Raw genomic sequence first — 71,051 nt, forward strand, 5'->3', positions numbered from 1 at the left:
GAGCTGGAGGAGGGTTGTGACAGCTCTCCAACTGGTGTTAAAGGCATGTGTATCATCTTAGATTTTATTTTGTAATAATTTTTGTAAATTACTTCCTTGAAATATAATTAACCTAAATATAATTATTTTATTAAAATCTACCTACTTACCCTCCATTAATACATATAATGAACTCTTAATCCACCCTTATTTTTGGGATTGATAAATCTCAAAGTTGATGGATGGGATGTTAATTAAGTGAACCCAATTATAGGTATCTTGCTTTAGATCATAAAAAGTTTTTATTCGTTGACCTAAATTGTTAGGACATTATATTCATGGATATATTAATTTTCTAAATGAAAATATGTATATTTGTTTTATTATTAGGACTTATATTCATTTTATAGTAATTTACTGATGTACTTTATTGTGAAATTACACTCCACCATGTCCCCATTTGATTCAATAGAATGGAAACCAATTAAAGGCATCAATAATGATTATTCAGGCTAATCATTGCAAAAATATACAATTATTGCATCGTGATTTGCGTTGTCATTATACCCCAAGCATTGGCTAACAAGTCTTAATTTTTAGTTAGCAATGATGGCGCAGTTTAATGGAAAATTTTTCAGAAATAAATTTGATTTCAAGACTGAGAAAAAAAATAAAATTCAGGTCAAAAAGGCAAAAATAAGGGTGGTAGACGTGGTGCGCACTTGTACCACTGGAATTGATTAAAAAGGAGAATGATGCTCATGTGGCACGTGAAAATGGGTGCCATATCAAACAAACATAGGGAATATCCCCCTTTTCTCACATCAATGACAGAGTTAAGCATGTCATTCATTAGAAAAAGGATAAAGTCATGTGGTATGTGACGACACGTCACCACATTAGAGTGGTTAGATAATAAACTTAGTACTTTTGTCTTTTTATTCTCACAATCACACGTGGTGTTCTCAAAGAGTGTAATCCCAGAATATAATGTGTTATAGCCAATCATTATGTTAATGGGGGTTGGACATCTCAACCAAAAACAGAAAACGAGGAAACATAAATACGGATGATAAGGAGAGAAAAAAATGAATGGTTAGGGTTACTCTTGGTTCCAATATTTGTATCTGACATTTCATAAGGTTGATTGAACTTCAATTTTGAGGCACTCTTCATCTTCACCCCCTCTTTCTTCCATGCCTTCTCATATATAAAGAGAGGCATAGATCATTGTCAAAATCATCTTTAAACTTGCTTCATATCATGTGGGCCAATTGTAAACTATTGAAATTTCGAGATCCATCAAACGTGCTCTTTGTGTTCTGGGTGTCTGATAGGAGGAAATAGATAATAGGAGGAACTTACCAGAAACTCACATATTACTATGATCCTAGCGAAATGTAAGCATCTACCATAAGTATCGTCACCTTATGTTGATTTTACCGTTATCCTCATTAGATTAGATCCAGTTTACCATCACATTTCACCTTCACATCAGATCTTCATATCTCTAATCATTTCTTACCATTGTCACCCCATCATCGGGTCATAATTTTACAAATCGCTCATCATACGTGACTCGCTCATTGCGCCGCTCATGTGCAGCATTCTCCTTATCATCACTTCATCATCGCTCTCGTTCAATTACATAAAATTCTACTTATCACTATGTATTATATACTATAATCGTCTTAATTATATTCTAATTTTCCTATGTGTCTTTGCATTTTCTCATTGCTTAACTCCTTTTATATACAGATCTCAACTCATCACAATAATCATTATTTAAAGAAGATCAACCCTTAATCATTGTTCCGCATGGAGACAATCCATGCTCATCACAAGCTAAATTTACTTAAATGCAGATTTATTTTTATTGATTAAACTCAAAAACACCAATGATGAATTAAAACCCCAATTTTTTAATTTATCATACATTGAGGACGAATAGATCTGTGTATTTTCTATGTGTTTGACTTTTTTAATATGGCAATGAAAGCATGCATTTAAAATGCCTTTCTGGTAACTAATGCAATTTTTTGTGATAGTAACAGCTAGAAAAAATAATACAGAGGTTATTCTAACTGTAATGAATAAATCAAAATAGACTGAGCATTCTTCTTAGGTAATTCCTTTGAAACTAACCAAGATCTTTGTCGTTCAAGTTGTCTATTAGCTTGAAATTTTGGTTTCCATAGCCATTTACACCCAGTGATACTCAGTTTTTTGAAATAGGCGATCACATAACTCAAATTTATTTTGGATTAAGACCATAAAACTGGAGTGCATGAATTTGATCTAGTTTATCTTGGACTTCAGGTTGGAACTCATAAGCTCATGTTTCTAAGGAGAGGGTAGCTAAGAGGCAGAGCAGTTTTCAAACATGTTTTTTCTGTCTTGGACGTTGTATGTTGTTTTTAATATGAGATTTTTGAAGTGTAGATGATTAGTTATGAGGTCAGTGTATAGATTTTATAGGTGCTTGATTCTAGGACTAAATGAGGTAGTAAGTGCCACCAATTGATATGGTAATTTGAGGCTTTAGTTTGGATGTGTTTTTAATCAGTTCCTAGGGTAGGTTCAGATGTACTGGCAGGTTTTTCAAATGGGACTCTAGATGAGGTTTGGGAACACTGAAATATGAGGTTGAACTGGACTTAGGTAAGTAGCTAAGATTTACAGCATTGAACAGAAAGTTAAACCTGAGTAGGGAAACAATTATTATATGTAGATGATGTTGGATGTGGATGATGTAAATGACTAAGTAAATGACTTTTACTCAACAATATCTTTAAATATAAAAACTAAACCAAACTGGCGAGACAATTATTTTATGTGCATTTCATCCCATCCAAGGAGTACATTGTGATTGAACCCATTTGTTACTTTTTTTCGAGAAGAAAGATATAAGTTAAATTAGCAGAATATAAAAATATATAATTAAATAATGGTAAAAGGAAATAAAAAATAAGCTGTCTATGAACTATTATGGCAGTCATTTGGTTCAAAATGTCGGATGTTCAAAAAAGTTCTTCCTCAAACTTTGAAGGCCTAGATGCATGATGCAAGAGATAAAGTCATGTATACTTACTAATTTGAGAAATAATAGAAGATGAACACCAAATATAAAATCCAACAGGACATGAAAATTTGGCTGCATATTGATCAAAAGAATTGAAAGGTAATCTGTGATTTTTATAAACGAAACAATAATTACAGCTATACTATCTGATTATTGTGTTGTAGGAAATCCACATTGATAAATGCTGTTGTGTCAAAAATTACTAAGGGGATGAGTAAGGTGGTTTTTCAGCTTTCAGATAATGCCTTCTCTATTAAAAATTTGGTTGGAAGGATCAATCAAGCAACCAAATAATCAAGGCCATCTTTAAGCAGCCTTCTAAGCAGTACTCGGCCTATTGTCTTGTCCTCCACCAAGAAGTATCAAGCTTTTATTTCAAAAGTTATATTATTATATGATGTCATCTTTGAACAGAAAGTAAATTCTTAGTTATGTCTGTAAGACATAAAAAATTCAATTTAATAAGATAAGAAGCTGAATTAAGAAAAGAAAATCCATTAGCTGTAATAATCAAACATGAAGTTCTGCCTATGTGAAGTTTCTTCACATCCTTGATAATGAATGACTCGTTGGATGTGTAATGTATCAGGTGTGACTTGGTCGGTAGAACCACTTTCCGAATACTATGATAGTAATCAGGAAACCTTGAGGGGGCCGAGGCATTGACCAGATAGACTGAAAAGAGGAAGGTGATGCTACGCATAGTTTCCAGGATTGTATTGATTTGAAAATTTTAAGGTTAATTTTGAGCAAACCATCCATCTAAAGTGTAGTTGAAACATTATCTAGAGTCCTGTACTATCTTCTCAAATTATATATTCTTATGTCACATCTTGAATCAGTTAGGAAATAGGATTGAGTTCGGTTAATGCAGATGGTAAATCCCTTTTGAAAATTTTTACCCCTTGGCATTCCAAATGAGGATGTCCTTTGATTTTAACTATGGCTTCTTCAACGGATAGAGCATCAATGTGTGCATTTAGACTTGCAAAAAAGACATTATACTCGGCCCAATGCTGAGAAGTTTGAGACCATAACTGATTCTTCGACTATTTGACTTGCATTAGGTAATTTGTCACTGATTTATTAAACCTATTATGCATAATCATGAGTTCTGATTATCCTTTTTCATGCACTCCAAACTTTTTTGCGCATGGTCATAACCTCAGATTTTATTATGGAACCAACATGTTTATAGATGGCTCTACATGCGTCATTCACTATATCATCTCTCACAGTACATTTCAAAATGGATTCTGATATATGCATATAAATAATTGACCAACTACGAGGAAATGTATTTGGCATAGTCCGGCATATTGATACTTAGAAAATATTTTGAGGCCATAGTAGCAGTAGATCTTAGAGTTGCCTTATACTAATGGGTTGGTGACATTAGGAAAAATGATGTGATACCATGTGATAATATGCAACTAAGTAGCAAATTTCAGATGTATTTATAGACTGAGATACTGAGAATACTGATGTTTCAAATTGTAACTTTTATTTGCATGTTTAGCATCACTTATGTGCCTACACTTTATTGGTAACTTTGGTTTCATTTCTGCTGATGCTGATTGATTTTATGTGTCTTACTATTTTATTCTTATTTAATTATTCCCTAACTTTTCTGTTTAATTTCAGTATTTTCTCATCTAGTTTACATAGTCAATGGCCCTAGACAAAGCACCTTATTTGTTTTTATTAAGGTCCTAGTGGAAGAAACACCTCTTAAGTTTGAAAATATTTCCTGATTACTCATTGATGACCTTCCAAGTTTAACTCATTTTGTTTAAATGATAGGATTAGTGTAGATATAGGTGATGATCTAGAAATTACAGTTAAATGTGTTGTTTAAGCCTTCTGCTTTATACAACAATACTTATAATTTCCTTATGGTCATATTATCAGTACAGATCAAATCCAAAGGGAGAAGGTATTGAATAAGATAATTTTATCTCAAAATTTTTTGGAGTTTTATATTTATTTTAAGAATTAAAGTTAATTTAAAGAAAATGATCTAGAGAAAAGTAATCCAAAAAATTATAGGAAGTTCAAAAACTGTAATTCCTATTTAACCTAATTTATTCCTATTTTTTAGAATAATTTTCATAATGTCACAGTAGAAAATGTGTAATTAATTATAATTTAAAATCCTAAAGGCGACACTCTGGGAGAGCTGGGTGATGGTAGGCAGAGAATGATGTGAGTGAAGTGGAGCAGATAAAATAGATTAGGGAATGATTTAATAAGAGATTGGTGTGTTGTTTGCAATTAGGATGATGGTGGGTATGCTCCTACGAGCGGTGGAGCAGGGGCCAGTGATGACAATTTACCATTTCTGGTGCAATGGAGATAGAGGCTGATACACGTCAACAAATGCTAATTAGTAAGCGTCGACGACGATCACAGTAACATCGTAGCCACATTAAAAATGAACCAAGTGGTAGTTTTTCTTCATATGTTTTGATCTCAATGTTACTCCTTAAATCCTTCACTCTTAGAGTACAATAACAGACCCAAATGAGACTTGAAATTGAGTAAATCATTCTATTAATCATAATTAGGAACAAAATCCAAGGGTGCATTTTTAAAATGACTGGGGGTTCTATTTACAGATCCAAGCGGGTAATGTATACAAGAGGGAGATGTGGAACTACCCTTCAAACTTCAGTCCAAAACTCCTTCTAGATAATTAGATATTATTTTTTCCATTCAAAGAAATCTAAACCATTTGATTTTCTCTTTGCTCTCCTAATTGTATGGTAGATTGGCAGCATGAGTCACAACTCTAGGATCAGAAAGATGAAATTAATTCATTTTAAATATTTCTTAAAACTCAAATTTATATTTTTTACTTATAAAATTATTCTCCTTATGAAATTAACTTTGGGAAATTCCATTCAAATAATAGAAAATTTGTAAAATTCAGAATATCATCTAAAAAATATGATATAACCTTTTAAATATTAAAATATTTTCTATCATCTAACATTATTTGATTCATGAAAATAATGTTAGAAATTTATGTTAAAAAACCATTCAATCAAGAAAATTGGAAATTCATTCTAAAACTGCGGTAAATGATTTTGACAATTAAGAACATGGTTTTATGATTATTTCAATGAAAATAAGTACATAAAATACATGAAATGACTACTAAAAATATCATGATATTCATTATTATCAGTATGAGAGGTTGAAGGTACACAGTTATAGATTTAAGTATGAACGTCAAGGTCTTTGGTTCTTCAAGTCTGTCCTCACCTTGTTCTGAGTTATTTTCCCCAGGACAGGTGCTTTGAAAGGTCAGAGAGAGGAGAAACAAGAATAAATAAAAAATAGAGGCTTAATCTCACACGTTCGAGCACCTTGGGTAGAGAACAGAATATTGTCTTGCTGGCCGGCCTTTACTAGAGCAGTGTTCAGGACAGGTGTTTTGTATGGGTGAAAATATCCAAAAGACTTTAATCGCCCTCAAATTATCCCCTATCATTAATGCCTGACCTCCCATTAGTGGGAGGGTCCGCCTTGGGGTTGGGCCTCTTGGAGTAATGTAAAGAGTCATGGGGGCCTTTCTTCCATGCTGCAACATTTTAACTTTCTCGTATTTGTACCATATCTCCAGCATCAACCATGGGAGTATTTCATCCCTTTTCATACCGAAAGGGTTTATCCAGAAAATATTTATGAAATACAGAAAATATTACTTCTAATTTTGTGCACACATGACCCGTGCACTCAAATCCTTGCCTTAGTCCATAAAATTATCAAGGTGATTATATTTTTGTTCCTATATATATGGTTCACTTTATATTTTTGCACTACCATAATCATATCCCAAAACCACCAGCCACATACTGGAATTTTAAATTAATTTGATAATTTTATGATTTAGTTATTGATGCTTATAAAATATCATATGCCTATGTATAATTTTTTAAAAAAATTATTTTGTATTTATGATTGATCATTTTTAGCCAAAATCATTTGACGGAGGTATTTTCTTAGTAGTGCACGTACTGAGCAGGCATACGTCGACATCAGTGCCTGATCATTTTGAATAATCGGTGTATCATCTTTCACTTTATAAGTTAAAAAAGTGGGCTTTCCTTTTTACAGCTTTACCATCAGGCGCCTAAACCTTGAGAAGGAAGAAAAGACAATAAAAAAAGAGAAAATTTTCCCCTTCCTATCTTGTTAACACTTTTTTGGCGATGGAGAATGAAGAAAGCATGGAATTCTCCAAATAAATAAAAAGTATTTACAATCATTTCCTGTGAGATTCTGACTCTTCTATCACCATGAGTGGACTACATCCAACTCACATATGAGAAGAAGAGAATCGAGGTTCATAGTTCTACTTATTCTCTTATTTCTGATCTACAAATTTCTCAGGTTTTAAATCTCAGATCCTTTCACAATCTCTATTTATTTGACTTCAAAACAATTTTTTCATTTGATGTTTGAAATGAACCATTTCTAATATCTTGACTTTAATTTTGAATGGCTTCTCTCTGAATCTTTGTATTTTCTTTCAAATCTATCAGTTCAAAAGTTCAGAACTTAATTTCAAAATCCTTCTCTCTGATTTTTTATTTTAGTCTTTTAATTCTACGAGTTTAAATATCCTGACACCATTTTTAAATTTCATCTTTCTGTAAATCTATTTCTATCAATCTAAAACTCCAACATTTATTTCAGATATGTATTATTTTCAAAACCTATTTCTATTTTAAACATCCTATTTCTAAAGCTGTATTTCTATCAATCTGAAACCCTAGTTAAATTTCAAATTTATATCATTCTGAAACCCTATTTCAATTTCAAATTTCATGTTTTTGAACAACTATTTATATCGCACGAAAACTCTACTTCTGATTTCAAAATCTTGTGCTTCTGAAATCCTATTTCAAATTTTGGTTTATATCTCTCAGATTTTTTTAGTCTTATTCATGAATTGATATTCAAATCTTCTTTACTATTGACTTAGTTTGAATATCTGATTTAGAAGATTAGATTTTGAGATCTTTATGTATAAATTGCTTTCCAATGGAGTCTAGGAAAGTAATTTTTTTTTCAGGTCAAAGAGTGACCTCTTCGTGAGTCAGTCATAGGCTGGCGCCAAGTCTAGGGGTTGACTAGATAGTCAACTCGTGGTGCATTCCTTATAACCTTGGATGATCATGCAGGATTAGGGGAAGTAGACATACTTGGAGTGTGTGTGGATCAAGAACATAGCTTGAGGACTATAAAGATGCAAGCGCCTTGAAGAAAGTAGGGAGAAGTGAGAAGAGCTCTGGGACTTTGTCCTTGGAGGACGCAACAAATGGATACATACCAACAGACACCCATGAAGAGTGGTTGCTAACCAAGAGTGTAAATGGATGGAATCCTAAGTTTGTGCTGAATTGTGATTTCATCAACACATCCTTAGAGTAATTGCTACTGGGGTTTAACAAGGTGATAAGTCACTCTAAGGACCGCCTCCCCAGAGACTGGTGTAGAAGGCTTGGATACACTCTTGATAGTCTGCAATTTACAATTTAAATCACATAAATATTACAGTCATATTTTCACTAAAATGACCATCATTGCATGTTTTCCTACTAAAAATGAAATAAATTTAAATTTAGCAAATTCCCCAGATTTTTAATAATATTAATGATTTTTCAATATTTTTATGGAAATTAATTGCTGGAGAAAATGAACAAAAGGGCTCTAAAACTGTTCTCTGTAGTTTTTGCAGGCATAAATCTCCTATTTCATGAAATTTATAGTATTTTAACTTGTTTTGGAAGAACATAGGTGTTTTCCACAGTTTTCCAGGTGAATATGATTAGAGGGTTATAACATGATAAATGAACATATATTTCTATACATTTTTATGTTTTTAATTTTATTAACCTATAATTTATCATGTTATTATTTGAATTAACCAAATATTTATGCATTAGCTAGAAATTCCAACTTTTGCACATTATGATTATTTTTCACTAAATTCATTGAATTCTATAAAGTCAATCAGTTATTAATGATGAGTAATTTATAGTTCCTGATCTGCAGAAATTTAAGGGAATTAGAAGATACAATTCTTAGGAAATTGGAGAACTTGTGGAAGCTTAAAAATCAGAGGGGCTTGGGCCACAACCTGACCTACCTATCAGGCATTAAAACACCTTACAAAAGAAACAAGCTGGAAATTACAAGGCAAGCCCTCAACCAATGGAGAAAAAGAGGCAAAATGGCAAGAAAAGAGAATAGAAAATGCCCAAAGGGGTATTTTAGTAATTCTTAAATGTATAAATACACTTTTCCTCCTTCATTTACCCTCATTCTGGATGTGATCTGTCAAGTGGCTAGCTAGTAGGACAAGGCATATTTCAAGATCCAGGTTGTTCAACCTGCTTAATGTAAGTTTGTTGAAGTTTTCATTCAAACTCGTCTCTTGTTTGTATTGAAAAACACCTGATCCTGGAAAAATATAAGGATCCATACTTTAGAGGCAGCATTGAGGTCTCACCAGATGTGCATTGAGGTTTTAGGAACCTAGATTTCCATTTTCACATCATCATCCATCCATTTACCCTTAAAATCCATCATTTTCTCACTCTAAACACTCATTTTCCCTACTTTATCTCTCTAGAATCATTCCATTATCTATCTATATCTTCATTCATATCACTATTTAATCTGCTAAAAATTTCATAAGAAGTATCCTTCATTTTCACCTTCAAATTCTAGCTCAAATTTCTTCTACACCCTCTCTTCATTTTCTCTCTCTATCTCTTCATTTCAGTCATTTTCTCTTTCTAAAACCATTTTTATCTCTCTAAAATATGTTCCAGTCCTTATCTAGATAATCCTTCATTCTGCATATAAAATTTCAAAAAGACAATTCATGTTTGAATTCCATCATTTAGGGCAAAAATAGTGGAGTGTGTGGGACAGTCAAATTGATTAAGTCCTGACCATATTGGGTAAAGCCCAATAGGGCTTAGCCCATTTGGCTAAGTCTTGACTTACCCGAATTGGGCTGAACCATAGTGGGTTGATCGACCAAGGCCAGCCCTATACGGGCAACACAAGGACCATCGGCTCATCCGGTCCACCGCAACTACAGCCACTACCGGTGATAGCCGGAAAAGATATTTTCCTTATTTTATAAATTTAAAATTCCAAAAAAAATCAGAAAAAATCCCTAAAATTAATATGATCAATATTCAGTATTTTTAACATCTACAAAAAAATTTCTAAAAATATTAAACTCTCGTTTCTAATATTTCTAGTGTTTTTTGTGTTAATTAAATTCAAGAAAATTCAAAAAAAATATTTATCTCCTGTTTCTAGTGTTAATTAAAATTATAAAAATTTCTCTAAAATATTTCTAGTATTTTTACTTTGTATTTATGCTTCAATTTAGATAATAGGAATTAATATAAATTGACTTCAAATCCATAAAAAATCTCAAAAATTATATTCCTCACTTTCAAACTCACTTTCTTCATTCCAAGCTTGAGAACAATTCTGAAATTTAATTTATCGATTATTTAAGTGAAAATTTTTCATAAAAATGTTTGGTTAAGTCTGAATCAAAACTCCTAAATTTGGACTTATCAAGGGGCATATATCTAAATATTTTAGGGCGGTGATCCAAATAAGATTTTGCAAAAGCGGAGGTGTTTTTCTGAAAATTTTGTGGAGAGAGAAAGGCCAAAGGGATCAAACACCTTAGATTTCTCCAGGTTCAAACATTAATATCTGCAGAATCGACTCACCCCTTTACCCTAGGTATAAATTCCTAATGTTCTCACTCTTTATTCATTCTTGGATACTCGACCATACTCTGCAGTCTAAGGGAAGCTCTCTCTGGATAAACTATTGTCCTGGTATTTCACTTGATTTTTAGTTTCCATCTTCATTGATCTTGATTTGTGCTATGTTAAATTTCCTTGACTAGGGTGAAATGTACCTGTGATTGTCTTGATTCAAGAAGGAAGCTAGCTAATGACCAAATCCTATTATCAGATAGAAGAATACTAAATAAATTGGATGAATTATCTATTCTTCACCAACTATTACTGTTTAAGAACCCTATATTAAATACTCTCTTTATCTCATTATAGTTTTGATTCTGGATCTTCTTTTCAGGATCAGGCTGAAGGAAAGGAGGACCTATACTCTCTTACTATTCTCTCATCTCTTCTACCTCGCTCTTCTCAATTACTTTCCTTATGATCTCTAAAGATATGTAAATATTATAAAGGACATCCATATAGATCATCCCTATTTTATCTTGGAGACCTGATCTTCCTGAATATCATATCTAAAATAATTAAATCTATTAAACACTATTCTAATTATCTCAAGTTAAGTCCTTGAACTCTACCTTCCTATGGACAACCCCGCTAGTCATCATGTACATCATAAGATAGAGGGTTTATTATAAATATTACTGTACGAGGTGATTACAAACAAGGATAGTAATTAACCTAGTTAATTACAGTAAAAGTCATCTAATCACCTCTCAAGTTTAAAAAACATGTAGCATCAATGGTGTGAGGAATTGAATGAAATAAACCATGGATACATAAAATAAACTATTTAACATAAAGAGAAGGCAAAAAGAACTAATTCACTCCCCCCCCTCTTATTCATTTCACCATCAAGTAGATGTGACCAGCTCTGGCCTGATTCTCGATAATCCCAAAACCTTTGTAAAAGCATTCGTAGAGTTTAAACACAGTAAATAAATATTCCGAGAAAACACACTAATGCTTGGTAACTTAGATCTATCATTTTTTAGGATAGAACATGAAAAATATGTATCATTTGGAGCATAAGAGTATATAAACTTAAACCAATAGGAGTATATTTCATTTATAACATATTTTGGAATTTTTTAAGAAAAAACTTATGGTGATCTTATTGATGACTATCTATAGGTTTTCTATAAAATGGTGGTTTTTGGTTTCATCGTATTAATTATGAATTTACCTATCCGGGCTCATTGTTAACTCAATACTGTCATAGGAAATAACCTAGGAAATGGATGCATAAGTATTGAAAAACCTCTAAGTCTCATTCTAACCTAAAACCATAAATGATAGCAGTGAAAATCATAGTTGTAATTCCTTTTTCTCACGTAGACCTGAAATATAAGTAATCATTTCGCCTTCAAAGCATAAAGAGCATTGCAATTTCATGACCACACAATATGTTTTCTTTTAAAATATTTAAAATTAATTTTCACAAAAGGGAAGGGAAGTAGGAATTACTACAGATATTAAATAATATGTTTAATTAAATAATAATTCATTAACAAAATAATAGAATATCACACCTGATGTAAATATGATTTAATATAACCTTAAAATAAATGGGGTAATATTTTACATGAGAATAAATTATGTAAGTTTCATTAGACTTTCTTCGTAAGTTCATAAGAAATATCTCACATCTGCTAATTCTTCCATTTTATTTTTTTACTTAATTAGGATAATTGTAAATATTATAATTCATCGTTCTCTATCTCCAAAATGTTATTCCTTTTATGTGAAAGTATCCTTATTGGTGTCAGTGGCTCTAACAACACATTGTGTATCATAGTGTCCACAAGCATGTCATACAAACGAACTCCCTACAGATACTATTGAATTTTTTATAGACTAATTTTACCATTTCTTTATTTTCATCAATATTTTGTTATTTATTTGAGTAGTTGATTAAAAATAAATTGTATTTTCTTTATTATTATCTCCAGGGCTTCCTCACTTATAACTGAGTTAATAAATATTTATTAATGATTTTATATGAATCAGTTTTCTAAACACTTTTATATGATTTTACTATTCAATGTTAATGTTATCATTTTCTTAATCTTTAAACCAATAATTATACATTGGTTCTTCCTTTTAATAATTTTTCGTAATGTTGTTACAAAACAAGATGTTTAGCATGTAAATAATATTAATATATTCAATGACATAATTCATATGATATATTTATTCTTAACTATTTTGCTTCCTTGATAATGCTATATGGATTCTGAGGTATCTTACTATTTGCATGAATAACATGTTATTTTTTATTACTCTGATTTTGTTTGAAATAAAGTTGCATAATTTATATGTAATTAACTTCATAATTCTAATTTAACCTTTAATTTTATTGAGAATGAAGATTTTTTTATTGTTAGGTCCTAGTCCAAGTTTAAGGCAAGAGTAGGTGGGATTCCTACGCAAGGGCATGCATACCCTTGACCACTTGACCATGGGAAAGCCCATTTACTTATACTCTAAATAGGAACCCTGGTTCGTCCCATTGTCACCACACATACTTAAGACATTGGATAGGAACCCAAGCTCATTGGGTAGTGATGCCTGTCCCTATTTTTTTAAAGCCAGCACATGATAGACTCAAATTTAGGGTGTTAATTTATCATTTATATTTGAGTTAATCAATAAAATTTTTAACCCTTTTCTCATAAAAAATCTCACTATTTAATGATGAGAAAGGGTTTTCTCCAAAGGGAACATATATTAGGGTTTAAGTAATCTTTAAATGATGATTCAAGAGGGATGCGAGGAGATACATATAAAATAAAGGATTGTGATGAGATGAATATGAGTTTCTGGGAAGCTGATAATAATTATTTAGTAAGGATGATATGAATAATAATATGAGGTATAGGTAGGGGGATATGGATAGATCAAATGATAATGAGAGAGTGAAATAGACGAAGAGGTGGAGTGTCGATGGATGTAGAAGATGAATAATAAGATAGGATGACTAAATGGGTAAAAGGATATGAGTAGATGTTGAAGGATGATGGTGAAATAGAGTGGTGGAGGAAGAAATGATAATGATATAACTAGTGAATGTGATTGAAAAACATATAGGTAGTTGTGAGATACAGAAGAGGATGATTTGTTCGATGATTTCGGTTTTTCCTATGATACGAAGGTGACCAGATTGAAATAGAGATTGAAGATGAATGTGGTAGGGTGAGATGATGAAAAATGTTGATGATAATGAGATGAATAAAATAAGGATGTAGATCTAAGTAAAAGAATGTGAAGGAGAAAAACCAATGTAAGGCAAGAGACTAACCTTGCATCCTTATGTTCCGCCAAGACCAAGACACTTTCCTGATGTGGATCAGACTCTCCACTTCTCCGTTGATCTTCTCCAATCACTCAAAACACTCAGAACCCCTTGATGGACCTTCAAAACCCTCACTCTCTTTCAATCAGCCTCTCTAGGACGAAGTGACACTAAAGATCATTTTTACAACAAAATGAAGCTCTATTTATAGATCCAACCAAATAGATAGAAAGAGGTGCTAAAAAGGAAGCTCCACTCAAAATTTTAGCCTGAAACTCCTTCATGATTGTCACATATCATGAATTTGAATTTAGATCTCTCAGACCTCAGATTTTCTTTCTCCTCTGATTATGCAAAAAGTCAAAGAGCAATTAAGTATTGCCAGAAATAGATATTATTTCATGAAGATGTTAGAAAAAAATTGTATTTATAAAGATAGGTCATCCAATTTAATGCAAAAAAAATTAAGAAAAATAATATTCTGACTAAAAACAATATATTCCTTCAGAATTGGTTGTAATAAAAATCATTTAAGTATTTTAAAAATCATAAATTTGAGAACATCATTGTAAAAATAAATTTAATCATTTTAGTTTCCATAACACACATTTATAATAATTCAATGCAAATATGGTCATATTAACCTACTAAAATGTGTGTTATCAATGCATTCATGGTGCTTGTGCTCGATAATGCGCATGTGCAGATCAGGGGAGGCTGCACATGCAAGGGTCACCTAGGTTGTGCATTGATTTTGAGATGGTGGTGTGGCACTTGACGTGTCCCTACGAGTTGTGCTTCAGCGCACAAGCGCCAAGGATTGGGGCCGAGTGATAAGTCCAAATTTAGGGGTTTTATGTCGTTGTTTTGATTCAGACTTAGCCAACAATATTTATGAAAATTTTCCACTTAAATACTCTATAATTAATACAGGGCAAGTAAGGGGTCTATCCACAGAGAGGCAGAAATTTAATTTCAGAATTCTTTCTCAAGCTTGGGATGAAGAAAACGATTTTAAACGTGAAAAATACAATTTTTTTGGGATGTTTCTAGATTTTTAGGTAATTTTCATAATTCCCTATGATTTAAATTAAGCCAAAGTACCAGGAGAAACAAAAAATCATATTTTGAAACTAATTTTTCTATTTTCTCTTAGCAAATTAATCAGAAATAAATATTTTTAGAATTTTCTGGAATTAATTTACATAAAAAAACAAGTATAAGTATGAAAAATGAGAAATAGAGATTTTTTTTGAAATATTTTAGGTGTTAAAATGACTTTAAATAGATTATATGAATTTTCTAGATTTTTTCCAAATTTTTTCGGATTTTTTTCAATGCAGAAAATAATTTTTCCGACTTTTCTGATTTTTTTCCTATTTTTTAAATAATTTCAAATAAGAAAAATATGAAATTTACCTATTCCGGCGATCGTCGGAGCGGCGGCGGTGGCGGAGCGGAGTGGCGGCGGCGGAGCGGAGGCGGAGCAGAGGCGGCACCGGCGGAGCGGCGGCGGCGGTGGCGGAGCAGCGGCGGCGGCGGCAAGCCAAATGGGCCAGCGGGCCTGGGTTGGCCCGTAGAGGGCTGGCCTTAGTTGGTCAGCCCACTAAGGTGAGCCCAATTTGGCTAAGTCAAGACTTAGCCAAATTGGGCTTAAGCCTTATTGGGCTTAACCCAATGGCCAGGACTTAGCCGATTTGGCTAAGTCCTGCACAGGGTACCCTATGCCCTGCGGTCCTGTGCGCTGGCTGCGCGCGGACCGGCGGCCAAAGGGCTGCCTCTGCCGCACAGGCACTGCACGGCACCACACGGCACCGCACGGTGGCGGCTAGAAGACAGAACTTGTGATTTGAAAAGATCAAAAAATGATATTTTAATGCGATTGTTTTTGGGATTCGAAGTAGGGAATGCTTGAGGATCTAGAGAGACATAGGGAGATATTTTAGAGTGAGAAAAAAATATTTCTAGAGAGATAAAATGTCGAAATGAGAGGATAAAGAGAGAAAATGAGGAGATAGAGAGAGAAAATGAAGAGATAGTGTAGAGAGAGTTTGAGAGGGAATTTGAAGGTGCAGATGAAGGAGATTTTTTATGAAATTTTGAGGTGATGAACTGTGGATATGGATGGAGGTCTAGAGAGAGTAAGAACAGATTCTAGAGAGAGAAAGGTCCGAAATGAGGAGATAGAGAGAGAAAATGAAGAGAGAGTGTAGAAGGACTTTGAGATAGAATTTGGATGTGCAAATGAAGAAGATTTTTTATGAAATTTTTAGGGGAGTAACTATGGATATAGATGAAGGTCTAGTGAGAGAAAAAAAACTATTTTAGAGAGAAAGTAGAGAAAATGAGTGTTTAGAGTGGGAAAGTGATGGATTTTAAGGGTAAGTGGATGGGAAATGATGGAGAAGGTAGAAATCTAAGATCCTAAAGCCTCAATGCAAGTTTACTGAGCCCTCAATGCTTCCTCTCAAGTATGGATCCTTATATTTTGCCAGAGTCAGGCATTTTTCAATGCAAACAAGAGACGAGATTAAGAGAAAACTTCAATAAACTTACATTAAGCAGGTTGAACAACCTGGATTCTGAAAAATGCCTTGTCCTGCTGGCCAGCCACTTGCTAGAGCACGTTCAGAATGAGGGAAAATGAGGGAGAAAAAGGGGAAATATTCAGGAATATAACTTATTCAAATGAATATAACTTATTCAGGAAATAATTCTGCATCAACAACTTGAACCATTATTTGGCTCTATATTTAGATTCAAAGGGGAAATATTCATCTCCAAAACCTATTAAAATACCTGTACCATTTTTTTAAAAAATTATCAATATAATCTTCACAAAAATCATAGGGCTCCTCATTAAACTTCGCAAGAATAAAGTGTTAGGTTCGGTGCCTTGGTTCGTCCATGGAAAACACGATTCCATGGATGCAGAAGGGTGTCAATCGATTCATAATAAATCTTTAAAATAAAACATCGAACGCAACTTTTTGAGGAACCTATTACACCATTGACATGCTCATGTTGAGATCGTTATGAAGCCATTCAAGCGTTTGGCCTCTAGATCACTCAGCTCTTAGATCTCCACCTCTTCTTCAACACTCCTTGAAAATATAGAAGATCTTCTCACCATGAAGACACTCTCCTTGGATGAGTGGAAAAGAGAGTGAATAAAGGGAGGGGGCTCTCAAATCTGGCTCCCATGGGTGTTTGAAAACGAGAGTCCTTTCCCTCTATATACTTCACTTAATGTTTTTCTCAAAAACCCTTAAAGTAAAATAAATCCACCAATGCCCTTATGACCTTATATATGTGACTCTCTAGGCCCATGTATCGCTCTACTTAATAACTTTAGTGGCCCAATAATAATTATTGACCAACATTATTAATTAACGATATCAACATATAGATTAATTAAATAAAGATTGATTTAACCCAATCAATAGGTTAAGTTTCCAATCATGGGGGGCCAAGCTACACCTCGTGCTTTAGAAGATACCAAGTAATGTTGAACTCTCCCATGGAACCTTTACCATTATCCGTTACCGTATATGTATAATCCATCATCCGCACAAGACTCTCAAACAACTTAAGGTATGGTTTATCGTCAAACCGTAGTTTGTCATTCGATTAGTACTGATGCATAACGGGGATCATTGGAGAATGCCTTCTCCAATATCCTCACTACCCTTGCCAGGGATTTTTCTGCATCGTTCGATCTCATCTTATACTGAGGGCGCATGTTCCCATCTTGACCACTCAATCATCTGCGTGAGCCTCTTACTACATCCAAGCAATGACTTGTTTGAATCCCATGATTAGAGGATCATAAATCAAAATCAAAATCTAGTCTACCATTCATGAGATGTCCTTGATGGAAATATATGTGGCTGGCGAGCCAATCACACAATCCACAGCTCATTCTATGTTCATTAATAGAACATATTCATTATAGTGCACGTGTGATGCTTATAATGAAGTTCATGAATACATGATCGAACTTAGTGAATTATGATGAGATCATTAGTCTTTAAGCATGTGTTTTAAACATTCCCATTCGAAGGATACACAAGAAGGACATCGAAGTATCCGGATAGAGTAGCACTATCTAGCATCACTTATATGATGAGTATGGCCGGTCGCGTAGCCATTAGTGTGGAGACGCTAAGTATAGATAGTGGGTGCTCTTTAGTGGAAATAGTTCACTAAATTGATCCGTACAAATCTTTAAATGGTATTATACCAAACTGTCAATCATGTCAATTCATGTTACAATTGTGTAAGTGGTCCTTGAACCTAAGACACCAAAAACGTCTTGTGGACGGACAGTAGTACTTTGACTACGGCCAACAAGTCTCTAATCATGGGGTTTTAAATGATCTTAATTCGGGTACATCAAGAAGTTCACAAAGACAATTGAGTGGTTAAGATGAGATCATCCACCCTCGGTATAAGAGGTGACAGCTCAAGGAAGATGATGCGATGAAGTCCTTGGCCAAGACAGTGAAATATCGGTAGAAGAGTTCTCCCATGATTTTTGAATGCGTCAGTACTAAATCGAATGATCGATCAGGGTTTGACACTGGACCATACCCTAAGTCGTCTAAGGAGCGTTAAGTGGATGAGGGACTATATGGTAACTAATGACGAATATGTTCCATGAAGTGAGTCTATTCACACTCCTTTGTATCTTCTAGAACACGAGGTGTGGCCTGGCACCCCACGTGTTGGAGACTCGACCTATCGATTAGGTTAAATCGATCTGATATTAATTAATCTATATGATGATATAGTTAATTAATTCGGAAGGCCAATAAAGGTTATTGGGCCACTCGAGTTATTAACTAGACTGATACATGGGCCTAGAAGGTCATACGCACATGGTCTTTTGGACGTCGAAAGATATACTTAAATTTAGGGAGTTTTATGAAAAATACCCACTTATTATAAATAGGGGAAGACTCTGAACAAAATTCACCCAGGCCATTCCATTTCACTTAGATAGATACACACAACCTCAGATGAGAACATATCCTTAATACACCCGAAATAGAAGGAAGCTTAATGCAAATCCTTCCATCATATCATATTAACCACACATTACATAAAATTTTTATTTAATTTAAAATATGTGTTTCTATGTTGTGAAGCCTAAAACTAATTGTGGGACTTCTATCTCACTCTATAGGAAGCATAAAGTTAATTTTAAAAAACGTTTTAAATCTTGATTTTATATTTATACCGCCCTTGAGTCTTCGGCTTAGACTGCAGTAGGATTGTATAACGCTTCTAGAAAGTTCTAGAGTCTTGGGGTAATGGCGGAGAGCTTCGCTGGAGCAGAGATTCGCTTCCATGGCGGCAGCGCTGAGCAAGATCGAATTTTTCTCGTTTGAGATCGTGTAGATATTGAATGTTTTGCCGTAGAAGGAAGAGAAGGCGGTGTTAGAGACATGGAGCCTAACTCTGGAAGCTCGATCAAAGAAGACGTCATCTTGAAGCGACTCCGAGATGCTGGCTTCGATGGTGAGATTACCCAGAGAAAGGACAAGGCAGCCCTCGTCGCCTACATAGCGAAACTCGAGGCAGAGGTATTTTACCCATGTCCTCTTCTGTTTTGTTTTTTTCTTGAAAATTTTCCAATTAGGTTTTCTTTCGGTTAATTTATTGAATTAGTTCGTTTTGCGCCCTTTTTTTGGGGGAAGGATTATGCAGATGTTCTATGTCGAAGTTTGATCTTTTGGTTTGAATTCGCAAGTTTTAATTAAAGATGACAATGTTGATTTTTTATTGCTCTATCTTGCAGATTTACGAGTATCAGCATCACATGGGTCTTCTGATAATCGAAAAGAAGCAGTGGGTTTCCAAGTGTGATCAAGTAAAAGCCGCTGCTGATTCAGCTGAATTGGCCCTTAAGAAAGATCTTGCGGCGATGTCCTCGGCTTTGTCTGAATCCAAAAAACAGCAGGAGAACCTTCGGAAGGCTTTAGGCATTGAGAAGCAAAGCATTGCTAGTGTGAGTACACACTTCCCACTTATTGAAATTCTAACTCTTGTTTCTATTCGGCTGTTAAAGATGAAACACTTTTTCTTCATACTATCATGATTGACGATTAGTTTTTCTTTTTAACAAATTAAGTTTGGTTGATGATAAGTTTGCTTTCTCAATATTATCATGATTGATGATAAAGTGTGTTGTATCTTCCAAAAATTGAAAATTCAGTTTTGTTTGCTTTCTCATTAACTGATCCTCTGATTGCAATTTTGTATTTTATTTTATCTTAGCTGGAGAAAACGATTCACGAGATTCGTGCCCAGTCTGCTGAAGTGAGAGTTGCTGCGGAGAGTAAGCTGTCGGAGGCAGTTGCTATGATGGAAAATGCACAGAAAAAGATTGATGAGGCAGAAAAGAAATTTAGAGAGGCAGAGTCTGCTTCTGCAGACGCAAGGCGATGTGAGAAGATGACATCAATAAAGTTGCAAGAAATTGAAGCCCGAGAAGATGAACTTAGAAGGCGTCTTGAGCTTTTCAATGCCCAGTGCGTAGTTCTTAAGGATTACCGTTTGAAATTCTTTTTTGTTTATTCTTTTTGAACAATGAAATTCTCGGGCTTAATATGCATGTTTTCTTCACTCAATCTTTTTATTTATGCATGTTTTCTTCACTCAATCTTTTTGTTTATTATTTTTTTTTTTTAACAATGAAATTCTCGGGCTTAATATGCGTGTTTTCTTCACTCAATATATTTTTTTGTTTATGCATGTTCAGTTTTTATTTTTTTTGAACAATGAAATTCTCGAGCATAATATGCATGTTTTCTTCACTCAATCTTTTTGTTTATGTATGTTTTCTTCACTCAATCTTTTTATTTATGCATGTTTTCTTCACTCAATCTTTTTGTTTAATTTTTTTTAACAATGAAATTCTCGGGCTTAATATGCGTGTTTTCTTCACTCAATCTTTTTGTTTAATTTTTTTTAACAATGAAATTCTCGGGCTTAATATGCGTGTTTTCTTCACTCAATATATTTTTTTGTTTATGCATGTTCAGTTTTTATTTTTTTTGAACAATGAAATTCTCGAGCTTAATATGCATGTTTTCTTCACTCAATCTTTTTGTTTATGCATGTTTTCTTCACTCAATCTTTTTGTTTATTTTTTTTGAACAATGAAATTCTCGGGCTTAATATGCATGTTTTCTTCACTCAATATTTTTTTTTGTTTATGCATGTTCAGTTTTTATTAATATTTTCTTCACTCAATCTTTTTGACAATTACTTGGGCTTGAAGTCTCATAAATTAGTACTTCAACTATGTCATCCATTCAACATCTATATTCATCGTCATTGTAATCATCATCGTCATGCTTCGGTTTTTTTTAGTAAAAACGGATCTCCATTGTTTTTTTTAGAAAAAACGAATCTACGAATCTTCATTTGTATTCTCCCTGGCTGAATCATGGATGAGAAGGACGATGATGATCACATACGGACCAAAATAAATACTTTTGGTCACTGCCATCCAGTTTCCAAGAGCAGTCACATCATCATTGTCGTCAGCTATATGTTGATGATGAATCATAATCCAACCCTAAGGTCGATGGATGATATGGATGACAATGGTGAATAAGATAATGACAAAGATGAGTTCATCATTGTCTTCCAACCCCAAGGTCCAAGATACTGGTAGCTTTGAAGAGATCATTGTTTTCTTTCTCTTTCAGTAATTATGGTCGTCTATTTTTCAGATGTGCATCTAAGGAAAAGGAAATCAATCTTGAGAGACAATCATTGTGTGAATCCCAGAAGGTCATGCAGCAGGAACAGGATAAATTATTGGAGAGACAGAAAACTCTCAACCAGAGCGAAGAACAAGTATTCAGGAGGTTAGAGGAACTCTCTCAACTCCAGAAACATTTAGACGCTGCAAAACAAGACCTTGAAACCGAACATTCACTCCTGAAAGAAGAAAAGGCAAATCTCTCTATCCATGCTAGAGTCATCGAGACAAGAGAAGAGGTGAGCTAACAAACTCTGGTCAGACAATATAATATATTAAGCATTCGTGCTCTTCAATAAAAATATAATTTAAAAATCATTTGGATCGATGATGGGTCATCATCGTCCTTGTCATTAGTTCTCGTCAGGATGGAGATCACGATGATTAAATCGTCCTCATCATCAGCTTGGATAGTGATGACTTAATCATCATGGCGACTGGCATCCACTCTCATCCCTCTCCGTATGTCTCTCCTCCTCCCTAGTCCTGAATTTTTCGCACATTCATTATGGGCATCCAGTTCTCACTTTAAATCATGATCATCATTCATTGCACACTCTTATGATGATGGCAATGATGACTGGTCAGTGATTTCTAGATGATGATGATGAGTTTTTATCCTAACTTTTATAATATATATATATATATATTATAATCCATTATTGTTTTCCTGACCCTTGATTCGAATGACTACTTTCAGTCTGTCATAGAGAGAGAAACTCTGATTGGAAAGAAAGAGAAGGATCTGCTCATCTTGCAGGAAAAACTTTCACTCAGGGAACAGGTAAGTTCACTATACACCATTCTTCTCCTTACTCTTAATGTAATTGCGGTTCTAAATTTATAATATATATCCAGGAGGAAAGTCGAAGGCTTAAAGAGGATCATGAAAGAGAAATAGAACGAAGAGTGGCAGAGTTTGAGGCCCAACTGAAGCAGCGGCGTCAGGAGGCAGATGAAGAATTTGAGAGCAGGAGACTGGCTTGCAAGATGCAAGAGGAAGATCTCAACCGTCGGATCAAGCTTCTTCAGGAGAGAGAAAGCGCTACGGAAGAGAAATCAAAGGACTTGGCCAAAAAACAGGAGCTTCTCGAAGAGAGGGAACAGTCTATTGCGGCTGCCAAGCAAGCCGCCGAGAGGAAAAAATCAGAAATGGAAGAAGAAAGCGCCGCAATCGAGACTGCGGCCTTGGATCTCGAGAAAACCAGGCAACGGTCAGCAGCGGAATCAGCCGCACTCGTGAAGGAGAGAGAGAGGCTGGCTGTATCTATCACGGAGAGGGAGAATCTTCTTTCCCTGGAGAGGTGTCTCAAGGAGGAGATCGATAGCAGCAGAGCTCAGAGAGCAGAGTTGACGGCGGCAGCCGAGCGGCTGAAGGAAGAGAAGGAGAAGTTCGAGCGGGAATGGGAGCTGATCGACGAGAAGAGAGAGGAGATGGAGAGAGCAGCTGCCATTGCCGCAGAAGAGCGAAGGTCCATCTCTCAGTTTCTGAAGAACGAGCAGGAAAGCTTAAAGGCAGAGAAGGAAGAGCTGAGAAATCAGTTCAAGGGGTATCAGGAGTCTCTGGCAATGGAGAGGGAGCAGTTCATCCGAGACATGGAGCTTGATCACAGCGAGTGGCTCCGCAAGATGCACAGAGAGAGAGATGATCTCGCCGAAGACATGGAATTGCAGAAGAGAGAGATGGAGTGCGCCGTTCGAAGACGGCGCGAGGAGGTGGAAGCTCAGTTGAGGAAGAGGGAGGAGGAGTTTGAGAGAGAGAAAGAAGGGGAGCTTCAGAGGTTGAGGTTAGAGAGAGAAAGGCTTGCTCTCGAGGCGGAGGCGCTTGCCAGTGACGTCAGGAGGATGGAGAAGGAGAAGGCGGAGATGGTGGCTGATCGGACGAACAGAGAGAGGGAATGGGCTGACATCGAAGCTTCGGTAGAGGTTCTGAATTTGCAGAGAGATAAGTTGAGGAAACAGAGAGAGCTGCTCCGGGAGGAGAGAGAAGAGATTGCCGGCCAGATCCAACGGCTTAGATCACTCGAGGAGCAGTCTATGGCTCGGGAGCACCGATCTCTCGGTTTCGGGCCGTCTGAGGATGCTGTCGAAGCCACACCACCACCTCCTCCTCCTTCGCCTGTGCCGTTGACTTTGTCGTGGGTGAGGAGATGTGCCGAGGCTGTACTCAGGCGGGCCCACAGTCCAGTCAATGGGAAGTCTGTTGACTCTAAGGAAAAGTCAACCCTGTTGACTGATGATTCTGGGGAGCCGAGGTTTAAGCGCCGCCGCAGAGAAGACCGGGAGACGGTGACCGCAGTCAAATGGTATGATTCTTCTGTGATTTTATATAATTGATGAAATTTTATTTCGGCTGACGGTGATTGTGGCGCCACCTCGACAGGGACGAGCCGATGGGGCTTCTGGAAATCAAGGAATTGCTTGACTGCGAGAGTTCTCCGACTTCAGATTCTTCGACGGGTGCGATTCTGCCAGAGGTTTGACCTGATTTTACTGGCTGTCTTGTGACTTTGACAGGTATATAAAATACAGAAATAGGGATGTGGATTCTTGTTAAAAATGTCGATGACAGTCAGTGTATGTAAAGAGAGAGAAGTGAGAGTGAACGAGGACCGTCCGTGGAGCTTCTGGAATTGGGCCCATTTGAATGTAACGTTCTGGGATTTTTTTTCTTTTACACAGTGCCACAAGCATTGGAAGAGAAGGGTGACCCGTCTTTTCTTCCTCTTCACTGACTCAACACGCTTATCTTCTCTCTCTCTCTCTCTTCATCTTTCTCTCTGACTCTCTCTCTCTCTTCATCTTTCTCTCTGTCTCTCTCTCTCTCTATCCTTCTCTCTGTCTCTCTCTCTCTCTCTTCATTTCTCTCTCTCTTCATCTTTCTCTCTGTCTCTCTCTCTCTCTCTTCATTTCTCTCTCTCTCTCTATCCTTCTCTCTCTCTCTCTCTCTCTCTCTCTCTCTTCAATTCTCTCTCTGTCTGTCTCTCTCTCTCTCTATATATATTCTTCTCTCTGTCTCTCTCTGTCCACCTTTCTATCTGTCTCCCTCTCTCTCCATCTCTCTGTCTCTCTTTCTATTGTAACGGTGGAAGGCTCTCCTGAGTTCTGGGTCCTAGGTAAGAGATAGAGACAGCATTAACGATCTGTCCACTCACCCACCAACGAGAGGGACAAAAAGTTAGAGATTGAACAGTGAGAACGAGGAGCAGGAGAAGAGCGAGAGGTGGGCAGAAAGGGAACGCCAAAGGGAAATGAGAAGAGTGAGGACTGAGGAGCGTAAGAAAAGAAAGAAGATAGGAGAGAGAGAGATGGGCAGAAAGGGAACGAAAAAGAGAAATAAAGATAGTGACGAGCGTAAGAAAGAAGGAATATAGGAGAGAGAGATGGGCAGAAAGGGAAAGAAAGAGAAATGAAGATACGAGAGAGAGAGATGGCCGCGGACCAGATCTATTCGTTGGGAACATAGAGAGAGAAGGCCAGAGAAGAAGTGAGAAGACAGGTGAGCTGGAGGCAGATAGAGAGATTGATAGATAGAAAAGAGAGAGAGAAGAAGAAAGCAGGAGAGATAAAGGTAGATGGATGGACGGAAGGAGGAGAGAGAGATAGGGAGAACGAGAGAGAGAGATGGAGGTGTAATGGATGCACGAGGGGAGAGCTAAAAGGGGAGGAGAGGTTGGAGAAAAGGAAGGAGTAGTTGAAACGGAGGAGGTCCGATTCGTCCGAAACGGGCAAGAGGAGAAGTTAACGGAGAAAGACAGTCTCGGGTGACGTGGAGGCGCCGTGTGATGCAAATCCGGAACAACCACGGCCGCCATATCCTCCTCTTCCCCCGCTGACGACAACGTGTCCATCCCTTCAACTTCCCCTCTTCTTCTTCTTCTTCTTCTTGCCCTTCTTCTCTCGCTCTCTCTCTCTCTCTTTCTCTCTCTTTCTCTCTCGTTCTCTCTCTCTCTCTCTTTCTCTCTCGTTCTCTCTTTGTCTCTCTCGTTCCTTTAAGAGCAATTACGGTCGAGTTCTCTACAGAGTGATAGAGAGAAGAAACTCAGAAGATGCTGCTCAGGCGTAGCTCTGTCGCACACAAGCTGGTTTCCTCCTCCGTCGCTGGCCGTAGCTCTCTTTTCAAGGTATGGAATGAAGGAAAAGAGAGAGAGAGAGAGAGAGAGAGAGAGAGAGAGAGAGAGAGAGAGAGAGAGAGAGAGAGAGAGAGAGAGAGAGCGCTTTGGTATCCCCTCTCTTTCTGAGTCTCTCTCTGGCACTTGACTGTCCTTAGCTCGGCGGATGCTCTCTGTTTGCTTCCCAAACCGCCGCACTCCCTCTGCTACCAGACGCCATGCCCTCCGCAAGGTGCCATCTCTATATCTCTCTCTCCATCTCTATATCTCTCTCTCTATCTCTATATCTCTCTTCATCCTATATATCTCTCTCTTCATCTCTATATCCCTCTCCATCTCTATCTCTCTCTTCATCTCTACATCTCTCTATCTCTCTCCCTCTCTATCACTCTCTCTCTCCATCTCTCTATCTCTTCCCATCTCCATATCTATCTCTCTATCTCTCTCCATCTTCATATCTATCTCTATCTCTCTATCTGTTCCCATCTCCATATCAATCTCTCTATCTCTCTCCATCTCCATATCTATCTCTATCTCTCACTCTTACTCTCTCCATCTCCACCTCTATCTATAACTCTACTCTAACTCTATCTCTCCCTATCTCTGTCTTTATATCTCTCTCTCCATCGCCCTCTCGCTCTATCTCTATCGCTCTCTCTCTCCATCTCCTCCCATGTCTCTCTCATGCCCTTGGGTCAATTTCCCCGGCGTAGAGAGGAGTACGCGGATATCAACTGGGACGAGCTCGGTTTCGGCCTGCAGCCCACAGACTACATGTTCTCTGCGAAATGCACCGCGGAAGAAGGGTTCTCCAGAGGAGAACTCAACCGCTATGGAAACATCGAACTGAGCCCATCTGCGGGGGTCCTGAATTACGGCCAGGTACGATCGACCCACAAAATAATTCCGTAAAAAAAATCCAATTTTGGGAAATTTTTACTATGAATGAAGCACTGTTCTTGGCGGGTCAGGGATTGTTCGAGGGATTGAAGGCGTTTAGGAGCGAAGATAGCGGCGGGCTTCTTCTCTTCCGGCCGGAGGAGAATGCAAAGAGATTGCAAATGGGCGCGGAGCGCTTGTTGATGCCTTCTCCTTCGGTGGAGCTCTTTCTGGACGCTGTTAAGAAGACGGTTCTCGCCAATAGACGATGGGTCTTCTTCATCTCTCTTGGATTATTTATCTTCTCTCTCTAGAGGCCTTTCTCTCTCTTCCTTGATGGAGGCTATCGGGGAAGCAGGTGCCGCCGCCGGGGAAGGGGGCGTTGTATTTGAGGCCGCTGTTGCTTGGAACGGGTGCTGTTCTTGGGCTTGCGCCGGCGCCGGAGTACACGTTTCTCGTCTATGCTTCTCCGGTTGGGAATTACTTCAAGGTCTATTTCTTTCTCTATCTATCTATCTCTCTCTCTAGACAGATGTCTGTCATCATCTCTCTCTCTACGCGTGTTTGTCATCGCTTTTCTCTCTACCCATCTGTTTCTCTCTCTACACATGTTCGTGATTTGTTTGCGTCTACCCATCTGTTTCTCTCTCTACCGATGTCTGTCTATGTCTCTCTACACATGTCTGTCATCATGGCTCTCCTCTCTCCACATATTTGTCTGCCTCTCTCTCTAACGCGTCTGAGTCATTGTGTTTCTCTCTCTGCCCATCTTTTTCTCCCTACGCATGTCCGCCATTTGGTTTTTCTCTCAATCGCTCTCTTTCCTCTTGTCCATTTCCTTTTCTCTCTCTCTCTCCATCTCTCAACACGTCCCTCATTTTGTTTCTCTCTCTATAAACGTCTGTCATTTTGCTTCTCTCGTCATCTCTCTCTCTACACAAGTCCGTAATATTGTTTCTCTCTCTATCTCTATACACATGTTCGTGATTTTGCTTCTTTATCTCTCTGTCTCTCCCCACGTATATCTTTCTTTATCTTTGCTTTCTGCTTCTTCTCTCCCTACTGTTTTTTCTGAGAGAGATAACGAGGGATATAAGTACATGGAGGGATAAATAAATATATAAGTATGATGATAGATGGATGGATGGATAAGAGGGATAGAGAGAGAAACTGATTATGCCTTTTTTTTGAAGGCTTCTTATTGAACTGTGCTAACAGCTATAGCTGGTAGCAAGTGCGCTACTTTTCATCTTTAAACAGTATGTTATTCTTCTTCAACAGTTTTATGCTGTTGCAGGAAGGATTGTCACCAATTCACTTGATGATAGGAGATGGAGTGTACCGGGCGACCCCAGGCGGAGCCGGCGACGTAAAGACCATTGCCAACTATGCACCGGTGAGAAAACCATCTCCAAATATTGATTAATTTTATCCTTACATGATGAGGTTTGCACATTCAGTCTTTTCTGTGTGTTTCCATTTCATGATATAGGTAAAACTATTAGTCACTTAATGCATCATTAAAAGCCTCTACTTCATGTTTTGCTGCATTAATCACAGCTTAAATGCATAAATGGCCAATTTTCTAATTCAATAAGAAGCAATTATTTTAATTTTATCCATGCATTTCAAAACACCAAATTAAAAGTTAGATACCTAATAAGGTCCAAGAAAATGTTTCTTGGTTGTATAAAACAATGAGTCATAATGAGCTATTCCCGTTATTTACTTGTGAGTCTTTGAATTTTTTTAAAAAATTTCTAATATGTTAACAGCGCCATTGATCAGTCCATCAAGACAGTTTTAGGCATTATTAAGAGCAGCCTTACTAAGAAAATTTTATTTTTTACAGTAGAGAAGTAGCTTACTTTTGCATGTCTTTTCTTTCTCTGTAATTTCCTCATACATAATACTTGATTCCTGTAACAACCATGAAATTGTAGATGAATAATACCAAACATCAATGTTTTATCAGATTATGGTCTACAAAAATTCAAGGATATTATCAAATTGTTGGTCAACAAGAGTTCATATTTTTGGTTTTCAAAATTCTTCCAAATGCAGGTTTTGAAGGCACAGAGAGAAGCCAAACGCAAAGGCTTCACAGAGGTCCTGTTCCTTGACTCAGTTAACAATAGATATCTAGAGGAAGCCTCCTCCTGCAACGTGTTCGTCGTCAAGGTAGGCCCCTTTTGCCAAATTGTTTTTTTTCAAGAAAGTTTCTTTCTCACAACAGAGAGTAAACAAATGCTTTCTTCACTTGCAACACACATTTTCTGAAATTTATGGGGTGGGATTGAAGGGTTTGGACAACTTTAGTTCTTTTAACAAATCATTAATTGAGGTTAATCACAATATAACTGAGGTATATATGAACAATTTATTGTTGGCCAATCAGGGTTGACCCTTCGCAATTTTGGATTGAGGCAGCCATTAATTTTCCCTTTTTATGGAAACTTAATTTTGTAATTTCTATTTTGTATTTTCCATGAGGTAGGATAATGTAATTGCCACTCCGGCAACAAGAGGGACAATCCTTCCTGGTGTGACCCGCAAGAGTATGATCCATCTAGCTCGCAACCTTGGCTATCAGGTCTTTCAATGTCTACTATTACCCATTATTTTCATTTATTTTCATTCGCTTTGAGTTATATGAAGCAGCTTATTCCAAGTAAGACTTTTTTCTCTAGTACTGAAATATCTAGACATGGTTGTTCTGTTCTGTTCGTTTGAAAGAAACAAAAATTTGCACAAAAAGAACCGCACAGGGCCTTGTTCTTTGTTTTGTTCTTTGAAAAAAAAAACGAACAAAATTTGCACATTCGCACAAAACTAGAACAAAATTTGCACAATGCGAACAAAAGAACTGCACACGGGTCTGTGCGATGTTCTGTTCGAATTTGTTTTTGTTAGGTTCAAAAAACCGAACAGAACGAACAATTCGCACAAAGAACAGAACGACCATGTCTAGAAATATCTTATTTTGGTTATAATCCTAAAAATAAGAAAACATTAATTCTACTGATACAGATAATTGGGTGTCTGTCTTTTGGAGATATTGATAAAAGAAAATTTTCTCTTTGGGTATTATTAAATTTGTTGATGATATTGATATTTATATGTGTCACGAGCAAGGATTCTCCAGGAAGAATGAACAAGAGAAGTGGAGAACATTAGGGAAGAAGAAAGAACCCTCAATATCTCAAGAATGACCTTACACCACCCATTTAGGGTTCAACATTATATATAAGTGTTGTAGGGCCAAAGAAACACAAGGCCCAATATCAAGATAATGGTCAGGATATCGGCTAGTGCATGAAACTGTGTGCCAATAGGCCAGGCTCATTGACAAGAACCCATTTAACAATATGTATCAATGAAGATTAAAATTTGATGAGAAGTGATCGGATGAGCAGATGGTGAGTTGAATTTTTCTCCTTTTCAAGCAGGTAGAAGAACGGCTTGTTTCTGTCGACGAGCTAGCTGATGCTGACGAGGTCTTCTGCACCGGTACTGCCGTGGTGGTAGCACCTGTTGGCTCCATTACTTATAAAGACAAGAGGTTACCTCTCTCTGTCTTTGTGTCTCTCATCCTATCTCTCCCACTTTCTGAATCTATCTTTTCCTCCCTCACTCTTTGAATATTCCTATCAATCTCTCTTACTCTCATTCTCTCCCAATTTTATCTCTCACTCCTCCCACCTCTCTCAATCACAATCTCTCTCTTCCTCTCTCTCACTAATCGTCTTTCTGACGATCAATTTCTCACTCTCACCATCTCTCATTGTCTATATCACAGTCTATCTCTTCCTTTCTCTCTCTCTGTACTTATTCATCTGACAGTCTACTTCTTACTCTCAATCTCTCTCCCTCTCCCTATCTATAAAAATTTCCCTCTCTCACTCTCTCCTTGTCTGGAAATATCTATCCCCCCCTCTTTTTATATTCCAATCTCTCTCTCCTCTTCTCTCTCACAATCTATACCTCTCTCCCTCTATCAATCTTTCCTTCAGTCTCTCACCCTTATCTATACATGTCACTATCTATTCATCACTCTCACTTTTCTTTTCTCTACCTCTCTACCATAATATCCCTTTCTCTATCTATCTATCTATCTTCTTATCTCCATCTCTCAACATCACCCTCATTCTCACATTCTCCCCATCTCTATACATTAGTCTCTTTTACTCTCTCTATTTACCCATCTATCTGTCTATCTATATATGCATTTCTTTCTCTTTCTAACGATCCCTCTCACTATGTATAGAGTTGACTCAATTGATGAATATTTCATACCCATGAGGAATAACCGTTGACTTTGAACTGCCACGTAGGTTTGAATACCAGACAGGATCAAAGACCACTGGACAGAGGCTGTACTCTGCCCTCACTGGCATCCAGATGGGCCGTCTACCGGACGATATGGATTGGATGGTCGAGATTGATTGACAGAAAATCTCTCCCGGCATCGAGATATAATGGACTGATCTCCATTAGGGTTAGAATAAAATATTAAAAGCCCATTTTCCTTCAAAGCATGTTTCATGATGTACATAAACCACATTGTAAATTAAATGATATTTCAGATGTCGAGGGTAAATTTCAATAAAGATCAGTGATAAATGTGTCACAATATGCTTATCTGCTGTTAGATCTACATAAATTAGGGTGTATTGTTTAAACGCCCATAAGTTCTACTAGGGTTCATTAGCTTGGTATCTGTATAGAATAGAGAATCAAAATAGGACAATGTTAAAGTTCCATTATAAAGAGATATAAGAGATAATGGAAGAAAAAGAGGGAGCAGCAAAGAGACGTCTCTATTTTTATGGAAGAAAAAGAGGGAAGATCACCCGAAATCGGTGATCAAACTGCGGATGTCTCTATTTGCTTGATGCGAAGAATGCCAAAAATTCACAAAAATATGTATTATCAGCTAAACTTTGGTCAAAGGAAATGGTGAGGCGATGAATGTGAGCATAAAAGTGATAGGATTTACATCCAAAAAGAAATTAACAGGATTTCTCAATGGTAGGGTTTGGAGCTCTGGCCAAAACAACTGGTTTGAGGTCAGCTTAAGAGATCCGATTGAGCAAAGATCTTGTCCAAAGATATAATCATCAGCATTGCTCAATCAAATTGGTGGCGTCAATTAAGTCATTCGATCAAGTTGGCCGATCGATTGTTGAGTTGTTCAAGTCTATTGATAGATTAAGCCAACTCGATCCAAGTTCTAAATCTCATACATTCCAATATGAAAAGAGAAAAACAAAAAACTAGGGTTCTACAGATCCAGTCAGTTGGTTGAGCCGATTAATCATCAAATTGATCTGAATCAGCTGTCTGGCTTGAGTCCATCAATGAACTCGGCCAATCTAATCATCAGTCAGGGTTGTTCAATCAACTCTGTTAATCGGATCTCGGTCCGGTCAATCCCATCGGATTGCCAAATCCCATTAGACACATCTCAATAACTAAAGAGAGTGACAAAAGATAATTCTCAAACATGACACCTTTAAGAGCTTGACTTATCTCATTTCTAAACTCACAATGCCAGCAATGGAGCAGCAAAGAAATCAAAATGAGAAAGACAAGGAAACCCGGAAGGAATGTTTAATTTTTTTTAATCAATCCTAACCATTCAAGTCAACCGATCGATGAGGTTGATCAGTATCAGATAAGTTCTTATCAAAACCTTGAAAAAAAGGAAACCTTGCTCGTTCAGACTCGACGAATAAATGATTTAAACCGGAGGAGAAAATTACTAAATAATTAATGGAATATTCAAGCACAGCGGGTAATGGGTCAGTGGTAGTGGCATGATAATAGATAGGGACATAAGCATAAGGGGTTATATCCCCAAATAGAGAAGAAAACAAGAGAAGTCTCAAATGTTGAGAAAATAAGGGGGAAGGGCGTAAAACCGGGTTTCAGCGGAACGACTTTGGGTTGAGGTGGAAGATCTGGCAGGATGGCTTGAAGACCTTCTTGCTAGCTGCCTGCTCAAACTTCTTCAGTGCCACTTCATTCTCTTCCAATCCCACCTGAACGAAGTATCTTATCCACCAGGACGAGCTCCGCAGTTTAGCCTACCCATTAAAAAAATAATTTTTAGTTAAATAATCAGTTCTTTCTCATGCCTAGAGAGAGAGAGAGAGATAATAAAGAATAAAAGATATATGGACACAGATTTGTCGATAGGTATATATAGAGAGAGAGAGCTCACGGGTTTCCCAAATTTAGATAGATCAGGAACTTTGAGGCGCTGCTGGCCCGGAAAACCTGCAGTTCATGAAAAACCTGATGAGATCTTTTCTCACCTCTCATACACATAATAGTTAAAAGAATCCGGGACAGCACAATTGTTTTTGCTGAAAAAGTTATAAGGACAAATTCAACAATGCGTATGGTTTAATTCATCAGGCACTACGGAATGAGCGATTCTATTTTTTCATAGATTGGCGCAAAACTCAACAAGATATAGTAAAGAATGGATAAAATCCCCCGCCGAGTGTTTATAAAACAGGCAATAATATGCAGAGGCAGAATCTGGTATAATGAAAAGAATAAAGTGCTTCCCAATCGGTGGGAGAAATGTGTGAACTTGGAAGTAGGGCTGATTCCATCTTCTTTACATTACATCCACACGCAATGCCATCTTCATCATCATTCTAGCTGCAGCCAAATGATGGGAACAATGATGACTTGTCATCATCATACTGGATGATGAGAAAGAATCTCATCCGAAAAAAATATATAAATTATATTCATCATCCATCTCTTAATGATCGTCGTCGTCATAAATCAGTGGCTAGGAAGACAATTATGATGGGGTCTTCATAGGCACAGATCAATGACAACCAGAAGGACAACTTGTCCCCATCATTCTGGATGCCACACCCTACTCCTAAGATTAGCGTCTTTAGCATGCAAACAAATGAAAAGAGGAAAAACAATATAAGATATTAATAAAAAATACACAAAACTATGAAAAGCAGGTGGGCAGCTGATTGACCTGCGAAGACGACGATGCCATCTGCAGCCAAAGATGCCAGGTTTGGGAGGGTCTTGTTAAGATATCTTGGAGAGAGATAGTCCAGGGCATCAGAGACAATGACCAGAGAGAAGGATCTGGGCCGGTACGGCAGAGGGAACTTAATATCCGCGACGCGGGCAAAGCCCTTGCGCACAAGGCTTTTGCAGGTGACGTCAGTATCTTCGAGGTCATAAGGTTCAACTCCCCATGCCTCTGTGTCATCTTCTTTGAGGAGCTTCGATATCACGGAGCAAGTGTCGGGACCAACGTGGAGAACCTTCTGCATACTGTTGCCATAGACCTTTTGCAGAAGGGGTATGGATTGTAAGACATCCGATGTGCAGGATGCACCTGATGGGTGAACAATTCGAGGTAAGATGGATATAGTGAAGGAATTTTTGCTTCAGTTCTATCTTTCCACCTTATGGCAAAGTTTTCTAATCAAATGATGATGTTGGATTATAGGAAAGAAAGTTCTGCAAGCATTAACTCCATGGAAACTGATTAAAGGAAGCAAGAGGGAAATGACTGACCTTCATCCTTTATAGCTTCTCTATTGGTGCTAAATCCACCTGCCCGGAATGATGTCTATTAGATGATCGATTGAAAGTTATCGAAGAAAATGATATCTTCCAAAAGCAAGTTCAAGAGAAATCAAGATTCAATGAATAAACTAAAGAGCAACGCGAGGATTTAATATGAGAGTTTCTTTATAGACCTGGCCCGCTGTGCAAGTACCAGCCAAGGAGAAAAACACCCTGAAGTTAAGAAACCAATCGATCAAAGTTAGAACATGGGAAAGCAGCTACAAAAGTTAGATAATAGAGACACGAAGATAAATAAGATACAAAAGGATTAATTAGAGCGCACCCCCAAAACTAGCGCAAGAGAAAGAAGTGGGGATGTCCGAGACTTCTGATGAACTGAAGTAGAAAATGGTACGCCTGCGTTGTCTTGCAACCGCCTGCTAGGGTTAACAGGTCTCCTAGACATCGCTGCCGATCAAAATCCCAGGAAATTGGATGGGCACTTGAGCTTCCAAAAGAGTAGGATTAGATATTGAGGTCCTGAAAAAAAATTATGCGCAACTAAAACTTAGCAAAGATGGTTCACCAGTGAATACATGTGAGTAAACAGTACGAAAAAACCATTAATCGCCGATACAGCTAAGCAATTGATCCCAACACAAGAGCGCATACACACTAGTTTCGGTATGGCAAGAGAAGCGCCATTAATTCACACAATGGTAGCCAATCAGAGTTGATAACTCACAGAAACTGTACGCCGCAACACAAAGATTCTACACTCGAAATCGTACAAATAGTCACCTCGAATTCCAGATGAACCAATAAATACAGATTAAAGATAGCATTCTCCGACGGTACCATACACAAAAAACAAAATCAAGGACAAGAAATCGAAGGATAAATACCTTTAATAGTTCGATCAGCAAGAACTCTTCATAGATCTGAGCACTCAGCGAGCGGATCTGGAAACGGCCTCACTCGCCGAGAATTCAAGCCTTCTACATCCGTGCTTTCTCGCTTCCCCTCTTATATAGGATTCGACTCCTCCAGCTCCGAAATCGGGTTCGGATTCCTATCGGGCTAATGGTCCGTCAGTCACTCGACCCGACCATCCGGATTCAAAAAATGATTTATTTGCATTTAAATATAATATTTGTTAGGCGTTTAGTTTATTGTGGATATAAAATAAAGGGAGTTTTCCGGTCAGTAATTTATAAAACGGGTCGGGATAGCGGATCCGACCCGAACCCGAAGTATGGGACAGAAGAGTTTGAGGCCACGCTGGCAGTCGGCAGGAGGGTAGTGGGGGGAAATAATGACGATGTTTGGAAAAATAGACGTATCAGAGCCGTCAGATCTTGAACACGCGGTTCACGGTCCAAAGCCAGCCTTTGTTGGGCTGGGCCGACGTAGCTGTCTCTCTCTCTCTCTCTATCGCTCTCTCTCTCTCTCTATCGATCTCTCTCTCTCTCTTTTTCTCTTTCTCTCTCTCTCTCTCGCTCTGTCTCTCTATCGCTCTCTCTCTCATCGGTCTCTCTCGCTCTCTCATCGGTCTCTCTCGTTCTGTCTCTCTATCGCTCTCTCTCTCATCGGTCTCTCTCTCTTTCTCTCTCTCCTTCTGTCTCTCTATCGCTCTCTCTCTCATCGGTCTCTCTCTCTCTTTCTCTCTCTCGTTCTGTCTCTCTATCGCTCTCTCTCTCATCGGTCTCTCTCGTTCTGTCTCTCTATCGCTCTCTCTCTCATCGGTCTCTCTCTCTTTCTCTCTCTCCCTCTGTCTCTCTATCGCTCTCTCTCTCATCGGTCTCTCTCTCTCTTTCTCTCTCTCTCCTTCTGTCTCTCTATCGCTCTCTCTCACATCGGTCTCTCTCTCTCTTTCTCTCCCTCGCTCTGTCTCTCTATCGCTCTCTCTCTCATCGGTCTCTCTCTCTCTCTTTCTCTCTCTCCCTCCGTCTCTCTATCACTCTCTCTCTCTTTCTCTCTCTCCCTCTGTCTCTCTACCACTCTCTCTCTCTTTCTCTCTCTCCCTCTCTCTCTCTCTCACTCTCTCTCTTTCTCTCTCTCCCTCCGTCTCTCTATCACTCTCTCTCTCTTTCTCTCTCTCCCTCTGTCTCTCTACCACTCTCTCTCTCTTTCTCTCTCTCCCTCTGTCTCTCTATCACTCTCTCTCTTTCTCTCTCTCCCTCTGTCTCTCTATCACTCTCTCTCTTTCTCTCTCTCCCTCTGTCTCTCTATCACTCTCTCTCTCTCTTTCTCTCTCTCCCTCTGTCTCTCTATCACTCTCTCTCTCTTTCTCTCTCTCCCTCTGTCTCTCTATCACTCTCTCTCTTTCTCTCTCGCTCTCTGTCTCTCTATCACTCCCTCTCTCTCTCATCGTTCTCTCTCTCTCTCGCTCTGTCTCTCTATCACTCTCTCTCTCTCCCTGTCTCTCTATCACTCTCTCTCTCATCGTTCTCTCTCTCTCTCTGTCTCTCTATCACTCTCTCTCTCTCTCTGTCTCTCTATCACTCTCTCTCATCATTCTCTCTATCTCTTTCTCTCTATCCCTCTGTCCCTCTATCGCTCTCTCTCATCGGTGTCTCTCTCTCTCTGTCTCTCTATCCCTCTCCCTGAAATAGTAGGAGATCTTTCACAAGAACAAGAATGAGGAAGAAGAGAAGCGAAGAGGGAGAGGACACCCGAGATAGTGAGATAGAGAGATTCATGTTTAATCCATAAAAAAATCATCGTTACAATTGGTTGGTATTTATCCAAGTAGCTAATAGTGTTAATCTTAGTTAGTTTCTATAACTTAATCGTAGCCGTTATAACAAGATATAATGGGTATGTTAAGATGAATCTTGTCGGTTGGATCCTCGACAGTTTATGTTTAATCCTAGCTGCTAGATCTTTACCTATCTATATTTAATCATAGCCGCTAATTTCTCATTACTAGTATAGGGTACATGTCCCATTTTTACTAGCTAATCTTGTTAAGAGTCCCATAAGGATGCTGAGATGGGTGCTGACGTGGGGCCGAGTTTCCAACTCCATTATCACCCCCTGTCAAGCACAACGATGGAGAAAAGACGTTTTGGTTGTCTCTTAGCATGGTAAACCTTGATTTCGGTGGTGGTTTGGTCAATGCATTGTCAAGCTTCTCTTCACTCTTGATAAACATGATGTGAATGTTGTTGTCAGCCACTTGCTCCGGCACAAAGTGAAAATCAATCTCAATATGCTTCGTTCTGGCATGAAATACTGGATTGGCTGCAAGATACGTCACGCCAATGTTGTCGCACCATAATACAGGATGGCTTGCTATAGATATTTGAATTTCTCTCAAGAGCGATTGTATCCAAAGGATTTCTGATGCGCAATTGGCTAAGGCCTTGTACTCTGCCTCTGTACTTGAACGGGTGACGGTTGGCTGCTTATTCGAGCTCCAAGAGACCAGATTTTTATCAATGTAAAGTAAGAATGCTCTGATTGAACGTCTATCTACACTATCACCTGCCCAATCTACATCGCTAAAGGCATTGATTGTGAAATCTGCCCAATAAGTAACCCGCAAAAGATACTGCTTAAGTATCATAGAAGATGCTTCAGAGCTTGCCAATCACTGTTGGTAGGTGAGTGCATCTTCTCACATGCTTTATTTACTGCGAAGGCATTATCCATTCGAGAAACGGTGAGATACTGAAGGGATCCCACGATTTGTCGATACGATGCCATCCTTAGAAGAGATTTCACTAGACAAAAATGGTGATACTGCACAGGGTGTAGATGAGGACTTACAGTGTTCCATGCCGGCACAGAGTAAAAGGGAGGCAATATACTTAGATTGCGACAAGACATAACCTTTTTCATGTTTGATAAATTCAATTCGAAGAAAATAATGGGCAGGTCCTAAATCCTTAATCGCAAACTCAGAGTTTCAAAGTTTCACAAGATTTGAAATTTCAGTTTTATTTGGACATATGATGACAATGACATCCATGTACATTAAGATAAAGATAGGATCAGTATCTAGATTAAAAAATAGTGAAGTGTCAGTTTTGGATCCAATAAATCCGAGTGATAAGAGGAACATTGTTAGTTTAATAAACCATGCTCTAGGGGACTGTTTAAGTGCATAGATTGATTTGTGTAAATAGCATACATGTTTTGGATGCAACTTATCGTCAAATCCTGGAGATTGTTCCATATATATTATTTCATTTAAATATCCATGTTGGAATGTGTTGGATACGTCTAATTGGTGTATGTTCCAACCATTGCTTATAGCTAGAGACAGCAATGAACGACTGGTTGTATGTTTAGTGACTGGACTAAAGGTTTCATTAAAGTCAAACCCCTCTTTCTAGTTGTATCCCTTTTGCAACTGGAAATGCTTTGTATATATCTATTTATCTAGACGGTTTGTATTTCAATTTATATACCTATTTACACCCAAGGACATGTAAATTTGCATTTTTAGGAACCAATGTCCAAGTTTTATTAGACATTAAGGCTCGATATTCAGTATCCATTGCTTGCATCCAATGTAAATTCTTGGATGCAGCAGACAGAGGTAGTTTCGACTGTTGCAGCAATATTGGAAGCAAAACATTGGGGTAGAGGATGTCGAATGAAACATATATAAAGAGATTTAGTATGTTGATGTTCATTAGTCAGCTGGTCCGTTCATTGATAAATATTATGAAGAGGTTTGGTCTTCATAATAATACCAGGTTTGGGAGTATGATCCAAGGTAGAAATTAACTCAGGATATACATTTTGCAGTGAGTTCGATTTGACTTTTATTGTAGATGGAGTCAGAAACGGGGAATTATTTTCAGATGTAGATGTTGGAGTATTAGCAGTGGAATCGTCTGAGGTAATCGACTCTTCGGCTGCAGGCTCATTGAACACAACAACGTGCATATTTTCCCATGTTGTGCTTTCATGATTCAAGGATTGAATAGGAATAGAAGTTGAAAGATTAGTTCCAAGTATGCCAGGACTTTCCCCGTGTTTATTCAAAGCAAACGGAAAAATATTTTCATAAAAGATGACATGACGTGAAATAAAGAATTTACCTATGTGCAGAAAAATGCATATGTATCCCACATGTAAAAGAGCTGTAGCCCAAGAAAACACACTTCTCTGACATGAGATCAAGCTTGTTAGCAGCATAGGGGGATAAGTGAGGATATCATAAACATCCAAAAGTCCGTAGTAAAGAATAGTTTGGTGGGTTTTTAAATAGAACTCATACCGAGATTTTTTTTTAAGGATAGGTGTAACCATGCGCTTCACCAGGAATGCAGCAGTGGATCCAGCTTCATCCCGAAATTTGGATGGCACATGGGCTGTTTTGAGTAAGGAAAGTAAAGTTTCTACTAAGTGTCTATGTTTCTTTCAGTTGTTCCAATCTACTCTGTTGTATGGAGACAAGACACTATGCACGATTCCCTTTGTTTTTAAATATGGGTGGAGAGCTTGGTATTCTCCACCCCACTCAGACTGCAAATAGAGTATTTTGGTGTTGAATTGATTTTCTACTCGAGTTTGGAATTCTCCAAAGACTTGGAGATTATCACCTTTCCTTTGGAGAGGGTATAACCATGTATATTTACTGAAATCGTCTAAGAATACCACATCATATGAATATCCTGAGTGCGAAAGAGTGGGAGCCAGTCCCCACAGATCAGAATGAATAACTTCTAGACATTTAGAAGATGTGTGATACGTTGAGGAAAATGGGAGTTTATGAGATTTAGCAAGCGAGCCAAATTTCCTAAGGATTGACAATAGAGTGCGTAGTTGGGGATGCCCAAGTCTGGTGTGCCAGGTTTCTGTTGACATCTTTTCCCCAGAGTATAGAAGTTTTATTGCAGTCTTGTGGCTTAAGATAATATAGCCCATCTTTAATTGTAACTCTGAGAAGGATCTGATGTCTAGCATTGTCCTTCACAAAGCAACAAGATTTATGAAATTCAACATACACATTATTATCCATAGTTTTCGTATGTATCATAATTTTTTAGTGACGTCAGGTACATGCTATATGTCTTTTAAATCTAAGGTACAATTTGTAGTAGAATATTTTGAAAAACCAATTGATAGAATTTTATCCATTACCAACTTGTAATGCATCGTTCCCTTGATACTCTTGGGCTTTTGTGGTGGCATTAAAGCTTGAAGTTACATAGTGTGTAGCTCCACTGTCAGGGTATCAGGCTTGGTTTTCTTCTGAGTTTTTATTGACCACTTCTGCCGTATGAGCTTCTCTGTAGAATTTCTGGACTCCAGCTTCTCTGTTGCCGTATGTGGATGGTGATGGTCTCCAGCTTTAAAAGTTGTGTTGAAGTTCTGGATATTCTCTAGCTCTGTCTGAATTGTGAACATAATTGGCAACAGGGTTGAAATCTTTGATTTCTTCCCCTTCCTCAACCGCGATACTGAAAAAAAAACCCAATTTCCATTATATTCCTTTCTTGGATATGATGAATTTGGATTTTGTGCTTGGGCATTGTTAGCTATTGGAGGAAATGTGGAGTGTTCTTCTTCTTATGCGAATTTGAGAAATGCATCATGTGTTTTGAGGTTGGCGACTATTTCATCAAACTTGAAATGGGAATGTTAGCATTTATACTAATAACGTAATGAGCATATGCTGAGCCTAACCCTCTTAAAAATGTATTCGCTATAGCTGATTCATATGGAGGTTGCCCGGAAGCTCCCAAGGTCTCCACAACTGATGTAAAATGTCTAATATATTCTTCAGCGATCATCGTACCTTTTTCATGTTGTGGAATTGTCGTTGCAATTCCACTATGCGCTCTTGGTCCCATCTAGCAAATGTGCTATCTAACTCTTCCCAAGCTTCCTTCATGGATCTGGCTCTGCTAATGTATGGCGCAACTGATTCTGAAATGTTTTGATGAAGTAATCCAAGAACATGCTGGTCTGTGCTCTTACATTTCATGAATACTGGATTCTTGATGATGTTTCCTTGGTTGTCTGCAATAGAAACTGGTCGAGGAAATTCTTCAATAAATCACATAAGATCATGCCCGTTTAGGAGAAGAAACATAGCGCTTTTCCAGTTTCAAAAATTCTCAATGTTGAGCTTTGTCAACACCATTACTCCTGTTGGGATACTGACTAGGATGTGTCCCATGGCTGTAGTATACGCTCATTCAAAGAAGACGTGGCCACGGAGCTTTCTCCCATAACATTCAATGCGACTCCGGGCTCTGATACCATGAAAGAGTACGAAATATTTCCCAAGAACAAGAACAAGGAGGAAGAAGAGAAGAAGTGGAGAGGGAGAGGAACCCGAGATAGTAAGATAGAGAGATTGTTGTTTAATCCATAAAAAAATCATCATTACAATTGGTTGGTATTTATCCTAGTAGCTAATAGTGTTAATCTTAGTTAGTTTCTATAGCGTAATCATAGCCGTTATAACAAGATATAATGGCTATGTTAAGATGAATCTTGCCTGTTGGATCCTCAACGGTTTATGTTTAATCCTAGTCGCTAGATCTTTACCTATCTATATTTAATCTTAGCCGCTAGATCTTTACCTATCTATATTTAATCCTATTCATCTATCTTTGATCCTACATTTAATCCTAGCCGCTAGTTTCTCATAACAGAGTTGGAAACTCCGCCATGTCAGCACCCATCTCAGCATCCTTGTAGGACTCTTAATAATATTAGCTAGTAAAAATGGGACTCTCTCTCACTCTCTCCCTCTCTCTCCATCTCTCTCTTTATTCCTCTCTTTTGATGGATCTCGCTCACTCACCCTTTTGATGTCTCTCTCTCTTGCTCTCTTTGCAGCCTTACTCTCTCAATCTCTCTCCCTCCCTCCCCTCTCTCTCTCTATCTATTTATATATATTTCTCTCCCCCTTCCCTCTTGTGGGGTTTAGTGAGAGAACAAGATTGAACCAATGGATTGAAGATGCAGAAAGGGTAAAGATGGAAGAGTCTTTAGAGTAAGGATGGGAAGTTCATTGTCAAACAAACAACTGTATGGTGACTAGCTCTCTCTGAAATGGAAATCAAGATCAGCAGGGTCCCCCAGAGTGGTTAGATCCAATCAAAACATGAATACACCATTAAAAAAACCTCATAATGGGGAAAAGGCACATCTTCGGCTACCAAGACCGTGCGCATTGGACGGCGTAGGCACCACCACACTGGATTGCTGCCGCTGCGAAAAATTGGATGGCCTACGGAGAAAATAGATTATAAGAGAAATAAACTACAAACTCTATTTTTGCTGAAGCCATGGCAGTGTACCTATCTTGCTGATCCTGATTTCCGTTGTATCACTGAATTCCGCCTTATATTACCCGGGAGAAATTCCTGACTCATGTTCGCAAACAGTTTGTCCGTTCACAAACTGTTCCCAAACACTGTATACGTCTACATTTTTCAGTTCGGGTTCGTTCACCAAATGTACAAAACACTTTTTCACATTCCTAATACAGAGAGTCCGAACGATTGGACAACATTTTTGGTTTTATTTCAAATTAATTGATCCATTCCATCCCTGCACCAGAAGATCCCATTTTCCTAGTAAAAATGTACGAAATGAGCCTTGATGGGGAAACTAACAAAAACATTAAAAATAATATTTACATGCTTCGACAGAGAAAGAAGCGAACTTAGCTATCTTCTTGCCTCTTGGAGTCACGAGGTCTCCACTTGCGGTCGAAGGGTCCAGGGTTGTCTCTTTCATGGAATGAATTGTTGAAATCTAGTTTATCGTCGATGAGCTGCAGCAGCTCCTGCAGCCCCACACCCAGCAAGGCAGAAGTCTTTATGGGTTGTGAATCCTCCTCTGTCGATATACATTCTTGGAATTTCTCTCCTGCCCTTTCATCAAAATAAGCTTCTTCACACGTATCATCCGGGTGGGCGTTTTCTTTAGCCGTTGCATGATCCGACAAGGATTCACAAAACTCTAATTCTTCATCATCATCATCTCCCCATTCTTCATCCACACCGTCACCTTCGTGGACTTCTTCATCCACATCATCACCTTCGTGGACTTCTTCATCCACATCATCATCGTCGACGTCCCTTGCTTCAGCTTCAGCTTCATCTTCATAAAACTTTGATTCATCCAAATGACCTTCACCTTCTACGAGGTCGATCTGCAAAAGGATCCAAAGCCAACGGGGGATAATTTCCACCTTTAAGATAAGTACAAAACAGGGTGTACTATGAAGAAGTGAGGGCATAATTTCTTTAATGAAATATTGGGATTGTACTTTGTTCAAAACTTCGATCATATCTTCAATCTTTTGGGGGGCGACTCCGATTTGATGGAGCACTTGGAGAACCGTTGATCTTTGTTCGTCAAGATTCTTGGCACTGGAGTCCATTACGTGCTGCAGCAGGTTCAATCATTCAGAAGGGATTACGGATTTCACAGATTTTTTCTGGATTACCAAATGGTAATTAAAGGAATTAATAAACAATTATACCTCTAAAGAGCAGGACGAAAGTTTAATATACAATGTACATGTTGTTCTAGACTGGTTATTTAGTCTCATGAATGGGAAGGAAAAGAATTCCTCATTGCCATCGGCATTGTCACGGTTAATCACACAGCTTGATATCGTCATCCTCACCATGATCGTAGCTACGGATGAATAGCATGGACAATAACAACCCCCTGTTATCTCAGACCGTCCAGAAAGAAAGAAATGTACAAACCATATTCATCATCCATCATCTTCATTGTTCTCGGCATTCCTCTACAAAAAGGATGATAATGGCGATTCATCACCATCAACCCTGGCCGAGTCTGAATGATGCTGACTTTATGTCGGTGTCATCATCATCCTAGCTGTGCACAAATGGTGAAGATGAAGGCTCATCCTCTCCCTCTCATCATCATCATACCCAGCTGAGTACGAATGAAAATGAAGATAAAGGTGTCAAGTCATCATCGCCAACCTAGCAGTCGACAAAGACAAGAATGATTATTATTCAGCATCGCTTCCTCATTGTCATCACTCGCCGAGTACTAATGATCAGAATGATGGCGACTCGCCATCATCATCCTGAACGCCAAACCCCACAGGGAAGGAGGTAGCTGAGAAAGAAAACAAGAAACTATCATACCACCAAAAGATCAGCCTCCACGACTTCTTCCAGAGTCGCATGAAAGGCTTCCACCAACTGCAAAAAAAGAAAAATTGAACCCTTAAAGATGTTGTAAAAAGAGATACTTTGAACAGTTCAACAATATCATGTGGTCGGGGGAAAATCTTATCACCTGGACAGGGAGATCAGAGATGAAGCCCACAGTATCGCTGAGGAGAACTTTTCTACTGCGCAGGGAGAACATTATCGGCTATTAAGACTAATTAAGCCTGCGGTACATCAATCTCCATTAATTTTAAGGAGATCATTACCCAGACGGCAGGATCACACTTCTCAATCGGGGATCGACAGTCGCAAAAAGCCTATCAAATACAGTTTTGTCTGTCGTCAGCTTATCACTCAAGATGGTTGAGGACTGGCCAGAAGTGGTAGTGAGAATACCGATCATCGCTAAAAACATCACTGTGAGAAAGGGCGCTGACAAGAGTCGACTTTCCCTGCCAAGTCACAAGAACGGATTATTTCCATCTGGACACGCAGCAAATATGGAGAAATTACGTTCAGCTATATATGATCAGTCCCAAATAAAATAACGGCAAGCCCAGTACCCAGTTGATCAATTAAAAACTGTTAACAAAAACCATCCCTTCAATAGCCGATAAAAACAAAGTACTGTAAACCCTAAATCCTAAATTAAGAAACTCTATTTTCTTAACTCTAAACCTGAACCAAAACCTTATACTCTAAAACCAGAACCCTAAACTCTAAATCCCAAAAGTGTAATTCTGCACCCCTAGGCACTTAACCTTAAACCCTTAATCCTAAATGGTAAACTTGAAAGACTAACATAATTTGACCTGTTAACTTGTGTAGATACCTACAGCATTAGTATATCCCACAATAGCAACTGTTGACAAGCCTCGGCCATCAGACCCGCCATGCCTCTTACGAGATGAACGTTGTAGTGCTCTAGTTCGACGAACCTCCTCAATTTGTGCAAGTAAATACAGGCGCCGTTCTTGGATTCTGAAATCATCCCAAAAAATGAAAATCAAAAATTCTGATTACTCAACCCAGGAAAAGTTTCATTGCTTTCAGAACCTCCGACGTTGAAGATGAAGCTCAGACTCCCCAGCACCGCTGATGAAACCCTGACCTCCACTTGCTCTCCTGCACAGATAACGAATTTATGAAGCATTGGTCTATAACTGATAAGGACTTTATCTTTTCGTCATGGAGAAAACCTGCTACGATCTCCATCCCCTGCAGGAGTGTTTCACGCACTTCTCCTTTTAGTAGTTACTTTAACTAAAAGAAACTGCTAAATAAGTGGTTGTGTATATGCTGATCCAGATGAGGCATATATGCTGATCCAGGCTTGTTGTAGTTTGGTTCTCTCTCTCTCTCTCTCTGTGTCTCTCTCTCTTTCTCTCTCTCTCTCTCTCTCTTTCTCTCTCTCTCTATCTCTCTCCCCTTCTAATATCATTCTGATAGAACCCTAAAGTTCTATCTAGAAATTGCTTCCAAATGTTGTCAAAGATAAAGGAATAGAAGAGCAACAGTGGTGTGCACATCGCCATGAACTAGAGACAGAGTGGACCTCGCCTTCTTTTTGAGGGAGGAGAGGAGTCCGCAGAATGGATGTCGCCTAGAGGAGGGAAACCAACAGAGTGGACATCACCGGGGGCTAGATACAAAGTGGACGTTGCCTTCTCATCCAGAGAGAAGTAGAGTAGCAAATGATTAAAACACCCCAAGCAGGTAAAAAAGATAAAAATACCGTAGAATACAATGGGAATCGTTTTACATCCGCCGAAGGAGAACTGTTGAAAAATAACAATACGATCTCCATCTATAGATAGATACAGGGCTAGATACCATATAAATCTATATTTCACACTCACCCGCGAGCGCTGACAACTTGTGCCTCTCCAGATACACCAAAAGAAAGACGTCCACCAGGCCCACGAATACGCACGAGCCTTGTCTTCATGTACATCAATGCTGCCAATTCAGACTACCCAAATTCGAAAAAATATTATAAATACTCCAAAACAAGGAAAAGAAAAGTGGCTGAAAGAATCTTGTGTATTAAGGAATGCTTTTCACATATCAGTGGAGAATTTAAAAATGAGGACACAAAATAGGTCAAATACCTGCAGCTTTGCCTCCTTTGTTTGGGCATGCGCATTGAAAATCTCAATTATAAGGCCAACACGATCCAGAACTGGCTTCTCCCAAGCCGTCTGAATTTTTTGGTTACCAGAATTCAATAAGAAAACATAAATTGATGTCATGTCCAAGCACAGTAAAATGGTACTCTCTGTGGTATACATCTTACCTCAAGGTTCCGTTGTTGAACTCCGGACAGGATTGTGTTGACAAAAACTGCATCCAGTTCTTCCTGTCAAGAGTCAACTAAATCTCAGGGAATAATAAACCTGAATTTCGCAATTGACGAACAATTTTGAATATCATAGAAATATCAGATCAAGTATAATGCACATCGACATTGTGTTTTGGAAAATTTTGAACCACTTTTCTTGGGATTGATCATCTCATAAGATCCCTTTAGGACATATCATACGACCAAGAGGGGCGTCATCGTCACCACACAAGTACAGCCTGACCGGCGCGTATGATTTCAGATAAGGACTGGCAAGGGTCACCTTCTATGAAGAAAGGGCATTGGACGTTGATGAGAGGAGTTCGGATTTCATTTTCAAGAATGAGCTGATGCGATGAGGGGAAGCGGAGATCATCCAGCTCTTGAGACAAGAGGGATAGAGCCGATCCGGCTCGATATCAACACACACTGGTAGAAGGCTGATCCGGTTCCTTATCACTTACTAATTGCAGTATTCTCTCCTTTTCTTTGGAGTCTTGTAAGTGGGGGACGATTTTCGGAAGACCTTTTCTATTTTTGGTTACTCTTAGAGAGGAATTTTACACTCTGACCAAAATAGAAAAGTCTTTCAAATTTTAAGAAGACAGGTTTCCGATTGACAATAATGGCATAAACTGAAACGTCCACCTTTTAACGATTATCTCCCAGCTTCCTCAACAAGATCACGTCTTTTAGATCTTTTATAACATTAAAAGAATGATAGATCAGAGGAAAACCCTTCCTATTGACGTATTACAGGATTTTTCTCAAATAAGGAGAAAGTTTCAAACATTAAAAAAATTGAATGTTTCTAAGATTCTCCCTATACATCAGATACCAGCTGTGCCACACTTTGTGTCTTCTTACCTTATGCATAGCTTAAAGCTTATGGAAGTTCAATATATTTTTCCCCTTATAATCATTCATTCAAAGTATAGTCACTGGCGAACGTTATTGATGCCAAGAAAGCTCTCAAATAGAGGAAAAGACGTCAAAATGATAACCTGAAGCTGAAGGAATTCTGTATTAAAAAAAATAGATTAACAAAAGGCTTACCTTTGATTCAGAACCCTTAATATGAGCTTTTACATTATCTACGGTACCAGGCCCGAAAAATGTGTCTGGAAAGAAAGAACAAACTGAGACAGATGGTACAATGAAATCTAATTTTTAAATATGACAGAAATATTATTAAAGTAATTCCGATAAAGATTATGTATGAATGCCCCACAAAGCTTGATCAGACAGTTTGTCCATACGTCTGCCCATCATACAGAAAGGAGCAAACGTTCTGTGTATGCATCAAACCCACTTTTAAATGGTAGTCATCAACAAATTAATTAATATCGCAGGAAAATACCTATAGGAGGCATAGATTATCATAATTTTAAGCAGCATAATCCAGTGACAATGATACGAGAACGTGTTTGAAAGATGATAAGATTCAAATGGAGGTTTATCCATTCATTTCATATTTTTCTTTGAAAATAAAGAGATGACTAACTTGGAATAAGGAAAGTGATGCAGCACCAAACACTCTCCGCAAGAATATATCTATGTATCTGTTATGACTTCTCTGTTCTTCATAGGAAAATTGCAGCGTGAGTTGCTGCGGGAGCAGCACGTGTGTCATCAAACTAACTGCACTGTCGGAAAGTTGTAAATAAAGCAACAGAAGACTCATCAGGAGCAGAGCGGAGATCAAAAATTTGTTCGCATTGCAGCAGGAGCGGAGATCCTCCAGCTCAAGGAGGGGATAGCGTCTGATCCAGCTAGTCCTCTCACTCTCAATTTCTTCTTATTCTTTCTCCATTCGTTACTGTCAACAAGATTCAAACCGTATATAGCATCATATATTGGAACTCCGTTGATCTTGATTTGGAAATCAGTAACTGATTTTGGTTTTTCAGAATTTAGATCTTCATAGGATTGAAGATCCTATCACAACCCTTCGAGTCAGCATGACTCCTCGTCCTCCTTTTTACATAAGTATTCCATGGGATCGTAACAGATAGTCTCATCCTTTATCAGACGTAGAGGTCTAACCAAATATAAGATAAAGAAATCCACAGTAGACTTTAGGATATTAGGACCAAAATTATACTAGGATGACATTAAGTGCCAGCAAAGAGCAGATCTCCTGATGACCTTGGAACGACTCACTCCTAGAATGAAGTCCGCTGGAGACCATCATCGTGCTTAAAATTATAGAAGAGAAGTAGAACCCTTGCTATCAGCTATAGCTTTTGGCACAATGGCGAGCGCTCAAATTCTAATATGGCATATAATCTCAATTTTTTTCCCCCGAAATGGCAAACTCTCATCCTTCTTACTTTCAAATTTAACAAGATCTCAAGTTCTTATGTTTTATAAAGTCAAAATCTGTCATTTCTCCCATTTAATATCAGACTCTCTTAGTTCTCTTGCCAAATCATGTCAATTCAAGTCCCAAAAATACACATTGAGCATGTATAGGCTCGAGAGATAAAGAAATTGCGCCCTCGCTATCAGCTACAGCTTCTAGCACTGTTGTAAGCACTCAAATTCTAATATTTTGAAATGCGTATGCATTAAATTGAAGTAACAGCCCAAATTAAACGAGTAAAATTGAAGCACGAAGCTAAAGACGAACAAAAAGAAATCAATCAACCTGCGTGAGCTCTCGAGGATCGAATCAAGGGGTTCTGGACGACGACGTGCATCGGAACCTTCTTTTCTGAAAATTCCTCCGCATAGAACCCATCCCTCTGCTGCTCGAGAGAGTTGGCCAGATTGAGAGCTTCCGAGAGCTTCGACTGGAGCAGAGTATCGGGGCGGATACGCGGCTGGACAACGAACAGCCTAGGCGGAGAATCCGGGTCCTTGTTGCTGACCAAGAACAAATCATCCCCATTATCCTCTTCTCTTGCGCTTTTCCGCTTAGATGAAAATCCGCGGCAAGGAATCACGAACAGGGAAGAAGACGACTTTGAATGATCCCTGATTGAGCGGGAGAGAACCTCGGAAGATCCCGATGAAGGAGCGCCATGGATGGTGATGGATCGAAGCAGAGGGCTTTGCAGACGCGAAGCTGCTTTGAACATCGCGCCGCGCTCTTCTTCTTCTTCTTCTTCTTCTTCTTCTTCTTCTTCTTCTTCTTCTTCTTCTTCTTCTTCTTCTTGGGAGGGAAAATGGAAGAAGACGGATATCCTTCTCGGTACGCCTTGGACCCGATTGCAGAATCCATTAATCGTTTGAAACGAACACACAATTCGCACAAAAGAACCGCACAAAAGTACACAAAAACGATTGTTCTGTTCTTTTTCTTTTTCAAAAACGAATAAAATTAGCACAAATTCGCACATTCGCACAAAATTAGACTAAAATTCGCACAAAGCGAACAAAAGAATAGAACACGGGTCTGTTTGATGTTCTGTTCGAATTCGTTTTCGTTCTGTTCGGAAAACCGAACAAAACAAACAATTTGCACAAATTCTCACCAAAAGGACAGAACGACCATGTCTACTCACAGCTTCCTATATTTCTCGCTGTTTCTCTTTCATCCCTCTATTCTCTCTCATCTCTCTACTCTCTCTATCTATCTATTCTCTCTCATCTCTCTATTTTCTCTCATCTCTATTAGGGACCGGAGCAGGGATCGGATCATTCGAATCTTGATTGAAAGATTAGAATGAACAAATGTCGATTCCGACGGATCTGTTTGAATGTTTTGATCAAACAGACCCTTTGTTTGTGTTTGAATAAAAATTTCGAACGAACTATTTGGTCCGTTCTTGTTCGATCGGCCATTTGTTCGAACTGTTCGAACAAGTTCAAACAAATGGCTAGGGGCTCAAGGGGGACTGTCCGCGGCTAGAAGAAGAAGAGGAAGAAGAAGAAAGAGCTAGAAGAAGTAGCTACAAGAAGAAAAAGGAAGAAGAAACTTGAAGAGGTAGAAGAAGAAAAAGCTAGAAGCTATAAGACGCAGGAAATCCAAAAAAGTTCAAACATGAACTATCAGAATTGCGTATCTCTTTACAGAATTGGCTGAATGAGTCAATAAACGAGAACAAAATCAACGTAGTATTCCCCTTCCAAAAGAAGACGTACCAGGCAATTCTTTTGGTTTTCTTCATATGACCAAATTTTGCTCCCAGGGGAAATGCTATTTGTGGGCCAAATTTTGCTTCAACAAGACAAGTTGAAAAACGCAGAATGAACAAAAAAAGAGGCAAACTAACCCAGTATTCGAATCGGATTGCAAGAGCCGGCCTTTAGTCCGGACTCTCTCTCTCTCTCTCTCTTTCTCTCTCTCTCTCTCTATCTCTCTCTCCCCCCCTCTCTCTCTCTATCTATCTTTCTCCTTGTTCCTCTTTTCTCCACTGTCGTCGAGACAACGAGTCGGCAGCTTGGGCGGGAAATGAATGAGTTTGGATTCGGTCATTTGAATTGATCCAATTCGAACAATGTTTTTGGATCAGATCGAATTCATTAATTCAATCCGAACTGCCAGTTTGTTCGAACAATCCAATCCGAATCCGATGCACAAATCGGGTTCAGATCGGAACTGAAATTAACAGATCGGTGTTCAGATTCGATCGTTCGAATGCCTGATCTGACCGAACATTCGAATGATCTGTCTGAATCCCCCATCCCTAATCTCTCTATTCTCTCTGATCTCTCTCATCTCTCTGTTCTCTCTATTCTCTCTCATCTCTTTATTCTCTCTGATCTCTCTCATCTCTCTATTTTCTCTGTTCTCTCTATTCTCTCTGTTCTCTCTATTCTCTCTGATCTCTCTATTCTCGCTCTCTATAGTCTATCTCATCTCTCTATTCTCTCTCTATATTCTCTCTCATCTCTCTATTCTCTCTCTATTCTCTCTCATCTCTCTATTCTCTCTCTCTCTATTCTCTCTCATCTCTCTATTCTCTCTCATCTCTCTATTCTCTCTCATCTCTTTATTCTCTCTCTCTATATTCTCTCTCATCTCTCTATTCTCTCTCATCTCTTTATTCTCTCTCTCTATATTCTCTCTCATCTCTCTATTCTCTCTCATCTCTTTATTCTCTCTCTCTCTATATTCTCTCTCATCTCTCTATTCTCTCTCATCTCTTTATTCTCTCTCTCTCTATATTCTCTCTCATCTCTCTATTCTCTCTCATCTCTTTATTCTCTCTCTCTATATTCTCTCTCATCTCTCTATTCTCTCTCATCTCTTTATTCTCTCTCATCTCTTTATTCTCTCTCTCTATACATATTCTCTCATCTCTTTATTCTCTCTCTCTATATTCTCTCTCATCTCTCTATTCTCTCTCATCTCTTTATTCTCTCTCTCTATACATATTCTCTCATCTCTCTATTCTCTCTCTTATCTCTTTATTCTCTCTATATTCTCTCTCCTCTCTCTATTCTCTCTCTCATCTCTTTATTCTCTCTATATATTCTCTCTCATCTCTCTATTCTCTCTCTCATCTTTTTATTCTCTCTCTCTCTCTCACTTTCTATCTCTCTCTCTCTCCAATCTCATTTTTCGTACGTCTCATTTTTAATCTCTCTGTTCACTAATCTAATCACCTTATGTGGACTTTTTCCGCTATCTATGATATGGGGGCAATGATAAGTATTATCTTAAACTTCAACTCTCACTAAGATTTTGTCTCTCTTTGTCAATCTCATCGCCTTGGGTAGAACTAGTTTATTTCTCTCTCTCCCCTCTCATTTCTCGAATCTCAATGGCTGATCTCATTTTTCATCTCTCTCAGTTTTCGTCTGTCTTTGCTAATCTCATCACCGTGTGTTGAACTAGGTCCTCTCTCTCTCTATCTATCTATCTATCTCTCTTTCGCTTTGTATCTCTCTCTCTCTCTCCAATCTCATTTTTCGTCCGTCTCATTATTAATATCTCTGTTTGCTAATCTCAAGACCTTGTGTGTATTTTTTCCGCTATACATGATATCGATGCAATAATGAATATCTGCTACTGAATAAGGAGTGTTTGGAGAAGGGTATAAGACGTGGGGTGTTCATATCTGGCTAGCATGGGCACCTAAAAGGAGAGCCCCATTATTTATATTTACTTTGATTTTTATATTATATAGTCTTCCTTGACCTGTCACCTCTTATACTGCGGAAGCACAAGCCCTGAATAATTTAAACATATTAACAATAAGTAATAGATCTTATATGGGAGACTCTCTAGGCACATGTAATAGTCTAGTTAATAACTTTAATGGTTATATAATATTTATTGGCCAGCCTTATTAATTAACTACATGAACATAGGTTTGAAACTATGGGGTGCCAAACTACATCTCGTGTTCTATAAGATACATAGTACTAAATATACTATCTCATAGAACCATCATCAGTTACCGTAACACGTAAATCCTTCGCCTACACAATATTCTCATTAGACTAATCGTATGGTTAATCATCAAAGCCCAATTTCTCATTACGATTAGTTGTGATGTACACTAGATACCCTTTTCTCTAATATCTTAACCACCTTGGCTTGGGATTAATGCATTTATTCCTTGAATAAAGATGCATCTTCTTATCCCATGACTTTAGAACCCCATCTTGACTACTCAATCCCCTTCATGTACTTCTTGTTATATCTGAGCTAAGACTAGACAAAATTTAATAACTATGGACTCTTAAGTCACAGTTAAAATATAGTTTTTTAATCAACGAGATGTCTTGTGTATCTCAGGTCTAATGGCCACTTACATGGCTGTGATAAGAATCAACATGATTGATGTTTAGGTACAATACAATTCATAGATTCATACAGATCTTTCAATGAAATATTTTCCCATAGAGAACCTGCCATTTGCCCTTAGTGTCTCTGTACAACAATGGCCGTAGGATTAGACATATTCATTATATAAGTCAAATCAGATAGTTTTATTATTTCTAGATAGTTCGATTCCCGGATCAAGTATCCTTGAAGACGAAATATTTTGAATATGTTTTTAAAGTCTGGTGTTGACTGTGTGATGTCTGCATTAAAAATCAATAAATCATTTCATATACTCAAAGACTTTATCATAAAATTAATAAATTTGTGGTTCAATAAATAAAATGTAACATATATGTGAGATGGGCTTGACATCCACATAATATCCATGAAGAAGAAGCGCTAAAAATTAGGAAAATAATAATAATAATGTTAAAGATTACGCCATAGACAGAAATGGATAGGTGGGTAGTAGAAGACAAACATTGAATGAATACTTGGTGCCCCCAGGGTCTGAAACCCATATTAAATTTAATGTGCAGATTGAGGATGTGTCAAAATTGAAAATAGATCATTATCTAATTTAGTATATTTTTGACTTTCAAGTTTTATCTCAAGAAAAAAAATTGGAAAGTTTTACTCTTATTTGTTAATATTATCATTTTTTAATGTTACTTATGATATTATGAAAATGAGATTATTTCCTTTCAATCATGAAATTCTCAAACGTAATGGAGGAAATGCAAATTCTAAGAACTGTAGGACGATAGATGTTAATACAGGAACTTGATTCATGAATTTAATTATTAGTAAAATTAGTTTTTGATTTAACTATACATGTGGATGGTTTTAAATCTTATGATTCATCTGATCGTTCATAGATAGATATTTGACTTTATCATTATTCTTATAATTTTAATCATGTATAAGTGGACTTCCATTTATATGAATAGGTGTGGCCACCAATAGGTCCAAGATAGTTGTTCCTATTGGTCAAGATTCTTGGACGATTTAGATAATAGGTAAACCACATGTGGAAAAAAATTCATATTAGACTAATCCTTCATCTTTCCATCAGCAAAAACAAAAGAACATAAACCCATGGGATGCTGAAAATTTTAATCACAATGCTATGCCTTCTTATGATGTGAGATAAATAGGACAAAATGCAAGCTCAAATGCTAGGAATTATCCAAAGAATTCAATATGGCTATGGATAAGACATAAGAGGATCCTAATGCAAAAGTGGAACGAAAAAAGGGTTAAATGGATAAAAGTAGATTCCACATCCATGGATCAAGTTACACTCAACTTTGCCTGAAATAAACTTTATAAAATTATATTTAGTTGACAGTCATGTGTTAATCTGAAAATCATCATGAAACCATGCATCTAATTTCTAAATTGAGAAATGGAAATTGTTAAAAGATATCTCTAAAGTTGGAAAAAATTGGCAGAAAAGTCTCTTAAAGTACTAAAAGATTCAAAAAGATTGAGACTGATTTTCAAGATTATTTTCTTTACATTACATTTCCTAATGCCTTTAAACTTCTAATATTAGATCGAATGCTTATGAAGGTCACCTCCAAGAAATCTTTAAGTAATTGAGAAATTTTATTGATTGAAGCGATATAATGTATTCCTTCTTATTTTTAAAATTTGAAAGTCTGAGGACTTGTTCAAAAAATAAAATGAGTTAATTATATGAAAATATTAGTTCTTTTTGATAAAGTCTTCTTCAAAACTGAAGGGATCTAGAATCTCCTTTAATCAAGTGTAAAATACGAGAAGTGATTTTCTCCAAGTCATTACTTGATTATGTAGGAAGTGGTAATATTTTTCCCAAAACTTCTTGCGATAAATTTAATTTTGATAATGTTGAACCCATCTTTCTAGAAAATATTACGAAATGTCCTCTTCTTTATTTACATACTAGTAAAATAAATTATTTGATTTTCTTGACAACTATAATGTTGTTGATAGAGAAAAAGAACAAGAAACCTTGATTTGATTAAAGAAAGATAAATTACATGGTTTATATAGAAAGAAGGAGAAGAGAGGGGGATAGAATAGCGGAGATAGTGGAGGAAGAAAAGGGATGTGGTTTAAATAAATCCATGATGGGCCTAGTGTGCCTACTCTAACACTCCCCCTGAAACTTGAGCATACAAGGTAAACATGCCCAGCTCACCGCAGGTCACACTGAAGGATATCCCCACAAGACTCATCGCAAAGATATTTGCAAGCTAATGAGATGAGACAGTGTGGAGTAGAGATAACACCTGAGATTATCTTATCATGGATGTAGTTGTAGTCCATCTTAATGTGCTTTGTCAGCTCATGGAATTTAGGGTTCCCATGAATGCAGATGGAAACCTGACTACCACAATGCATAGGCATTGGAGTAGTAGACAATATTCCAAGGTATTCAAAGAGTAAATTGAGCCACACCAGCTCTCATGCCGTCTCGACCATGGTGTGATACTCGAACTCAACAACTAGAGCAAGTTATCACCTTCAGCTTCTTGGAGCATCACGTCACAAGAAGGGTTATCTATCGACAACATGGACATCTTTGGGTTCCCAACCACATGGTAAACTTGCAATCACCCTTTTTACCAGAATATCCTGCATCTGAGTAGGCTTAAATCCAAAGATGTCCATGTCGTCAATAGATAAGTGCTCTCCCTAGAGCTCTTTTTATGTATGTTAAAATCTACAAAGCTACCTTCCAATCAACTTGTCAAGGTTCCTACATGAACTAACTAAGGACACTACTCATGTATAATATTTTAAGGTGAGCGATGGTGAGATAGATCAGATTCTCCAAGAAGCATATATATTGATTAACATACTTTAATAGCGGAGGCGGCGTATCCAAGAAGCCTGGATTTGCCTCCATAGGTTATGACTCCATTTTGCACCCAAGTTAGCAAGTCTTTTGAAGCATATCAAGAACATACTTGCATTGAGAGAGAGAGAGCTTGCCACATTGATAGGGGAACTCAATCCCAAGGAAGTATCGATAAGTTCCCATATCTCATATATTGGAGTGTTGTTGTAGGTATGCTTTGGTTTCTCGAATTCCAATATCATCACTTCTAGTCACACTAATGTGATCCAAATGACAATTTGGATGACAATGCCAACTTCAGTAGTTTTTTAAAGTACTATGTGATCTTCAAGACATTGAAAATCCAACTTAGAACAAAAACCCCTAAACTTGGCAAACCAATCACGTGGACTTAAGTCCATAAATGGCACATTGCAAAAGGCACACCTTTTGATGACTCCACCTGAGAAACATACCCAAAAGGTTGCTCTATGAATACCTGCTCCTCAAAATCCCCATAGATAAAAGCATTTGATACATCTAGCTGATAGAGACACCATGCCTGATTCAACACTAGGGAAAGGATCATGTGAATGGAGTTTAAGTGAACCACTAGAGAAAATATCTCGATGTAATCAATGCTATAGACCTACATTAACCCACGAGTCACCAAGTGGGCCTTGTGTCATGCAATGGGGCTATGTGAGTTATACTTGAGTGTGAAGACCCACTTGCACATAACAATGTTGGCCTTGCAAAGACGAGATACATGTGTCAAAGTTCCGTAAAACACCTTGGCAGTCACCTCTAAGTCCATAGCCGCCTTCCACTTGGGTACATATGCAACCTCAACATATGACCATGGAATCAAGTAGGAGGCCACACAAAAAGCAAAGGCACGGAATGAATGACAAAGGTGATCGTATAAAACAAAGTTAGAAATCAATTTTTTGGTGCATTTTCACATACTTTTGTGGATGGCAATAGGAAGATGAGGGTCATCCACTTGAGTATCAGAAGTGATGCCTAGAGGGGCCTTATCAACAAATGATGGAGGCAAATCTGATCCCAAGGTGACGACAGAGGCTGAGGTGCTTTTGGAGGAAAAAACAAGGGTAGAAAGGGTAGGGAAGGGATACATAATGAACACCAAAGGAGGAAACCAGGTGGTGATGATGCACTAGATCGAGGACAAGATGATGATGAAGAAGAAAAGAAGGCTGACCCCTCAAGAAGGGTTACCTGGGGGATCTACGTTAGCTGATGTTACGTAGTGACGTGTATGAAGAAAATAAACCAAATAACCCTTTGCGCTTGGGAGTAGCCAACAAAGACACTCTTGAGGGCATGAGGGGCTAGTTTAGAAAGAGAAGGAGAGTGATCTTGGACAAAGGCAATGTATCCAAAGACTCAAGGGGGAAAAATGAGAAGAATCAAGTGAAAGACGATGAAGTGGAATGGCCCCACCAAGTAGAGTGGAAGAAAGGAAAGTTTGGAGATATGTGGCTGCTAAGTGTGCATTGATCAACAAATAGTGAGGAACATTCATATTGATAAGTAGTGTGCGAGCAATGTCAAGATGTTGGTGATGTTTTCATTCAGCAACACCATTTTGCTGATATGTGTGGGAACACGTGGTCTTATGAAGTATGCCATGATCAACACAAAAGATGCAAAGAATTATTGGTGCAAAGCATTATTGGTGCAAAGCATTATTGGTGCAAAGAATTTTGGGTGTAGTAGAGTACTGAGGGATGATCTCGATAAATAAAGTGGGTGAAAATGGTGCGAACTTGGGTAGGATCTTGGAGAAGATAGACCCAGCTCACCCGAGTGTAGTTATCAACAAAGACAACGGAGTAATGGTGGGTGGAGATTGACAAAGTACAAGCGGGACCCTAGACATTACTGAATGGTATCAAAGCATGTTAAGGACAGATTCCCATCTCTACTCAAGTATGAAGAATGATGGTGTTTGCCACGTGGATATGATTCAGACACAAATTACCTAAGAGAAAGCCAAGGCAAGATTTTTTGAAGTTTTTCGAAACAAGGATGTCCCAAATGATGATGCCACAAAAGGGATCAAGAGGATGTAGAGGAGGCAAAAATGCCAAACCAATTCTCGTCCACCCTCACATCCCAAACCAATCCTTTGTCTGATATTTAGATCATGGAAGTTATAGGGAAAAGGGAAAAATGTGATTGAACAAAAGATGGTTCAAGTACCCATATGTTAGTAGGAAATATGGGTACATAGGGAACCTAGGTGACATGAATATTTAGGGTAGCAATAGCATTACCATGGCCGTTGAATGGAAAAAGTCGGACCATTGGAAATGACAACAAGAAGATGTTTAGGTGTAGGCTAGAAAGATGAAAAAATGGTGGGTGTGCCGGTCATGTGGGTGGAGGCCCCGAGTTATATAACCTGTTGCAAACATAAAAATGCAACAAGAGTGTGTACCTGGTGAAAAAGATCTCAAAAATGAGGCTATATTGGCTGATGATGGAGCCACAGTACCACTAAAATGGTGCAGTGCTTCATATTCAGCTGAGGTTGGTGTCACCTAGAAAGTTGGAGTTGAAATTCTAGGGGGTGATGAAGAAGCTAGTAAAGGAGGCAAGAAAGCTGATGGTGTATTGTTGGGTTCCCGACAGTTTCCAACATTTATTGGACATATGATTCTGCTTGTCGTAATGGATGGATGGAGGAAAGGAATTGTGCCCCTTCCCTCACAATGGATTGGCACTATCTGATCTCCAAGTTGGAGGATCATGTGGTGTTTGATTATTTAAGACAGCCATCATAGAAAGAGTGGATGTATCTCCCAAGGTAGGATGGCTTTAGTTGGCATGTGCGGTGCTAGTTGTCACTCGAAGAGTAGCCAAAAAGTATGAGAGATATCAGATACCCGATCACCAAACAGAAGCATGCCATGAATTTTAGATGCTATCAAAGGATGAAGTCCACTCAAATAGACTCTAGAAAAGAATTGTTGGCAACATCACTTGAAGGTTTGAAGATTGGTGGTTGGTGATTTATATATGACCAACTCTTGAATTATGGCCTGAGGACATATAATTCTCCTCGTCATCGGCACTAATGCTTCTTCTTTTTTGTACTCGATTAAGCCATCCAATTGTTAGCTATTAATCACTAGAGTGATCGCCTCGTCTTCCACGATCCCGCACTCTGTGAACCTCACGTGTACATGTGTAGAAGAAAAGACAAAAACAAACTATATTTGTTTAATAGTTTTTTAATCATTCACAAAAGGGGGAATATTGGGTTTAGGGTTTATTGAAAGATTATTGAATTTTTGAGATCCATCAAGTGTTCTCGGTTCCCTAGGTGTGTGGGAAGAGGCAACAGAGAAGAGGGGGAGCTTACCTGCACTCACAAATTGTCGTAATGTTGGTGGAATGTAAGGATCTACGGTACGCATCTTCACCTTACACTGCACTTTCTCGACATCGACAGTAGCTTAGAAAATCATTTTCACTATCACATCTCCATCAAACCACCTCCACGTGTTCTCCAAATCAGTTCTTACCACCTCCACATCATCGTCATATCATTAACTTACTCATCAATTGTCATATTTGACTTGTTTCTTCCCTATTCCCATCATGCCTCACATCATTGGTTTTTATTTCATTCTCTCATTCACTTGCTCTTCTCAAACCCAAATTATCACTATATTAACAAAAAACCTTAACTTGATTAAAGAAAGGGAATATTACATTTGTTTATATAGAGAGAAGGAGAAGAGAGATGGAGATAGAATAACGGAGATAGTGGAGGTAGTGGAGGAAGAATAGAGACGTCAGTTGAATAAGTCCATGATGGGCCTTTCGGTCTACTCTACCATTGCTAAGGGTTTGTATATTTATGATGGAAAAAATTATTAGTGCATACACATGTTTTCATAGAATTTCTATTGAAGAAGATGTTAAACCTACTAGAGAATGTCAAATAAAATTAAATCCTAAAATGCATGAGGTAATTAGAAATGAAATATTCCATTCTCTAATAGTCTTTGGGGATGTATTGCGTATGTAGTTTTTAAGTAAAAATAGATAAGCATGACTGAAAATGAGGAAAGAGAAGAAATTCACAATAGACTGCCAAATTATGGGAAACTTAATGCAGTTGCAAAAAAATGTCATTATCTTTTGCTTATTCTTGATCAGATTTTGAATAAATTAACTTCTAACATTATACATTCTTTTTAGATGGATTTTTACGGAACAATCAAATAGGGATTCACCTTGAAGATAAAAGGCTAATTTTACTTTTATAAGAATGACTTTTGGATTATATAATGCTTTCACTACATTTCAGAGATGTACGGGAAGTTTGTTTTCAGAATTGTTAGGAGACTATTCCTACATTATCATGGATGACTCTTCCCTACTTTATGAGAAATTGATGCATGCTTCACTAATTTTGAAAACAGTTCTACATGTATGTTTGGAGAAAACACTAGTGCTTGGTCAGAAAATTTACATATCGTGTTAAAGGGCGGGTGATTCTGGGACATCTAGTCTGTAGTTTTGGGTTAGAAGTAGATAAAGCCCAAGCAGAGATGATCTATAACCTTCCACTTCCCACCAACACCATGTAACATAGGGGGTTTCTTTGCCATGTAGGCTTCAGTAGATGATTTGTCAACTATTTTGATAAATTGTATGAACCATTTACTACTGATTGGTTAAATATATAAATTTTGAGATTAACAATGCAGAAATCAAGCTTTTATGCATATTAAAGAGGCTTTTCTGAGTGCACCATTTCAGCCCCAGGCAAGAGTTTCCCTTTTGAAATCATGTATAATGCTTCTAATTTTGCAATAGGAGCAGGGTTTAGTCAACCTATTGAAAAGAAGCTAGTGGTCATCTGTTAAGTTAGAAAAACTTAAGATTCTGATCAGATACATTACACAACCATTGACAAGGACTTTATAACTACTTTTTTCTTCAGATACATTTATATTGTTTATTCAATTGTAGGTAGTTATATTTTTAATCATACTGCTAGTAAATATTTGATGAATAAAAAAGAATAAAGGCTAGGTTAATGAGATGTATTTTGTAAAAATAATTTTTTTATAAATTAAAGATATATGTGTATAGTCCTAGACCTATCTCTAAAACTTTAATGAATGAAGATAAGCCTAGATTTGCACTTGGAGAACCCCCTCTGGTTTGTAGATATTATCGGAGTTATAAAGTGTTGTTAAGTTGTTTTCTAGGACTAGACCAGCATGCGACGGTTTCTGTGGCAATGTGGGTCCTAGTCCTTGGCAATCACATACACAAACCCAATGTTGGCCTTGTGTGAAGCACATACTGACCAAGGTTGGTGCTGATGTATGATAGGGAGACTTTGTGCTTGGTACATCAATCTCCATATGCTACACATAAGGTGATAGATATGGAGGGGCAGAGGAGTGCATCTTGTGCCAAAGGCCCACATGCATGTGGAGTACCACTGCAAAATCAACATCAGTTATGGGCCCTATGGGAGAATAGTGACAGAGTCAACAATCCATCTGCGAGCTAGAGGAAGGCAACCTCGTCCAATAAGGTGTTGTGCCTTCTTGCCAAATCTGATGTAAGGCCAAGTGCCATTACTTAGGGTGCAACAATAAATTGGCGACCAACTCTATATATTCGTTTGGCAGAGCTACACAGTGTTTTCTCTTACGAGCTAACACAGTGTTTTCTCTTAGGACCTAACCCCACTACTAGTCCACAAATACTCAAAATACTTCCATTGCACTAGCGAAGGCCGCTTGACTTTGAACAAAGGATCAAGGATAGTTCACTGCTATACTGCAAATTCATGAGAATCCCTATTTGGGGATGGTTAGATGACAGGCATTGGGTGATTACACGGTCGTTGTGCAGAGTGGCTCGAATTTTTTAATTACCTTTAATTACCCTTTACCAGAGGGACAGAAAACCTTTGGGCTTGGTTTCCAATTACAAAATTAGAGTCAAAGACATGTCCCAGATTCTGGAAGAGAGAGAAAGTGTTGATTTTGTTCTCTTTTACTATATATCTTAATTATAGTTGGTTAAAAACAGAATAAAGGAAACTTCTGCATGCAAAGTGAATTTATGTTTAGCTGATGGGCATTGGGTGATTACACGATTGTTGTGCGGTGCAGCTCAAATTTTTAATTACCTTTAATTACCGTTTACAAGAGGGACAGAAAACCTTTGGGCTTGGTTTCCAGTTACAAAATTAGAGTCAAAGACATGTCCCAGATTCTGGAAGAGAGAGAAAGTGTTGATTTTGTTTTCTTTTATTATATATCTTAATTATAATTGGTTAAAAGCAAAATTAAGGAAAATTCTATATGCAAAGTGAATATATGGTTTACTGATGGGCATTGGGTGATTAAATGCTCGTAGTGCAGTGCGGCTCGAATTTTTTAATTACCTTTAATTACCCTTTACAAGAGGGACAGAAAACCTTTGGGCTTGGTTTACAGTCTCAAAATTAGGGTCAAAGATATGTCGCACATTATGGAAGAGAGAGAAAGTGTTGATTTTGTTCTCTTTTACTTGATAATCTTAATTATAATTGGTTAAAAGCAGGATTAAGGAAAATTCTGTATGCAAAGTTAATATATGAAAATTCTCATCCAAGAGAAAATCAGAAGAGAGATCGACAGGATTTTGCTCCTTTTTTCTGCGCGGCGGGGCCGATTCTCCGAGGAGGAAGCGAGATTGACGAGTTAAGGATTGAGAATCGAAGACTTTTTAGTGTTGATCTTGGGCGGAAGATGGATTCGCTGTTCTTCGATGTGCGAATGAGGTGCTTCTGTGAAGAATCGTGATTCAATTTAGGAGAATGCCGCCCAATGATCAAACGAGTTCTGGAGACGACAGCAGAAATCCTTGGCAGAATGAGAGGGAAGACGGGCCCAAAGCTTGGGGCATTCTTCTATTCGCCTTGATTGGCGCCACCGCCACGACTTACGCGGTATTCTATCTCCCACTCCCGCCCTATGAATTTATTCTTCGTATTCTCTATTGAAATCAAGAATTAATTGTTCTTAATTTTGTCAGGTCGGCCAGATGCGAAGAACTGTCGATTTCGTTTGGTCCCAGGTGATCAATTCGTTTATTTCTTCCCAATTTTCTTCGTTTTACTGAAATATTTGAACCAAAAATTCATGAAAAGCTGAAGTCGACGCCGTTCTCGTCGTGGAAAAACACGGGAAGTTCGGGGAACGGAGGTTTTAGAGCGGAAGCGTGGAAGAGGTACAATCGGAGGTTGCAGGAGGAGTACGAAGAAGAGATGGAGAGAGTGGTGAGTGTTTTTATGGATTGAAGGATGAAAAAACTTTGAATTACATCGCCTGAATCACATCATTTCATGTGAAATTTGTATTTTATTTGATTCAGGAGAGAATTAGGCGGATGCAGAGCGTATTCAACAGAGAGAGAAACAAGTTTAAAAAGGGGTACGAGAGTTGGAGGGAGCATGGGGCTAATGGGTATCACCAGCATTTTCAACGGGAAGACTGGTATTGGAAGACAGATCCATCTTTCAAGGATCAAAGAGATCAAAGAGCGAACTCAAGAGCTCATCCCAGCCATAGCCCCAGTCATTCTCTGTCTCATCACTATTCAGTCTTGGGTCTTGACAGGTATTTTTTTGAAGCTTGCAGGTTTGTGTTCATATTTTTGTAATTTTCAATTATTGAAGTCTTTATGAGGTTGGATATTTGTCTTTAAACTGGATGCAAGGAAACATCTTTCGCGGGATTGGCTATCTTATTCCCAGATTATTATGGGATCATAATTTTGGAATTTAATTTTTTAATTTGACACTGCTTTGGAATGGTTATTTTTTCTATTTTTCCCCCGCCTTATGTCAACACTAACAACTCGAAATTTTACCTTGATTGAAAATTTAATCTTCATCCAAACCACAGTCCTTACAATTATGCATAATGTTGTACTCAATTTAATTTATACTTTTTCCCTCGTGGCATAATTATATTCCAATTGAAGATGTAACATTTTTTTCTGGATACTTGGGATACAGCTTGATGTACTTAACCCACCCCTAAGAAATTGAAATTCGAGTTATCTGGTGAATTTCTGAAATCCGATTTAGGGGTTATCTTTCTTTTGTACATTCTTAATGGCACATATATTTGATGGAATTACACATTTTTCTTAACTGTGAGGAGAGCTATACAGAACTCTGTTCTTAATTTCTTCTTTTCTGCAGGTCAAGGACAACACCCTACACTGATAAGGAAATCAAGGTGAGCATTGTGAAATTCTTCATTTTCTTTTCCCTGTCAATATATCGGAAAATATATTTCTCTTTGCGTGGTGATTGAGTATCTAAAAGCTTCTCTTCATTATAGACTGCTTTCAGAGCGAAGGCCATGGAATATCACCCTGATCAGAACCAAAACAACAAAGGTCTTTCTTTCTTTTTTTTAACTATATCTCTCTGACCTCTATTTGGTTTTATATCTCTCTCTTCCTCTTCTCCTATTTATAGCCATGAATCACATCATTGATGGGTTGATATGTAACTTATAACAGAGGCTGCGGAGGCCAAGTTTAAACAAGTGTTGACATCTTACGAGGCTATAAAGTTGCAGAGAAAGAACGAGAGACATTGATCAGTCACTTGCTCTGGGAAACAAGTTTATTTCCGGCCCATGTGCATTTCAGAGGCCCAAGTTGAACCTATGCACACCCGTCTTGCAGAAGAGGATTAGGTTGCTAGAAGAACCTCTTATACAAGGTGACATGTATTTGTATTTATTTTACTGTTGAGAAAAACGAGGTAAAGCCAGTGCTGTGGAAATCAAATTAAACCCGTCAAAGTGACAAGGTTAATATTTTTTGTATTTTTCTACAAAGTTACATAATTTTCTTTTTGGGCGCAATATCTTTCAACCTCTCTGTCTGGGTTGGTGCATAATTTTGAATCGATGGGTCAAAAGAATTTATAGATGTCTCTAATTGGTGTGTTTCAAAGGTGCTGGATATAAAATCAACGAAGCCTCAGGTAAATCCTACTATTCAAGAGATAGCTATTTGTGTGAGAAAAAGATGGGGTATTTGATGGCCATGTTATCTCTAAATCCAATCCATGATTCTATTGGATGGGAGAAAATTAACTGAGATGCCTTATTGAGAGATCAACCATTGATTCAGGTTGGGTGCTTTCAATAACATATTGTATTCGCTATTACATAAGCAATAAGGGGGCTTACACATGGCTTAATTACATCTCCAGAACCATGTATGCAAATCTGTCAATTAATTTTTGAAGTTTACATACTAGCTGATTCTCCTTTTGTGCACTAGGAGATTATCCATGCAACTTTTATCTTTTAAATATCCATCAAGCTAGCGTTTTCTGATGCCAACTAGATACTTTAGACACCAGCCTTGATTAGCTACGAGGAGATGGGAAAGATATTTCATGCTGTACTGCATAAATTTGTCACAGGCTTGATTAACTTCAATTATTTGGTGAATCTCATATTTTATATCTGAACATCAAGCGTGAGGGTGAGAGTATGGAGGATATAACATGAGTGAATTTATATTTGTTTCCTTTCTCCAGGTATGGAGATTCAAATGAGCTGTATCTTGATGTGCCTTTTATGATATTGCTTCATTTTACGCCATTTTTTCTTGTTTATGTGAAGTGTTAATGATCCAGCCATTGTTTCAGTTCAAGGACTCAGAATTCATGCTCTATCATTGCGAACTCTTTTCTGTTTTGAAAGACTGGTGAAAAATAAAATGAACGAAGAAAAAAATCGCGTGTGGCAAAATTACATAGATTGATTCACCCTTGCTGAAGACGATTCATAAAGTACTAATGAGCTTTTCTAAAGGTTTAAATATTTGATAAGGCTAGTTTACAAGTCTTTAATTAATGTAGATACCTTGGAATAATTGGTGTGGTTTATGCACGATTATATCATCATTAATGTGAAGGTAACATGGAATACTTGTGCGTTGTCAATCATTCTAGACTTTTGTTTCAATAGACATACCTCTCTAAACTTAGCAAACATTGGTTAAAAACAAAACCGCCCGTAAATTAATCTTATTATGGGATCAGGGTCCTCAATATGTAAATAAATAAACTAAAAAGGAAATGCTCAGTTATTCGAGTGATCTATTTGGGTGCCTAATGGTGGAGGAAGGATTATTATGAAATTTGTACCCTAAATTTTCCATGATAAAAAAATATCGAATCATTGAAAACAGTTTCAAACTATTCTTTTGTGCTATAACTTCATTAATTGTGTTACCAATAATTCTGTGCAAAAAAGTTGAAGCGATTGGAACATGTAATTTGGGCTATAAATTCACAAAGACTATCGGGTCATTATCTACTGATACTACACAGAGAAATAATATATCCTTCATAAGGACTTTTAAGTTGTTATCACAGGTCTGAGATTTGACTCTTAGATTATTTATTCTTTTATTGATACCTTCAGTCATTTACATAACAATAAAAACTCGCATAATACTACTTAGAAAGTATATACATATTAAAATATATAATTTGGAATAATGAAACACCTATTCATTCCAAACTTCTTGTAGTTAGCATCTCCATTTGTATAATATTTTAACTCTGAATGAGGATTAGCTCATTCAGTTTGGGATATTGATTCTGAACATTGCAAATATTTAAAATGTTTCCTCAGGATCTTCAGTCGGGTGTTACTTTAATTAGAAGTATGTAGTCTTGTTTTGCTTCAAACAAAAGAGGGGAAATAAGCCTAAAGGTTTTAAATATACTGGATCCAAGTGTCAGTGGCTTAGTGATGTCATATGGGAACATGACCGCCAATATACAACCCATTACCCAAAGAAGGGGTTGTTGTCAGCCACCACCCACCACTTCAAGGGCATCACGAGGTACTTCTTCAGGTTATTTTAGTCCTGTTTGACAATGTGTTTTCCCTATAATGAGGGATAGTGGAGGTGAATACTGGCTTTTGATAAGTAACTTCAAGTCCTTTCTTCCTCTTGGGACTTCTTTCTCTCTGTTCCCCCTCACATTTCTCAATATCTATCTGTCAGGATTATGTCTCACCAACAGCATGATATTCTACCGTTATTTGTCAGATACATCCATTTCACATATTGTTGGAAAGTACAGCAAGGCAAGTTCTTGGCCTCCCCTATAGCGCATTGGTTCACTTAACCATACTTGTCGTCTCCGAATATCTAAAGATGTCACCAATGAATGAGTTAGAGATACACTTTTTTGATTAATTGAAATGGGTCAGGTGACAACATTTACAGTCTCCTCTGAACATTAGGAGTTCAACTCCTCTATTCAAGTCCCTATTGATGGAGAGAGGATAAAACATTGAAAATGGTTTTCCATTATCTTTATTATCAAGTTACTGGAGAACAGTTTTCTGAATAAGTAGGGTTAGAACATGCCATTCGTGCTAGAAATGACACTTCTTTGTAACACTGCTACTTTCCTCAATTATAATTTTGAATTTTTTATCACAAGTTTGAGAAGTCAAAATTATGTTACGGGGATCATGCATTTGAGTGGCAATAAATGAGTAGAACTATTTTGGAGGATACATTAAAAATCCCTTTGGATAGACTTGGAATTTAAGGCGAATTGTGTTTCACTCAGAGGAGTTATCTAATTAGGAAAAAAAATGTGACATAGATATATTCATTTATAATAAATCCATGATCAAAGTCATAAGATACTAAATTTTATTCCCAAGATAAATGATTTGAATTTGATGGAAGGTCATGTGAAAAAGAATCTCACACTTGGATGGATTATAATATCTCCAATAAAGAGGGGTACATTAATGATGCCTTATAAATTAAAGGTGGTGGTAATACTATTACTTGAAAATCAGTTGTCCTACAAATTTTTCTGAGACACCTCTTTGGTCAATCTCATATTCTTATGATATGTGGACAAGTACCTAGATTTGAATAAAAAAATTGGATTATCTTTGCTCTTTGGAGTTTGTGTTAATTTAGAGTGTCAGTTTTCAGTGACAGACTATTCCTTCTAGTTATATGCATATATATATATATGGTGAAGGTGAAAGATTTACATAGACTCAATCAAGTCTAAACCCTTTCTCTTGTTCCTGCTCAAGTTAGCTTGCCACCATACTACAAAATGAGTAATACCGCTTGTTTCTTCTATACCAAGTTCAAGGTAAATAGTTTAATTTCAAAATAGATAGAAAATCGTACTAACTCAAAATAAATTTACTCTTAAGGACGCCAATCCTTGTCAACGGTGCCAATTTGATGAAAGCAAACTACGTTGTTAATTTTACTATCATTGTAATTTTAATTTTCCTAAATCAAATAATTTTTTTAAAATAGAAAACTAAATTAGGTTTGTTTAATGGGAGTGAGGTCATCTCCAATGATCTAATAGTTGAGTTATTGCAGTACTAACAATAATAACAACATTTAAAAGTTAAGAATAGTAAGGAAAAAAAGGCTAGATAGGGAAGTGGAGAAATTAGGATGAGATATGATAATAAGTAATAATAATTAGTGAGAGAAATATTAAAAAAGGAAGAAATGAGGTAGTTATAAATAGGATGTTCACTATATTATTTGTTAGGGCTAATAGTTTTATAGATTGGGGATATAGTACGTAAGTAAGATGATAAAATTTATTTATAGTCGTATAATTAAGGGATGTATCAATATGGTTAGACGAAGAGGTATATAAGATTAATAAGTGGAGTGAATAATAGTATACTACTCTTAGTAGAAGATAGGGAGGATATTTATATTAATTAAGATGTAGGTTTTATTGAAGATAGGAGATAGAAATAGTGATGATGAATATTAAGATTGAGTTAGATAGTGAATATGATTATTTTATTTTAATAATAGGTTATAAGTTAAGTAATAGGAATATTTATTTTTGCAAGAGGTGAGAAGAAGAAGAAGAATCAAGAAAAAAGGGGAAAAAATTGTGATAAATAGAAAGAAGAACAAATTATTTATTAAAATACAGATTACTGGAGGACAGATTTATATATGTTATACAGATATGCTGAAAATTTAAGAGTACTGGATATAGATATGAGAATAGGGATTTATCTAATTTGGAAGAGAGTTGAGTAGTTAGAGAAGGAGGACATTTAAGATAATTGAGTTAACTAGATAGATGGAGAGAGATTAGGAAGAGGTTGAAGAACTAAGTAGATTAGAAAGATGAATTTTAGCATTTTATATTTATGATTATTGGAAGGATAGTAGTATGATATATATAGGTAAATATAAGTAAGAGTAATTTTTATAGGAGAAAATGAAAAGAAAATGGTATAATTCATGGAAAAAACTTTACATGCACACTAGGTGTTCGAATGCCTAAATGAAACCGATTTAAATAATATCTTGAAAATCCACGCGATTCGTGTTTTAACCAAAACTAATGTAAACTAAGTCGTTCTATTCAGAATCATTATCCAAATTGATTCATGGAAGATACCAGAAATGTAATTTCATATTTTCCCAAAAGCCTGGAAATGATAGAAATAAGTTTAAAAGTGAGAATTATAATTTCTAGGATTTAAATTGAGATAGAAATGCAAAGAAGAACACTAGTATGTTTTTACTAATTTACCTAATTTTAATTAGCCCTTCAAATAGAAAATATATACTTGTTGATTTTTTATCAAATTAAATTCATAAAAAACCACTAGAAATAATAAATATGGTAGTTAGAGATTTTTAAAAAAAACTTCATTCTTTAATTACTTGAAATAATATATTAATTTTAGATAATTTTTCCTATTTTTTATGATTTGTAAATGCATAAATTGATTTAATTTTCCTTGGCTGGTTTGGTCCGGTTTAGACCGGCTTGGCCTAGTTCAATTGCTCCCAGAGTTAGACAAAATTTGGCTAAGTCCTGAAGTTAGACAAAAGACACGCTAGCTTGCAGCGCACAACAACGCGTAACAGCAGCAACATACGGGAAAACTGAGATTTCAAAATGTAAATGGTAATTTTTATGCAATTTTCTAGAGAGATGAAGTGGAGATATGATGGAGGGTCTAGATAGAGAAAGGGACAGATCTTAGAGAGAGAAAATAACGGATCTTAGAGAGGGAGAGAAAGTGAAAAAATGTTGTAGGAGATGTTGGAAGTGGAATGTGAAGATGAAAATGGTTGGGTTTTTTTAAAAAAATTTGGATAAAAAAATGTGGGTCGGGTTGAAGGTTTAAAGTGAGAAATAGATCATTATAGAAAGAAATAGGAAAACCAGATGTTTAGAGTGAGAATGTAATGGAATCAAAGGGAAATGGGTAGAGAATGGTGGGAAAATGGAAATCTAAGTTTCTATAACCTTACTGCAAGTCTATTGAGCCCTCAATGCTTCCTCTCAAGTTTGTATCCTTATATTTCACCATGATCAGAAGTTTTTCAATGCAAACAAGAGATCAGATTGAATGAAAACTTTAGCAAACTTACAT

The 71,051-nt window shown here is 37.5% G+C and overlaps 5 protein-coding genes across 7 annotated transcripts; 3 read left to right on the forward strand and 2 right to left on the reverse strand.

Moving 5' to 3' along the window:
- Window positions 1-19,440: 19,440 nt before the first annotated feature.
- On the forward strand, window positions 19,441-24,703 carry LOC144706409 (nuclear matrix constituent protein 1b-like). Its single transcript, XM_078579342.1, has 7 exons — window positions 19,441-19,755; window positions 19,971-20,180; window positions 20,450-20,703; window positions 21,913-22,183; window positions 22,645-22,728; window positions 22,803-24,250; window positions 24,328-24,703. The coding sequence occupies exons 1-7, from the start codon at window positions 19,618-19,620 to the stop codon at window positions 24,425-24,427; spliced, it is 2,505 nt and encodes an 834-aa protein (XP_078435468.1). The 5' UTR covers window positions 19,441-19,617; the 3' UTR covers window positions 24,428-24,703.
- An 850-nt stretch (window positions 24,704-25,553) lies between these two features.
- On the forward strand, window positions 25,554-31,574 carry LOC144706410 (branched-chain amino acid aminotransferase 2, chloroplastic-like). Of its 2 annotated transcripts, none has more exons than XM_078579343.1 (10): window positions 25,554-26,068; window positions 26,215-26,288; window positions 26,770-26,938; window positions 27,028-27,207; window positions 27,294-27,425; window positions 28,233-28,331; window positions 29,000-29,116; window positions 29,433-29,528; window positions 30,382-30,497; window positions 31,270-31,574. In XM_078579343.1, exons 1-10 carry the CDS (start codon window positions 25,994-25,996, stop codon window positions 31,382-31,384), a joined length of 1,173 nt encoding a protein of 390 aa, XP_078435469.1. In that variant the 5' UTR covers window positions 25,554-25,993; the 3' UTR covers window positions 31,385-31,574. The 2 variants fall into 2 exon arrangements, with proteins under 2 accessions (XP_078435469.1, XP_078435470.1); XM_078579344.1 differs by having other exon boundaries at window positions 25,561-26,068; window positions 30,385-30,497.
- Window positions 31,575-32,677: 1,103 nt separating this feature from the next.
- LOC144706411 (putative pectin methylesterase CGR2) lies at window positions 32,678-35,515 on the reverse strand. The gene is made up of 7 exons (XM_078579345.1): window positions 35,404-35,515; window positions 34,842-35,038; window positions 34,690-34,729; window positions 34,505-34,543; window positions 33,951-34,322; window positions 33,162-33,217; window positions 32,678-33,024 (listed from the first exon to the last, which is right to left on the reverse strand). The coding sequence occupies exons 2-7, from the start codon at window positions 34,962-34,964 to the stop codon at window positions 32,866-32,868; spliced, it is 789 nt and encodes a 262-aa protein (XP_078435471.1). The 5' UTR covers window positions 34,965-35,038; window positions 35,404-35,515; the 3' UTR covers window positions 32,678-32,865.
- Window positions 35,516-42,973: 7,458 nt separating this feature from the next.
- LOC144706828 (GTP-binding protein, HflX) lies at window positions 42,974-50,124 on the reverse strand. Its single transcript, XM_078579893.1, has 13 exons — window positions 49,629-50,124; window positions 48,035-48,099; window positions 46,934-46,996; window positions 46,749-46,838; window positions 46,497-46,609; window positions 45,694-45,762; window positions 45,474-45,618; window positions 45,034-45,089; window positions 44,904-44,954; window positions 44,765-44,819; window positions 44,611-44,667; window positions 43,752-43,871; window positions 42,974-43,634 (listed from the first exon to the last, which is right to left on the reverse strand). The coding sequence occupies exons 1-13, from the start codon at window positions 50,059-50,061 to the stop codon at window positions 43,143-43,145; spliced, it is 1,809 nt and encodes a 602-aa protein (XP_078436019.1). The 5' UTR covers window positions 50,062-50,124; the 3' UTR covers window positions 42,974-43,142.
- A 13,065-nt stretch (window positions 50,125-63,189) lies between these two features.
- LOC144706913 (Chaperone DnaJ-domain superfamily protein) lies at window positions 63,190-65,468 on the forward strand. 2 transcript variants are annotated; one of them, XM_078580000.1, is made up of 7 exons: window positions 63,190-63,532; window positions 63,619-63,660; window positions 63,740-63,862; window positions 63,958-64,202; window positions 64,793-64,829; window positions 64,935-64,992; window positions 65,119-65,468. In XM_078580000.1, exons 1-7 carry the CDS (start codon window positions 63,401-63,403, stop codon window positions 65,196-65,198), a joined length of 717 nt encoding a protein of 238 aa, XP_078436126.1. In that variant the 5' UTR covers window positions 63,190-63,400; the 3' UTR covers window positions 65,199-65,468. The 2 variants fall into 2 exon arrangements, with proteins under 2 accessions (XP_078436126.1, XP_078436124.1); XM_078579998.1 differs by having other exon boundaries at window positions 63,191-63,532; window positions 63,734-63,862.
- The last annotated feature ends 5,583 nt before the right edge of the window (window positions 65,469-71,051 follow it).

The sequence above is a fragment of the Wolffia australiana genome, chromosome 8 (assembly GCF_029677425.1).
Source record: "Wolffia australiana isolate 7733 chromosome 8, ASM2967742v1".
Classification (NCBI taxonomy): domain Eukaryota; kingdom Viridiplantae; phylum Streptophyta; class Magnoliopsida; order Alismatales; family Araceae; genus Wolffia; species Wolffia australiana.

Bases quoted from the DNA above. Each gene is read 5' to 3' on its own strand.
- LOC144706409 (XM_078579342.1), top strand. From the start codon at position 19,618: ATGGAGCCTAACTCTGGAAGCTCGATCAAAGAAGACGTCATCTTGAAG. The intron at 20,181-20,449 runs GTGAGTACACAC...ATTTTATCTTAG, and splicing joins AGAAGCAAAGCATTGCTAGT to CTGGAGAAAACGATTCACGA. The intron at 20,704-21,912 runs GTGCGTAGTTCT...TCTATTTTTCAG, and splicing joins CTTGAGCTTTTCAATGCCCA to ATGTGCATCTAAGGAAAAGG.
- LOC144706410 (XM_078579343.1), top strand. From the start codon at position 25,994: ATGCTGCTCAGGCGTAGCTCTGTCGCACACAAGCTGGTTTCCTCCTCC. The intron at 27,208-27,293 runs GTCTTCTTCATC...TCGGGGAAGCAG, and splicing joins TTCTCGCCAATAGACGATGG to GTGCCGCCGCCGGGGAAGGG. The intron at 28,332-28,999 runs GTGAGAAAACCA...TTCCAAATGCAG, and splicing joins CCATTGCCAACTATGCACCG to GTTTTGAAGGCACAGAGAGA.
- LOC144706913 (XM_078579998.1), top strand. From the start codon at position 63,401: ATGCCGCCCAATGATCAAACGAGTTCTGGAGACGACAGCAGAAATCCT. The intron at 63,661-63,733 runs GTGATCAATTCG...ATTCATGAAAAG, and splicing joins TCGATTTCGTTTGGTCCCAG to CTGAAGTCGACGCCGTTCTC. The intron at 64,830-64,934 runs GTGAGCATTGTG...TCTTCATTATAG, and splicing joins ACACTGATAAGGAAATCAAG to ACTGCTTTCAGAGCGAAGGC.
- LOC144706411 (XM_078579345.1), bottom strand. From the start codon at position 34,964: ATGTCTAGGAGACCTGTTAACCCTAGCAGGCGGTTGCAAGACAACGCA. The intron at 34,730-34,841 runs GTGCGCTCTAAT...TCTTAACTTCAG, and splicing joins CTCTTGCGCTAGTTTTGGGG to GGTGTTTTTCTCCTTGGCTG. The intron at 33,025-33,161 runs GTGAGCTCTCTC...TTTAATGGGTAG, and splicing joins TATCTAAATTTGGGAAACCC to GCTAAACTGCGGAGCTCGTC.
- LOC144706828 (XM_078579893.1), bottom strand. From the start codon at position 50,061: ATGTTCAAAGCAGCTTCGCGTCTGCAAAGCCCTCTGCTTCGATCCATC. The intron at 45,090-45,473 runs GTAGGTATCTAC...GTGACTTGGCAG, and splicing joins TTGTGGGATATACTAATGCT to GGAAAGTCGACTCTTGTCAG. The intron at 44,668-44,764 runs GTGATAAGATTT...CTTTTTTTGCAG, and splicing joins TCTCTGATCTCCCTGTCCAG to TTGGTGGAAGCCTTTCATGC.